The sequence below is a fragment of the Primulina tabacum genome, chromosome 1, assembly GCF_025594145.1.
Source record: "Primulina tabacum isolate GXHZ01 chromosome 1, ASM2559414v2, whole genome shotgun sequence".
NCBI classification, from domain to species: Eukaryota; Viridiplantae; Streptophyta; class Magnoliopsida; order Lamiales; family Gesneriaceae; genus Primulina; species Primulina tabacum.
In genome coordinates, this window is record NC_134550.1 from 46,197,640 (window position 1) to 46,269,728 (window position 72,089).

At 33.8% G+C, this 72,089-nt stretch overlaps 4 protein-coding genes and 1 pseudogene across 16 annotated transcripts; 3 read left to right on the plus strand and 2 right to left on the minus strand.

Annotated features, from left to right (window-relative positions):
* The first annotated feature begins 12,887 nt into the window (after positions 1 to 12,887).
* LOC142519021 (RING-H2 finger protein ATL1-like) lies at positions 12,888 to 14,103 on the plus strand. Its single transcript, XM_075621899.1, has one exon. The coding sequence runs from the start codon at positions 13,049 to 13,051 to the stop codon at positions 14,054 to 14,056; it is 1,008 nt and encodes a 335-aa protein (XP_075478014.1). The 5' UTR covers positions 12,888 to 13,048; the 3' UTR covers positions 14,057 to 14,103.
* Positions 14,104 to 16,502: 2,399 nt separating this feature from the next.
* LOC142510392 (uncharacterized) lies at positions 16,503 to 23,778 on the plus strand (annotated as a pseudogene).
* Positions 23,779 to 24,274: 496 nt separating this feature from the next.
* LOC142544786 (autophagy-related protein 9-like) lies at positions 24,275 to 30,690 on the minus strand. Of its 8 annotated transcripts, none has more exons than XR_012820104.1 (6): positions 30,605 to 30,690; positions 29,224 to 29,517; positions 25,776 to 25,997; positions 25,140 to 25,318; positions 24,731 to 25,054; positions 24,275 to 24,604 (listed from the first exon to the last, which is right to left on the minus strand). XR_012820104.1 is itself a non-coding variant. In XM_075651833.1 (5 exons), the coding sequence occupies exons 3-5, from the start codon at positions 25,794 to 25,796 to the stop codon at positions 24,973 to 24,975; spliced, it is 282 nt and encodes a 93-aa protein (XP_075507948.1). In that variant the 5' UTR covers positions 25,797 to 25,866; positions 29,224 to 29,517; positions 30,605 to 30,690; the 3' UTR covers positions 24,705 to 24,972. The 8 variants fall into 8 exon arrangements, 2 of the variants coding, with proteins under 2 accessions (XP_075507948.1, XP_075507941.1); XR_012820103.1 differs by lacking the exon at positions 24,275 to 24,604 and adding an exon at positions 26,497 to 26,775 and having other exon boundaries at positions 24,705 to 25,054; XR_012820107.1 differs by lacking the exon at positions 24,275 to 24,604 and having other exon boundaries at positions 24,705 to 25,054; positions 29,224 to 29,503.
* Positions 30,691 to 30,867: 177 nt separating this feature from the next.
* Positions 30,868 to 34,174, plus strand: LOC142544822 (CDT1-like protein a, chloroplastic). The gene is made up of 7 exons (XM_075651860.1): positions 30,868 to 31,332; positions 31,482 to 31,601; positions 31,704 to 31,941; positions 32,517 to 33,230; positions 33,349 to 33,550; positions 33,637 to 33,727; positions 33,886 to 34,174. Exons 1-7 carry the CDS (start codon positions 30,977 to 30,979, stop codon positions 33,941 to 33,943), a joined length of 1,779 nt encoding a protein of 592 aa, XP_075507975.1. The 5' UTR covers positions 30,868 to 30,976; the 3' UTR covers positions 33,944 to 34,174.
* A 135-nt stretch (positions 34,175 to 34,309) lies between these two features.
* Positions 34,310 to 38,775, minus strand: LOC142544832 (1-aminocyclopropane-1-carboxylate oxidase homolog 12-like). 6 transcript variants are annotated; one of them, XR_012820119.1, is made up of 4 exons: positions 36,539 to 38,775; positions 35,901 to 36,222; positions 35,431 to 35,810; positions 34,310 to 34,824 (listed from the first exon to the last, which is right to left on the minus strand). XR_012820119.1 is itself a non-coding variant. In XM_075651888.1 (4 exons), exons 2-4 carry the CDS (start codon positions 37,060 to 37,062, stop codon positions 35,556 to 35,558), a joined length of 1,101 nt encoding a protein of 366 aa, XP_075508003.1. In that variant the 5' UTR covers positions 37,063 to 37,128; positions 38,582 to 38,775; the 3' UTR covers positions 35,267 to 35,555. The 6 variants fall into 6 exon arrangements, 4 of the variants coding, with proteins under 4 accessions (XP_075508003.1, XP_075508009.1, XP_075507998.1 ...); XR_012820117.1 differs by lacking the exon at positions 34,310 to 34,824 and adding an exon at positions 35,267 to 35,347; XM_075651888.1 differs by lacking the exon at positions 34,310 to 34,824 and having other exon boundaries at positions 35,267 to 35,810; positions 36,539 to 37,128; positions 38,582 to 38,775.
* Between the last annotated feature and the right edge of the window lie 33,314 nt (positions 38,776 to 72,089).

The window sequence follows — 72,089 nt, forward strand, 5'->3', positions numbered from 1 at the left end:
GGTGGAAAAAGAGTTGAATCTGGCTAGAAGGTCAAAATTCTCGTGGTCCTACCTAAACCCTAATTAGGGGATTATAGGGGTTAATGATATTTAGATGCCCACTAAGTAATAGAAAAATAATTGATTAAAAGGCGTATCGTTTGAGATTATTGTAAGATACAGTATCCAAACACAAAAATGTCCTCATTCGAAGTGGTTTAATTTATTTCAAAACCAACAATTAAAAATTATTAATTTTATTTAATTATTTGTTTAAAAAAACAAGTATACTCTATTATTGAGATAAAATTAGAGAATTTTAAAGAAAATGGAAACTCAAATGAAAATGGAATTAACAAGATTTAATCGTGAGGTGATTTAGATTGGTTTGTGATAAGCAGAAAGCGACCACAATTGTGGAAGTGTAAGAATCTAAAAATAGTAATTGTTTTCGTGTCTTGTGATATTATTAAAGTTTCAAAGCACTTGGGATTAAAAAAAATTTGATGGCATTTCCGTACGATCGATCAGTTTTGCCATGATGTCACCTGGTGACGCATGTATTGCCTCAGCATGGGACGTCGTTTCAACTTTGGGATGAAATTAGGAATTCAGAAATGTCCTGATGCTAATAAATAAATGGAAGGGGACAGATTCTAATTGCTAAGTGCATGTTAATTGATCTAAAGGGTAACATTACGAACATGATTTAGCAATTTATGACGTCTTTTTTGTTTTCAAATCTTAATGTCTTTTGTTTATTTAAATTATAATTTCTTATTTAACTTATTTCTTACATACTATTTATGAGAAACATTTGTTTGGTTTCCCGATACTATTTATGCTACCGACACTAATTCTTTATTCTCATATTTCAATTTGTCTTAACTCGCTGGCCCCTAAAATTTTTATTTGAGCTCTTTATTTTTTTCATAAATCTTTTCAAATTTATCACTTTTTGGAAGTCGCAACATATGGTTCCTGATGTAGATTCGTTTAACAGCACTTAGCATAACTCTGTTTTGTTTCCTACCTCAGAGTGTATAGTAAATATTTCTTTGTGAAAAAAGTTACATGAGAGGGATAGTAAACCTAGATTTATTTATTTAAACATATAATATATTATTACATAGTAACCTCTTGTAGAGGATGTGAAGCTACTTATCGTAGTAGGAATCACAATACACATAAATTGAAAATATTACTGATTTTATTCTGAAAAAAATTGAAGAGGTTAAATGAAGCATTAATCTTTCTTCTGCCTTGATATATATAGAAGTATTGGTGGATTTATAATCTGAACTTCAAATTTGTGAATTTCCTTGACAGTTGTGGCCGACAACATCTTTTATTTGGTGTACCATTAGTTAGTGATTTGTCATGTTGTGGTAGTTAAGTGCTCTATCTTTCACTAATGAAGTGGTTGGATCACATGCCTTCTTTACCTTCATCGGGTAATCTTTTGTTTTTGTATGGTCCCTAGGGAAAATGTAACTTGTGTGAACTTTCACCACTTCGACTTATCTTTGCATTATGTATTCCGTCAGATTTGGCCCGAAGATCTTTTCTAAATTCTCTCTCTTTTTGGTTTGGGCATTCTGGACAGATTATTTCTGATCATCTTCCCACATGAATCATATTGCAAAATTTCTGATGAGTTTTTTTACTTCCGGACTGCTTGCTGTTCCACAGAAGGTTTCTTTTTTTTCAAATATTTATTCTGCAAAACTTTTATTTTTTCATGTCATAATATTTAGCAGAAAATATCCATTTACAGAATTTTGATAAAACTTAAAGAGAAACTTAACTTTGTTCATATCTGTGAGATATACCCATAATCCTCATGCTCATCTAGGGGAGATGTCATCTTTAGTGAGTGATTAAACAAGAGGTGTTTCATTCCCTGGAAGATTCTTGATGAACTTTTGAATGTTCATGTCGGTCTTCTCAACTTGATGAAGTGAAAGGCTTCATGTCAGCCTTTCCCAGCTGGTTCTAGTGTTGTATTAAAAAAATAAAGATCCAAAATATCTCCTCTTGACAAATAATCATTGTTTGCATATGTTTGTTGAAAAGCTTCCTGGATCCATTTTGGTAGTAGTAAGATTTCTGGGAAGCTGGGTGATGTAGCATAAACTGATGCAAGATCCCCAAATTCATAACATGCTTTTACCTCATTGGATAGGAATTTGGTTTCATCCATGTTCTAGGATATTTTCCTGCTATATCAACTCGCATTGTGGTTGAGTTGATGCTTATTTTTGTTTTCAATTTCTCCTAATTCTGTTGATATACCTGAAATGGAGAAACTATAAGCTCATTAATACCAACATTAGATTTTTCTTTGTCAGTTTGAGGTCTAAGGTTGATCTATCTCTCTTCAATCTTCGAGGTAAAGGGTTGACTTGAAGGTTCGAGATAAGGATTCAAAGCTTCAATTTTTGCTTTGGCTTACTCATCAAACAATGATCCGACTTAGCACTTGTGCTATGGGTACTTGAATCTCCTGCTTCTGGCATAGAGTCATGTGCTTGAAAACTCTCTATTTGGAAACCAGTGGCTTCTCCGTACCTTGGAAGATTGGCTTTTGTAATACAGATCATAGCAGAGTCTAAGCCTATAAACAACCTATTCGATCAGAGACAATACTCTTACCAACTTTTTTAACATATCTGCAACTTTTGCATTTAGGAAAAATTCATTGAACTCGATTTGAAGCATTTCAACATGTTCCCTCAAAATATCTCTGTATTTTCATGATGACATCGACATTAACGATGTTCATCTGTTGTTAAGAAATCTGGAAGAATATTTTCACGATATTTAATAATAACAATATCAAAAAAATAATTTTCACACGTAGTTTGTCATCTTAATAATATAAACTTCTTGGGTTTAGATTATATTCTAATTTTCAAGAAAACTTTTACCTATGTATTATTAAATTTTAAGGTTATTTTCTTTGCAAATAAAAATAATGATCATTTTTCAAGAACTTTTTTATTGTATAAAATTATTTTTCATTGATATGTCATCGTATAGCTTCTGCATATGAGAATATTCCACTGCAATAACTACATGGGTGTTCTTCACCAGCAGTAAGCTTTGTAAGAATCGCTGCCCATCAATGATCAATGGCGTCTATATATAATACTAGATCATCTTCATCTTGAAGAACAACCATTTTTAGAATATTTTTGCAAATTTTTTATTTGATGAAGTCCCTTTTGTGTTCTTTTATCTATATAAATCTTGCATATTTTTTCAATAATGGACTTAACATTTTCTTTTGTTTTGTTAAGTTTTAATAAACTTTTCAGCAAAGTTAACAACTCCTAAGAAACTTTGAAGTTGTTTATTTTCTTTTAGTTCATCCGTAAAATTCTACACATTTTTCACTATGTGTTCTTGTAGAATTATTCCTAACTCATTTATTTCTATTCCAAGGAATTCGATCTTCTTTGTAGCAATGATTGTCTTCTTTTCAAATAGGATTAAGTAGTCCTTATTTTTACAATCCTTAGAGAAAATATCAAAATGTTTAACATATTTTTCCATATTTTATAATGTTATTAAAACATCATCAATATAAAAAAACATAAAATTAAAATAATATTTAATAGATTATTTTTTCTAAAAAAAATATCTTGGATGGTGCATTAGTAAAACCCATTAGAATACTTGTCAAATATAATGACCTTGCGGTCTCAAGAAAGTTGTGAATTTTTTGTTTTCTTCTTTCATTCAAATCTAATAAAATCTTGACTTACAATCGAATTTAAAAATATTTTGGCGTTGCGAATACAACTGATTAAATGTTCTCTACTGGGTATAAAATATCAAATTCCATAATTTTATTAATTTTTTGATAATTATTTACTAATTTGGTTTTTTATTTTTTATTTCACAATAATTTCTTACCAGCAATTATGGACTGTTGTATGGTGATATCCTGCTTTGATTAAACCACGGTGTAAATGTTTCTTGATAATAATATGCATATATTTTTGATCACTTATTTTTATTGGAAAATAGCTAGCCTTACATCAGACAAACTCATATTCCTCGTCTTCCTAAATTTTAAGACTGGCTTGGAATTTTTGTCTCACCATGCCAAGGAATCTTCATTATAGTTTTTTGTAATCATTTTTTTCACATCTTCTAGGGAAACTTTTGTTTTTGAAATCTACATCCTTCTGGTGTAAAGCATTTTTGAGGAATTCTATTTATTATGGTTGAAGAATTTGTTATGCCCTTAGTCGAAGCATTGTTTCTCCGGGTTCAGAAGTTTTCCTTTATCAACACGCTTGATGTGAAACTGAATTGTAATTTTTTTTGTAAAATACATATCTTAGTCTCTGGATTATGACTTTGTGACCACGTGGTATTGTGAACACTAATCTTCTATTCACATTTTGTTGTGTATAGGATTTTAAAATTTGCTAGAAATTATTTCCTAGCAGAATGTAGGCTCATGTATCATGAAAATAAATCAATTGTGTTTTTGTCTTGTACCAAAGTGTTTGTCCAGTACCTCTGATTAATATTTCTGTCATCTTAATCCCTTTACGTAAGATTATGATTTTCTTTGAGAAATCTCATCTAACAATCTGAGGTAATTATTATTTCAATACTTTTGGAAACACTCCTCTTTTTGTTGTGCAGATTCTCGCTCTGAAATCAATATTAGCAGCAAAATATTCTGCTTTATATTGTTCATATAACATTTCTACCGGGATGTATATCGAGAATAGGCTCGTGGTCGTCAATTTTTCGAACTTCTTGCATAGTGGAACCATGCAGTACCAGACACGAGATAGATCTTCCAACTCGCGAAGGGAACTCAAACTTAAACAAATTGGAAGGAAGATGAACTTCCACGAGATGGAACTAAGATATGCTCGTAAGCGTACGATTAAGAGATAGGCTGGCTATTCACATTCTATCACATGCCATGATTTTCATTCAATTCTCTAGAATTTTTCAAAGTTTTTATTACTCGAGAAACTCTAGTCCAAGAACCAATTGATCTTGTTAAGAAATTATTTTTATCCTAAATTTTTGGTGAATGACAAAATCATAACAGCATCAAATTGTTTAATGCCTTAGTTATTTTCTTTATTTTCAATAGTATAATTACTTTTGCGTTTTTATTTTATTAAATTATGCATGTGAATATTAGACATAGATATGTGTTTTAATATGTAGGTAAGGGTTGAATAAGGCATGGAAAAGAGCTCAAATTTTGTAACTCCGGAAGAACAGGCGCCTAGGCTCCATGGACTCCACGCCAATTTTTGCACAAAACAAGCGCCTAGACGCTAACAATCAAGCGCCACAGTGCCCAACTACCCGAGGATCAAGCGCCACGGCTCTCGGCATGCCGAATAATTAGCGCTGCGGCACTAGATCGTATTATAAAAAAAATGAGCTTTGACTTCATTCTACCTTAAACAAGAGCAGCGCCGCGACATTCCCTCCTCCTCCACTGATGAAAATCGTCCATCCCCACAAAGTTTACTCTCAAAACTTCACAATACATAACACAAATCACTCTCAAGCAAAATTTATCTTCACATCTCACTCCCTAGGTCTCCATTGGCGTAAAATTTTATCGAGAAGTCTCCAAAACGAGTCGACACCGGACAAATTGCAAGAAAATTTTGTTCCTATCACAAGATAAACGTTTTAGTGTCGTGAATCTCAACTTTCATTTTCAAATTTGAAGGAATTGAGTTCTTGAGTTTGTGCACATTAAGTGTTCGATACATTGCCTAAGTGAGTTTGTTCTTGAGAGTTGGATTTGAGCATTGCATGTTATAGGTGAACTACTAAGCGATTGATTGTTTTGATATTGTGGTGGATATATGTGGCGCCCCTGAACCTCGCCACGTAATCATACAACATGTGACGTCATATGCATAAATTTTTTTTCTTTTCGACGACGTAATAATATAATACATATACGACAAAATAGTGCAATCACCACACTATCTACGTCAGTGCAGCAGAAACAGTATAATAAATAATACACACATAACTCAAATAAGACAATAAACTATACTGTCTCTATCTACTATCAACTACAGGATTGTTTGACTAGACACATTTAGTCCTTCACCTCTATCATGTCTCACAGCATAGTCCTGTAACATGTCCAACAGAAACATCCCCAAAGGGTGAGCATACACAACAATCATCATCGCAATACATAACAGTTATATTAACAACAACATAAGATATAACTGAAATGATAACAGAAATACCCCCTTTGCCGTTTCTGGACAATCAGCCATCAACAACCTCAACAACATCACACTGTAACAATAACATCGACGATACGTCGCACCCCAACTCCGGCGACAGCAATATCGTCGAACGAACAAAAACATCGACGATACGTCGCACCCCAACACCGGCGACAGCAATATCGTCGAACGAATAACATCAACGATACGTCGCACCCCAACTCCGGCGACAGCAATATCGTTGAACGAACAACATCAACGAGACGTCTCCCAACAACGATAGTCAACAATAATAAACAACAACAAATATAATATCAAATCACCCAATTCCGGTGATTTATCATCGTTCAACGCAATAGTATCCATCAATACTAAACAATAACAACATATGCTCGTACGTCAACACGTACCTGATAATCGAGTATATATAAAATCTGGCTATTTCTTTGATCCCGAGGCGTGTGATGTATCTAAATAATTCAACAACAATTATCAGATCATTGTCAACGTATCAACACAGTCATAAAAGCCTCAATATATAACATCAAATAGCCCAACAACAATTAATTCAACAAAATATAAAACTCGATTATAAATTCTTATCGTTCAACAATTTAATATTCTGATGTATTTAATTCACAAGACTACCATAAAATACACCCTAATTAATTAACTTCACGTAATAGGATAATTTATAACATCCGTCAAATTACGAAAACTTTACATCAACGTGTAGCCTATACTTCGTAGACTCCGAATATATAATCAGAATTAATTACAATTGACAAACAACTCTCCAATCTCAATCTGACGATAAAAATCCCTAATTATAATAAATTAGAATAATTCAAAATAACACCACTATAATCTTCTCTACTTCGTTAAAATCATACACTATTCAACAATTTCCAATTTCAGTATGATTTAACAATTTATCAGATTTATTCCAGAAATCGACGAATTTCAAACATCACCAAAACTATAAAATTTATACCTCAAATCGAAGACCTCGTGTCAACGATCCCAGAACTGAAGTCGGTTCGTCGATTGGATAAACTGATAAGTCACACGATCGAAAAGAAAAAAGCAAAACCCTTATTTCTTTTCCTTCTCTCCTCTCGGCTCTCTGTTGAAGATGATTGAATTCATTCTGTACATAAGTTTCTAATTTATCTTCTTTGTTTTTTTTTAATATTATATTATATTATATTAATAATATTAATAAATATAATATAATATATAATATTTAACATTTTAATACCAGTATATCCATTTGCACCAGTCAAACCGATCAAATTTTCCAAAACTCAAAACATGGAACTTCTATATCTTTCAGTGTTCTACGTTATATCCAAATTTCAAATAATATGGACTTCATATGACCAAGATATCTCTTATTTTATTCTTTAAAAATCATTAATTATTTAGTAATTTCATATTACTAATTCAACAACTTGTGATATTTACTTCAGGCATTACAATATATTGTTGGAAATCGTTTTTGCGAGGCGTTGTTGTGGGGACGATTTTTTCAAGTGAATTGTTATTTGAGTTGAAGCATGCCGCCGAAAAAGAAGAGTAAGTATGTTCAATCTGGGGAGGGTGAGTGGTCTGCTGCTGGTTTTGATAGACGAGGTTCTATGATGTTGTCGCCGCAGAGAATTATACAAAACTTCAAGAGAAAAATATGCAGCGAGAAAGGGGTATGGATCAGAGCTACCCAAATTGTGCTACATTGGTTCGTGCTCTATGGATACATTGGGATGAATTTGTGAATCCCCCTGTAGATGTTGTGATGTCCCTTGTTAGGGAATTCTATGCTAATTTTAAGGTTAAGCATGAGGACTATCACGTGAAGATAAGGGAGGGAATGGTTTCCTTGTACAGTAAGACGATCAACTCGTTGTACTCGATGCCGAATTATGACACCGACGAGTACACGATGTTTATGAGAGAGATATACCCCTATGAGGCGATCATCACCACACTTTATGAGACGGGCGTGGTTTGGAAGCTAAATAATCAACGAGCCCCGATCACATTTCTAGCGACATCCATGAAGAGGGAGGCATATAATTGGTATCATTTTGTAGCCTCACAGTTGATGCCATCTGGGCATGTGTCGGATGCTACGAAGACGGAGACAGCTTTGGTTTACTACTAGTATCTAACCCGTGCGATGCACGGGATGATATTATTAAAAATTAGTGAAAAATGAATAGATATTTAAATGAAAAAAAATAATATAATTATAAAAAATAAAAATAAAAACTATTTTTTCGGTAATTTTAAAAAACTTTCTTAAATACAACGCATGTTGATTAATTTTTTGGCTAATAATCACTATCATATATCAAAATTTTAGATTGTATTAGTCTAAGGCAATGACATGATGTTTATCGTGTTTAGTGTATTGATGTCGACCTCTAACCTTAATACATATTTAATTCTTTAATTTTCGAGAAGTTATATATTATAATTTTATAACATGTGATAGAAAAATATTTTTAAATCACATTAAATAAAATTAATGAGAAATACTTTTTTAAAAATTCAGTAATTTCGTCTAAATCCACATTCACAACAATTTTGTGACATGGCACGTGTTTGACACATTTAAATGATAACAATAATTGTTTTATCAACATCTTTATCCAAATATGTTATGATTTTATCTATAAAATCTCTTCATAATATACACAACAGCCTATTATTCCGAAAGAAAAATGAAACATGTTATCATAAATAAATTATGTATAAATCTGAAAAGTTATTTTATTAACATTTACTATGTGTATTCCAAAACAATGTCAATAAATTTTATAAGGTGTCTTATAATAAGATGCGTACTTTCTTTAGAATCGGTTTAATTATTTCCTATTACGAAACATTTTATAATATCATGTATTCGAGAACTTTGTAATATAGAAGAAAATTATCACATTAGTAATACGTAATAATTAAAATTTTGTATAAATAGAAGAATAACATTTTTTACTTCTCGATCATGAAAGACATATTTCAAACTTAATGTCTTATTGTTCTCGTTGTTTCCATATGTAGGTAGTTCATAATAACGAACAAATCTAAATTTAAACGAACATTACATCTTGAAAATATTCAACTCATATATGGTGCTGAAAAGATGAGTCATTTCAAAATTCAATTCTGGAGTAGATAAATTTAATAAGATAAATAGAATAAAATTAGTTTCTAATATAATATGCAATATTTCATTATTTATAATTTAAAATTCAAATAAGACATCCTAAGAGACAAAAAGGCGTCTCACAAGAGGCGTCAATTCTTCGACCATCACGGATTTAGGGTAAAAACGACCAACTGTGCGTTAATCATAACCGACTGATTCTTGCAGGCACTATCAGTTATACCTAAGGAATCATGGGGCGATGCTACTAGACGATCTTACCATGATTCGATGGATTTAATCAGAAATATGATTTCTGACATTCTCGTGATCAATTGTTGATACATAGAATGAGGCAAATTAGGATAAGCCCAAATAAAGGATTATGTCATGAATCACAAAGAGTTGTGAATCCACGGCTAGCTGTATCCATGAACTATTGAGGGTCGCACAAGTACTGGATTATTTTGTCCCCGTTGAGATAATAAATTCAAGAGTTAATTTTATATAAAATATTGAGAGAATGAATTCGAGTTGAATTTATATAAAATTATGATAAAGTAAATTCAAGGAGTTGAATTTATGATATTTAAAATTTAGAGAGAATAAGTTCTAATAATTGAATTTATAAAATTTGATAATTTAATTTATTAAACTCAAAAGTTGTGTTTATTAAATATTAATTAAACATAGTGAAAGATATGTAATGGGCTTGTAGGAGTACAAGTCCAATATATTAAATAATTAAAATTCTTAATGGACTTTGAATTAATTAATTAAAACTAGTTAGACTAGTCCAATTAACTAATCAAGTCCATTAAAGTTAATTAAGATAATTAGGTTAATGCTTTTGTTTTTAAGGAATGAGAGCCATAACCCTAGCCTCCAGTAGCCTCCATTCTCTTCAAGGGAATTTTCGAAAATTGCTCTCCTTTTCTCTCAAAAATTTCAGCCTCCATCAAAGAAAATTTTGGTTTGAGCCGCCTCTCGATTTTTAATCTCCAACGAAAAATATCTTCTATACTTTCAAGTGCAAGTTAGAAGAGGAACATGTAATCTAGTCATGGACCGGATTAGGAGATTGAAGAAAGAAGATCTGAAAAAAATTTGTAGGGATATACAACAAGAACTATGTTCGCTTATATCGGAGTAGTTGGAGCTAAGTGAAAATTGTTCACTAAAGGTATATATATACTAAACATCCTATGAATGTTTATTTAATTTAAATCATACGAGTTTCCAAAGAATATTTAAATGTCAAATAAAATTTTAAAAATTCTGCGGCGTTTGGGCACGAAAAAACCCGATTCACAACCGTCAAGAGAAGTCCAGAGAGAGCATCCAATCTCTTCAGTGAATCCCTGCGTATCTTCCCTCTTAGTGCTAAGAGTCCCATAAATGATCAAACCGTCATTGGTGATCCAAGTTGCATAAGCTGTATTGGGAAATATTTTGCTCTAATTCTGCAGCAGGTTTCCACCCATCTTTCTCTAGATGGTGGAGAACACCCAAACTACGAGCAAGAATCTGAGATCTCTACATAAGGTAATATGTGGTGCTTAGCTTTTTTTTTTTTGGCTAGCACCTTGATGAAAAGATTGGATGATGAGTTTGGTTCCTCCATTGATTAAGAGAAGAAATTTTTAAATATAATTATGGTTTGCAAGATTATGGCTCTAATACCATGAAAAACTTTGTTGATAATGTATTTGAATCTTGCTGTTTATTATTTTACAAATACAACATATATACACATGATATCGAGTTTGTCTATGTTATACTGAGAGTGTTTTTCTTTCTATTCCAATATCATTAGATCATATGAGTGTCTAGTATTTTTATGAAAACTAACATATATGTCTAACATTTATACGAGTGTCTAGTATTTTTATGAAAACTAACATATATGTCTAACATTTGATCGAGGAGATGTGTAGAAGGTTAATTATTTTGTCAAAATTTTTGCTTCTGACAGATTTGTTGTCATAGTCTTTGTATCAATCTTGCTTGACTTACCTGTTCTTCATTAATTTCCTTATCACGGCTCACTTCCAAAATCAGGATTCGTAAGCATGTTGGTATCGCTCCCTAAATTGAATCTGGTCTGTTGGATGCACATTATGAGTTTTTGCACATATTTTATGTAGAACCACTTTATTTATTATTAATTCATGAGAATTTAGTGCTGATATCGTAATGGGGAGTAAGGAATGTTTATAAAACGCGTAAATAAAATTATTTAACTGATGAGTTCATAATAGTTTATATATGTCGGAGGTTTATAGTTCATGTAACACTAATATCTCAAGTTTGAAATAAAATATCATATTCGAGACTTAAATACAACAAACATCCTCCCCGACACGATATCAATAGGTTACAATTCAACACTGGTTTTATATTGTAAAATTCCATCCCTATGTTAACATAAAACTTACATAGTTTGGTAATCGGCAATGTCAATCTCCATCTGCATATCTTTGCAAGCATTCCTATTACAAAACGTACACGTAACAACTGCATAATTCTTGACTTTTTTTATATGATTTCTTTCATTTTATATATATAAACTGAAGCTATTTATTTAATCAAGGACCTATATTTGAGTAAATAAATAACATGATTAATTAAATAAGTCAACGATATTATTATATATTGTCACAAAGTACGATGTTCTCTTCATTTTTTATATTTATTTATTTTGTATAATATATATATATATATATATATATATATATATATATATATATATAAACGATGCATTGAACGTGCAAAGTTGAAATACAGAGGTGATCATTTTGATCACCCACGCTGGTGCTGTATGGGTCATTTGGCCAGCACCAAATACGACATCGCATCATTTTGATATGACAATTTACTCAAACAGTTATTATTAGGCTTAAATATAAATTACCGACTAAAGAAAATCTATCAAAAACTTCTTTTCTTAATTACTTTTTTTTATACATGTAATTTCGGGTTCAAAATAAATTTGAAACCTATATGTATTGCTGGAAAAAAAAAAACAAATAAATGAAGTGGCGTGATTTTTTTAAATGACGATGAAACCCACGATCGCTATCATTTGAGATATATTAAGTAAACTCTCAAGTTGCACACTAATCTGCAAACCACGTTAGCTAGGTGGACCATACTAAACAAAATATGTGTGACAAAATATGTGTGACAAGCTTGTCCGAAAAAGTTTTGATCGGATAGAATTTAACTCAATGTCATATCAAACGCTGAGTTACTACATCCATTTTGACACCTATCATGCAGCACCATTATTTATTATTTGACATAATTTTTAAAAGTTTGGAGAAACGTTAGGTGTACAGAGTGTGTATGTGTGTGTGTATATATATATAGAAAGTATGAAAAGAAAATAATATAATGTGTTTGTTAGAGTTTCCTCTTGGAAATTTCATTATTCGAGGAAAAGGCTATTCGTTTCCATTGAATTCTAAAATGACATAAAATTCTCCCAAGTAAGAAATTGTGCATTAAAATTGTCCTTCAGACATGTCCACGTCCAACTCTTAACGGACAGATGCTACAAACTTTTCACCGGTTTGACTTCCAGTTTCCAAATAAAACCAAACTCTTTCTTCAAATTTCATCAGCAAAACATCGTCATTCAAACTCAGAATTCACTGTTCTATTCTATTAAATGGAGGCTGCACCAAATCTCAGTTTCACATCTGAATCTCTAGCTCCTTGTCCACCGGCGTCTGCCAATAATAGTTTCACAGTTCTTGCCATTGCAGTATTATGCATTGCAGCCGCAGTTTTTTTGCTCCTCAGCTACTACGTTTTTGTTATCAAAGGCTACTTCAGATGGCAGCAAATCGACCCGTTGAGGCATTTTTCCTTCCGGCCGCGGGAACGGTCGGATGTTGAAGATTCCGTGTCATTCCGATCACCGCCGTGGCAAAGCCGAGGGCTCGATGAGTTTCTGATTCGAGAAATTCCAACCTTCCAGTATAGAGAGTGTGAATCAGCAGAAATCTGTAACAGTAGCAGCAGATTTTTGAAATGTGTGGTCTGTTTGAATGAGTTCCAAGAAAATGACTTGTTGAGAGCTCTTCCCAAGTGTGCTCATGCCTTCCATTCAGATTGTATTGATGTGTGGCTGCAAAAGAACTCCAACTGCCCTTTGTGCAGATCAACTATTTCGGACAGGAACGGGTATCAGATCGAGAAAATAATCGCACCAAATTCATCACCTCAAGATTCGGAACCAGTTGGTGGCAGAAATATTGGGGGGTATGAAGACTTTGTAGCGAGGGAAGATGGAACAGGGAGTTTATCCAGTAGACAGCAAGAAACAATATTTAGAGGTGATTTGAACAGATTCTTGGTGCAATCTTTAAGTCATTCCTCAAGAAAGTTTCAGAAATCGAAACCCGGAAAGTTTGAAAAAGTTTCGAGCATGGGAGACGAAGGGATTGATGTAAGACACGAAGATCATCAGTTTTCGGTTCAGCCCATCCGAAGATCCTTTTCAATGGATTCTGCTGTGGATCGCCATGTATATATATCAGTTCAAGAGATTTTAGTGCATAATAGGAATCTTAGACATGCTAGAAACAGTGAAGAAAGCAGAAGCCAAAGATCCATTTTTTCTTTTGGACATGGAAGCATATCAAGAAATGCTGTCCTTCCTGTTGAATTATAGTCATGAAATTTTTTTTTTAGAATACATTACCTTGTTCATGAATTTCAATTTTCTGCTTTTTCTTGTTACAAATTTTCCATCTCATTTGTAGGATTGAAGTAAATAAATTGTAACCAAACCGAACATAACGGAAGTTCATAGGTGAAGCAAGTAGAAGAGTGGTCTTTCTTGAATGACAAATTTTAAATTAGTTCATTAAAATTTAAGTTTCAATATTAAAAATATGACGAATTTTCTATCATTCATCATTTGATGGTAAAGAAAACAATGAAAAATTTCACAGAATCACAGAGGAGAATTCAATTTTTCGCTTAAGCTTTTTCCAATTTTTAAAAAATCTAATTTCCATCTATTTGTTTGATTATTCTCAACATAGGGAATTTCAAATTTTTGTACCTACATTGTTCTACAATAAATTTGGCAGCACGAGAAGCGGTTTCATCTGGGATAAATATCATAAAAAATAATATCTTTGCAATTTTTTCTCTGTGAAAATATCTTTACAAATTTGAAGGACTGGGTGATGACAAGCATCTTACTCACCTTCCAAATCAACCATACGAATCTTAATATTTGCACATATAATATATTCTCTTTCAATGGTTAGAACTTAAAACCAAGAAAATAATCAGGTAAGATCTGCAGTATCAACGGGATTCTCTAAATTCCTATATATATCATCAAATGGAAGATTAAATTTGGAGGCTGGAGAAAATTAATCTGCTGGCTAGGTACTACTGGTCGTCAGTTCCATACTTTACTAAAATATGGTTTAGATTTATTTAACTCTGAAATCAAAATAATTAATTATTGAGTAAAACAAACAGGTTTATAAAGTTCATGTTGTAATACTTTGCTTGTTTTGCCGAGAGAAGGCTTTTATTGGTGATTTTTATGAACTTATATTTTCTAAGATGTCTGGCACTGCAACGACAATTTCACTCATTTGAGTTTCACATAATCAACAATTATAACAAATGGTACAAGCACTAGGGATATAATAAGACCAAAAAAAGTGTCTAGCACTCTTAGGGGTGTATTCAATCTTGGAAATTTAATTACTTTTATGGATTTTTGTAGAGTTTAAAAGTTTAGTGGTATTGAATATAGACTTTTACAAACTCTGTAAAAATTTAGTGGTATTTAATGTAGATTTTTCTAGAGTCTTAAAAAGTCACTTGTTATTCAAACTTGACTTTTTAAAAATCTACAAAAATCTATAAGTATCTAATATTTCCATAGATTTCCAATGATTTTAATATAATTTTTTAAGTACAAACCATAAAACTATAGGTACAATTGTAGAAACTCAAAAATTGTCTTCTACTTACCCTAGAGATTTTTGTAGACTTTTAATTGAACAAATATCATTATCACTCATATATCTCTCTTTCTCACTCAAAAGACAGCGTTTTTCTCCTCTTTGAAGACAAATCGAGGGTTTCTCAAATTTCAAAGGTATATGAATCTTTTCTTGAATCGTTATTGATTTGATAAAAAAATAACGTGTTGGGACACCAAAGTTTGATAGATTGCCATGTGTTCAACAAGGTTTCTCGTCTGTATATGTACACTGTTGGGATGCTATCAATAGATTGCCATGTGTTCAACAAAGGGTATTTTTTAAAGTCATGCGTGTGATTCCGTACATCTGAAACTTTGGTGTCTCAGTGAGTCCTCATGGCATGTATTTTGTCAACCGTGAGGTCTCGTTTATTTATTTTTTCCAATTCTGCAGCTATTTCTGCAGCAAATGCTGCTACCTTGTGGGAAATAGCAAAATTTTAGATATCTTGTGTGGAGTTTATCTATTACATAGATGTTTTTAGGTTGTTTTACCACTTCGCCTTTCTTTCCTCGAAAAGTTGGATGTTTTCTGATATATTTATTATTTTTTTGGTGAACATTTTTCAGCTTCTTACCTTCAGTGATTATTTAGAATGCCTTGTTAAACTCTACAAAAATCCATAAAAGTAAATAAACTTGTTAGTCCTTGTTTCATTGTTTGTATCAGCACTTTATCATTGTCTCTAGATCTTTTTATTTCTTTTGGTCAATATCTAGTAAAATGTATGTTTGCTTCTTATCATCGTATATTTTATATTTTATGCATACTCAAGTAATACTTACAATGGGAGATTCACAAGCAAAATATAATGTGTGGACGACTGAAAAGAGTAATGAATTGCTAAAACTCATGGTTGATGCCGCAATGCGAGGATGGCGTGATAAGAATGGAATATTTAACAAAAAAACTGTGGAGAAAAAAATACTTCCTGCTCTAAACGAAAAACTTGGATGTGAAAAGACTATTACACAATATCAAAGTCGTTTAAAGTGGTTCAAACAGCGATACAACAATTATTGTAAGCTTATACGTCATAACTCTTGTTTTGGATGGGATTTCATGACAAAGAAATTCACTGCTAAAGATTAAGTATGGGATGATTATTTCAAGGTAAAAGTCTTTGAGTTTAAATAATAAATTTATATTTATAATTAGAATTATAACTAGTTTTAACAATTTTTTTTTTTTTTTGTTCTTTACCAGTCTCATCCTAAACATGAACACTATCGGACAGACACTTTTGAGGATTATGAAGTTTTGAGAATTGCGGTCGGGACTTGAAACTACTACTGGAAAATACTCAATTGGACTAGGAGATGACACTGATTCAAGAACATTTGAGATAGAAGAAAATAGGGAAACTAATTTATTAGATGATTATGTCTTTGTTTATGATAGTGATGAATTCGTGCAAAGTGACAAACAAGAATCTTCACACCAGCCTCCATTTTTTGAGGACTCTGCTTTACCATTATCCCCTCAGCCCAGAAGTTCAGAGGTTCCACCAACAACAAAAAAACGAGATAGGGCTGAGTTTGAAGCAAAATCAAGCACATTCAAGAATACAGACCCAAATTATATATGTGAAATATCTCACACTCTTGAGAAGGTAGTTTCTAAGATAGAATTAATCGGGAATGCAGGTGATACTTGTTGGCATGCTATCAAAGAAGTCCCAAATTTGGATAATCGTACTCGATACAAAGTGCTTGATTTACTTAACACCATATCAAAGAAGATGGATTTCTTGAAAATGACAATTGAAGAGCGTTCGGGATGGATAGACTGTAAATTAAATGAATGAGTATTTTTAGGGACATGATCAATAATGAGTTTTATGTGATTTAATTTCTGGACATATTCTTTTTATTTGTTTTCTGATTGTGGATTTTTGGATTATTTATATAAGTTTTGAGTTTTACATGGAATGATGTTCAATAAATTCATAGATTTTTTTATTCTAATTCCTTGTCTGATATCAGGTGGTTCATTAAAATGTTATATATCAAAGTACATGATGTAGAAGATCAAATGAAAGAAGAGGAATTCGAAGAAAAATTACACGAAACTTTTAGGTATTTGTTGAGGGAAATTCTTGGGATCCTCTATGTGCTAACTAAGCATATAACTAGCATGAATGACGAACGTGTCCATCGTCCCTTAAATAGACGACCAATAACATCAAGTGGATACGATTATATCCATAAAATATTAAAAGAGGATCCAACAAACTTTCGAGAAATTTATAGAATGTACCCTGACGTATTTTTAAAATTGTGCAACATCCTTAGAGAAAAAACACCATTGCAGGATACAAGATATATTTGTATTGAAGAAATACTTGCCATGTTTTTACTTGTTGTTGGTCAAAATACTCGATATTGCTTGATTCGTAAAATATTCGATCGATCACAATACAATACTAGCCAAAACTTCAACAAAGTGTTGAGAGCATTGAATAGAATTGCAGCAGATATGATGGTCAAACCTGGATTTGGAGTTCCAGAAAAAATAAGAGAGAGTACAAGATTTTATCCTTATTTTAAAGTAAGTGATTAAATTTTTTTTATTTGTTATTATTATAAGTACCACAATCTTTATTATGTTTTTCTTATTGTAGGATTGCATTGGGGCTATTGATGACACTCATATTCCAGCAACAGTGTTTGGGCATGATACTAACAGTTATCGTAATCGTCACGGGACAATTTCTCAAAATGTTTTAGCAGCTTGTAACTTTGATTTAAAATTTATTTATGTGCTCAGTGGGTGGGAGGGATCTGCCCATGATTCAAACATATTTGCATATGCTTTATCAAAAATAACGAGCTTAAAGTGCCACAAGGTATGTTTTTTTTTCTATATGCTATACATCTAAAAATTTTGTAATTTTTCAAGATTATATATGTTATTCATTGGTTACTTGATTCTACAAATAATGTTCGATAGGTAAATTTTTTTAGTAGATTGTGGATATGCAAATCGACGTCAATTCTTGGCTCCTTTTAGAGGTGTTCGTTATCATCTCCAAGAATTCACTGGCCAAGGTCGTCACCCCTGAAGATGCAAAAGAGTTGTTCAATCTTCTTCATGCCTCTTTGAGAAACGTCATTGAAAGGATATTCGGTATATTTAAATCGTGGTTCAAAATATTCAAAATTGCTCCTCCATTTCCATATACAACACAGGCAGAGATTGTATTGGCTTGTGCCGGATTGCACAATTTTCTTCGAAAGGAGTGTCGGTGTGATGAATTTCCAGTTGAACCAGAGAATGAAGTTCCACAACCTTCATCAGAACAAGTTTACGAGGATAACAACTTTGATCAAATATTTGACACTGAAGAACAACAACGAGCAAATGCAAATGCATGGAGAGATACTATAGCAAACAGAATGTGGAGTGACGTTGATCATATTCACAATAACGAACCTTAGATTTTTTTCCATAAAAAACTGCTTAAAATTTATCAAATTTCATAATGTTTTGATTAGCTATTTATCTATATTGATTAAATTTATTTATATATGCTTATAAATTAAAATTTTATTGATTAATTATTTATGCATGTTGAATAGACATGGTGATTGAAATTTTAATTTTGTTAAATTGAATCGTGATTTTTTTCATATATTAAACATATTTACTTTTTAAATAAGTAAATTTATTTCAAAGTGAAGATGTTATTTATGTTAAATAATTACTAGTTCGAAGAAATAATATATATTGAAATTTTGATTTTGTTAAATTGAATTGTAATTTTTTTTTGCAAAAAGTCTACAAAAGTCTAAAAATATCTATCAAAATCTTGCAAAAAGTCTACAAAGTCCATGAAATTATGTTTACAAATCTATGAGATTCTACAAAATTCAATAAAAATCTACCAAATCCATGAAAATCTATCTTTTAAAAAAAGTTATTGAAACTCATTAAATCTCTACATTGAATACACCATGGGATTATTATTTCAAGGTAAAAGTCTTTGAGTTAAAATAATAAATTTATATTTATAATTAGAATTATAACTAGTTTTAACAATTGTTTTTTTTTTCTTTACCAGCCTCATCCTAAACATGAACATTATCGGACAGACACTTTAGAGGATTATGAAGATTTGAGAATTGCGGTCAGGACTGGAACTGCTACTGGAAAATACTCAATTGGACTAGGAGATAACACTGATTCAAGAACATTTGAGATAGAAGAAAATAGGGAAACTAATTTATTATATGATTATGTCTTTGATTATGATAGTGGTGAATTCGTGCAAAGTGACAAACAAGAATCTTCACACCAACCTCCATTTTTTGAGGACTCTGCTTTACCATTATCCCCTCAGCCCAGAAGTTCAGAGGTTCCACCAACAATAAAAAAACGAGATAGGGCTGAGTTTGAAGCAAAATCAATCACATTCAAGAATACAGACCCAAATTATATATGTGAAATATCTCACACTCTTGAGAAGGTAGTTTCTAAGATAGAATTAATCGGGAATGCAGGTGATACTTGTTGGCATGCTATCAAAGAAGTCCCAAATTTGGGTAATCGTACTCGATACAAAGTGCTTGATTTACTTAACAACAGATCAAAGAAGATGGATTTCTTGAAAATGACAATTGAAGAGCGTTCAGGATGGATAGACTGTAAATTAAATGAATGAGTATTTTTAGGGACATGATCAATAATGAGTTTTATGTGATTTAATTTCTGGACATATTCTTTTTATTTGTTTTCTGATTGTGGATTTTTGAATTATTTATATAAGTTTTGAGTTTTACATGGAATGATGTTCAATAAATTCATAGATTTTTTTTATTCTAATTCTTTGTCTGATATCAGGTGGTTCATTAAAATGTCATATATCAACGTACATGATGTAGAAGATCAAATGGAAGAAGAGGAATTCGAAGAAAAATTACATGAAAATTTTAGGTATTTGTTGAGGGAAATTCTTGGGATCCTCTATGTGCTAACTAAGCATATAACTAGCATGAATGACGAACGTGTCCATCGTCCCTTAAATAGACGACCAATAACTTCAAGTGGATACGATTATATCCATAAAATATTAAAAAAGGATCAAACAAACTTTCGAGAAATTTATAGAATGTACCTTGACGTATTTTTAAAATTATGCAACATCCTTAGAGAAAAAACATCATTGCAAGATACAAGATATATTTGTATTGAAGAAATGCTTGCCATGCTTTTACTTGTTGTTGGTCAAAATACTCGATATTGCTTGATTCGTAAAATATTCGGTCGATCACAATACAATACTATCCAAAACTTCAACAAAGTGTTGAGAGCATTGAATAGAATTGCAGCAGATATGATGGTCAAACCTGGATCTGGAGTTCCAGAAAAAATAAGAGAGAGTACAAGATTTTATCCTTATTTTAAAGTAAGTGATTAAATTCTTTTTAGTTGTTATTATTATAAGTACCACAATTTTTATTATGTTTTTCTTATTGTAGGATTGCATTGGGGCTATTGATGGCACTCATATTCCAGCAACAGTGTTTGGGCATGATACTAACAGTTATCGTAATCGTCACGGGACAATTTCTCAAAATGTTTTAGCAGCTTGTAACTTTGATTTAGAATTTATTTATGTGCTCAGTGGGTGGGAGGGATCTGCCCATGATTCAAACATATTGGCAGATGCTTTATCAAGAAATAACGGGCTTAAAGTGCCACAAGGTATGTCTTTTGTTCTATATGCTATACATCTAAAAAATTTGTAATTTTTCAAGATTATATATGTTATTAATTGGTTACTTGATTCTACAAATAATGTTCGATAGGTAAATTTTTTTTAGTGGATTGTGGAATGCAAATCGACGTCAATTCTTGGCTCCTTTTAGAGGTGTTCGTTATCATCTCCAAGAATTCACTGGCCAAGGTCGTCACCTTGAAGATGCAAAAGAGTTGTTCAATCTTCGTCATGCCTCTTTGAGAATCGTCATTGAAAGGATATTCGGTATATTTAAATCGCAGTTCAAAATATTCAAAACTGCTGCTCTATTTCCATATACAACACAGGCGGAGCCTGTATTGGTTTGTGCCGGATTGCACAATTTTCTTCGAAAGGAGTGTCGGTCTGATGATGTGGGGACCCGGACGCTAATTCATGTCTTAATCATTATTAATGTCAAATATAACAATTAAGAAAAGTGGGACTAATTTTTTTCTAAATATAAATGCAGAAACGAAATAATAATCTATCTGATATACATGTCAAAGTTAAAGTACAATCATGTACTACATGTCTCTATCTCAACTAGGTTCAACGACTATATATCCAGTGCTGAATCCTATTCTGCTTCTGGGCCCGGATCTCCACGCTAACTAAAATCTCTCATCCTCTTCCTTATCCTGATCATGTCCCACCTGTTGTCATGCACACATACAAAAAAGACAACAGCCGGATAACTCCGGTGAAAATTACATTCCCAGTATAAATCATGTATACATACATTTAATATACACAAATATAACAGCATGAAACAGATATTCATAACATGTATCAAAATCAGAAACATGAATCAATATAAACTCTGAATCACACTCCGTGATTCTCAGACTCTGACTCGACTCATCCTAATCTAGGGATCCCGATCTGAATAAGAACGCAACGTTCTCCCATCTACTTTACCCCAGCTAGATGGTGGTACGTTCTTAGTCCCAGACTTTGGCTGTCTATATTGAAGATCTGCAATAGGAGTCGGTCTTCTCCTCAGTCTATCGATATAAATCCAAAAGTCCAGTGACTTGGCGGTTCTGCCATGAAGGTTCAGCCAAAGACTCGACGGATCTGTCCGACTCTAACTCATGCTTTGCTATAGACCAATAGACTAAGCATAATCAATATTAAGCATTGCAAATATCAAATGCAATAATCATTCAGTGTGTGATTTTGGGAAACTTAAGTCAAATCTAACTCGAGTTGTGCAATCCCGCATCAACATTAACTTATACCTTTCGTTTCGTTCTATCGCTCTGACTCTGTCGAAGTCTCGAACTCACTGCCTGTCAAATCAATCTGGCAATAACAATATCGAATACACTGTATCAATGTATAACTCAATTCAAGACCTGTTCCGATCAATACTCAAATCAACATAATCTGATCCATATCAATGATATCATGATACAATCTTAATCAATACTGAATCTGATCAATATCAATCTACTGATGTTTCTACGGCATAACAATACAATCTCAATAACCCCGTCAATCTCAACATCACAGATATAAGAACACGGATCATAATCAATATCAGTACAACTCATAATCTCAACAATAAATAACAGATCATAATCTCAAATCTGTACAAGCTCGTAATACCGGCAATACAATATCAGTATATACAATTCAGCAACTCATCTGATCCAAATCTGAATAATATCACTATACCCAGCGATACAGTATAAATCAGATATCAATTCCAACACTTCATAATCAATAACAACATAATTCTGATATCACATCGGTCTAATCACAATCAAATTAACTCTGAAAATTCATAACAATTTCATACGGTATCTGTTCTTCGATCCGGTTTCGATTATACGATGTCTAACATATCAGAAACATCATATATGAATCATATCTGATTTCTTCAACATCATATTTTCAAATCCTATCAGAACATAAGAAAACTTACGTCCAGTTGAAGCCTACATCGATAGGAACTCAGTACTGAAGTCGGACTCAAAATCAGACGGGCGGATCGAAATCTAAAGGCGTAAGGATTTTCACAAGCCTTCCTCGTTCCTTTTCTTTGTTTTCCCGTATTTCTGAATGCAAGAACTCATATATATATCCTACTTTGCATGTCAAAGCAACGTGTCTACTTTTCCATATTTTGCAAGCGGCGCTCGGGCGGTTGCAAATTACCGCTCGGGCGCGGTATGTTCTGCCCGAGATACTCAGCTGATCATCTCCTGGCGCTCGAGCGGTAATATTCTACCGTTCGGGCGCCAAACATTCTATCCAAGAAGTAAACTCATGGTACATTGGCGCTCGGGCGGTTCTTTTCTACCGCTCGGGCGTCAGATGTTCGGTCCAACATCTTGGCTTATAATGTAACGATGCCCTGCTTCTTCATTTGAGTTCCTATAACCTCAATTCTGTCAATTAATCAACATCTGATTACAGTAATTAAATCTCGAACATTACAGATGAATTTCCAGTTGAACCAGAGAACGAAGTTCCACAACCTTCATCAGAACAAGTTTACGAGGATAAGAACTTTGATCAAATATTTGGACTGAAGAACAACAACGAGCAAATGCAAATGCATGGAGAGATACTATAGCAAACAGAATGTGGAGTGACGTTGATCATATTCACAATAACGAACCTTAGATTTTTTTCCATAAAAAACTGCTTAAAATTTATCAAATTTCATAATGTTTTGATTAGCTATTTATTTATATTGATTAAATTTATTTATATATGCTTATAAATTAAAATTTTATTGATTAATTATTTATGCATGTGGAATAGACATGGTGATTGAAATTTTAATTTTGTTAAATTGAATCGTGATTTTTTTCATATATTAAACATATTTACTTTTTAAATAAGTAAATTTATTTCAAAGTGAAGATATTATTTATGTTAAATAATTACTAGTTCGAAGAAATAATATATATTGAAATTTTGATTTTGTTAAATTGAATTGTAATTTTTTTTGCAAAAAGTCTACAAAAGTTTACAAATATCTATCAAAATCTTGCAAAAAGTCTACAAAGTCCATGGAATTCTGTTTACAAATATGTGAGATTCTACAAAAGTCAATAAAAATCTACCAAATCCATGGAAATCTATCATTTAAAAAAAGTCATTGAAAGTCATTAAATCTGATTAGACAGTTATGATGAAGTTCTCCGGATCATAGTGACTCACCCATCAAAATCATAAATTCTCTCATCATTACAAATGAGAAATATAAAACAATACTCAAGACTTTACATCAGCCATGGACATGTTAATCTCCCAAAGATATGACAACCAAAGCCTGGGACGGCATCAGCAGAACATAGTAAATTGCTAATTCATTTAAACAAACTATGCAAGAAACAAGGAAACAATAAATCATCAATATCCTAAAATCATAACCATTAGTCACTATCAAATTCAAACTCAGGCGGAATGTAATTGGACCCAAGTTTAGGTCCAAAGAAGTTTCCTCATGAACCTGTGAGGTAGGTCGTTAAAGCAATAAGTTAGTCCTTTTATAAGTAACTTGATGTCTAAAGCAATTAGCTACACAAAATCCAAATGAAATCTATACGGAAAATTTTAAAAAATAAACCAAGCATCTGTGACATACTTTCAAAATTTTGTGCCATGGCAATATCTTGGATGGGCATTATCCACGTCTAGCAAAATCTTCTTCATTTATTATGAGTCGCCATAACAAACCTGAACTAAAGTTTAAAACACAGGCCTCACAGTTACAGAATTCTCCTGCCCACGCAGTCTTTTGGGCATATAACGTGTGAGATGAATAACCAATAATGATGCCCCCTGGGGATCTAGGACAAGAAGCTCATCTTAAATTGCAGCCCGGATTACAGTTGTTACAGTTCCAAACACCGTAGTCCGCAGCATACCAGAATAAGTTGCAACCAAATATCTGCAAGGTTAAATTAAGTCTGGAGGGAAGGGAATTTTAAATATCATACATTTTCAACAGTATGCATTTTAAGCATCCAACTTACATGGCCTTCCAGCAAAGATTCTTTAGGAATGCAATGATTCTAAGCACAGCAGTAAAGCCACCAGAAACGATTGGGATAAACGTTGCAATAATAGTCGAGATAGGAGAAGGAACCTGCTTTAGATAATTAGAAGCTTGTACTATGCTGCCATTCGTCCGGTGCTTGAACAAACGGTCAGCCTGCAAAATCATATGAAAATGCTAAATATTTAAATAGCAAAAATAAAAGTGAGCTGGCAATTGCCCAAGTAGCCCTATATTGAATTACACCAAGATAATATCTCGTTTTTACCCTCCCCATGCTCCTGTTCCCATATCTTGCAATAAAACTGGGGGCATCCAGGAGGGGATAAAAAGCCCCCTTCTGGCGCGAATATTCTAAAAAAAATTAAAAAAATTTAAGGACTGCAGGTTTCATAACCCAAAGCCCCGAAAAAAAAGAAGGAAAAAAGAAAAAAGAAAAAAATCATCCACTGACCTCATCTAGCACCATTTCCTAATTCTTGATCTACCGCTGCCTAAACCCCAAACCAAACTCTTAACCCTTGGCACATGTAGCTGACTAAACAAAATCTTGTCTAAATAACTTAAAAGATGAAAATAAAATTCGCATATTGCTCAAAGTCAATGAAGATACCTCATTGAATTCTCTAAACATCCATTTAGAAAATTTTGATCATCTCGGAGAAGATGTTGCACTTGGATCATTGTACAACTGCTCAGCATGCCTCAAGAAAAGGTATATCAACATGAAAATGTCAAGGAATGGTGACAGAAGAAGCAGTGCAAAGCCAACTATCATGAGCCTCTTCTTAAGGATCTAGAATCAGAGACAAGATACCTTTGTACACGGAAGTTTCTGAAGAAATAGAAAACCCATGGAACAAATATGTAACATTTAAGAAGTATAGTGATATCAAACATAAGCATAAATAATCTCTTGGAGGTATTCGCCAATTTGAAATCAATGAGCAAATAATAATCTGCCAGTAAAACACATCCGGAGGCATACTGGATGACCACTCCTATTTAACTAGAGGAAACAACAAATGCTGCCAGCGGAAAATACCGAACTTAGCACTAGACCTGGCCACGGACCGGGGCTGGGGCCGGGGCCGTGTCCGGGTCGGGAAAACCCCGACCCTTAACCGGCTCGGTAGTGGCTGGTTACGGTCCAAGTCCGGTTCAATCCTAAATTTTTTTAAAAAAAAATATTATTTGTTCATAAACATTTAAAGAATAAAAAATATAAATTAATAAAAGAGGGATTAGCTAATAAAAACTCTTATCAAATATATTTCATAAAATAAAAAAACATATATCTCAATAAAAAATCACAGGACATGGTCGGGCCTTACTCCAAAACTTCTTCTATTTTGTTCATTCTTTCAACTTTCAAGGAATCAAAGCTCAATCACTCGCATTCCCTCTCATCGTTGTTCCAGATGTGCTCTCAATGTCATCTTGGTCTTCTTCATCGCTTTTAATATGTTGTGTTCGACATGCGGCTTTTCACCAATCAATTGAGCAAACATTGGGTTTTCCAAATTTTGCGGCCATAAGCTAAAATGCCTCCCATCCATGTATTTCTCTCGATACTAAAAGCTTGCTCCACCGCAACCGTTGAAACGGGCAAGCTAGAATTTCTTTTGCCATTTTAAACAAAATTGGATATACTTGTATTTTTTGCGACCACAGTCGTAATATGTCGAAAATATCCTCATCTGCATCACTAAAATCAAAAGCAGTAAGAAAATAATCCTCAAGTTCCTAACTGGAACTTGAGGATCCTCGTGGATGTTTCATCTGTTCCCTTAATAAACGTTGTGCTTTAGTAAGTTTAGAAATGATATTACTGGTGGTAGTGGAATGTAGTTCATGTGAATCAATTTGTTCACCATATTTGGTGTTATATTCATTAAATAAGTTTTAATATTAAACAAAATCATTGAGATAGATGCAACAATTTCAGTAAAAGGATCTAAAGAATCATAATATAATATTAAAATTGCTTGTAAACCGTCTAATTTAAGTCTAGGATCTAAAAGAAAAGCACATAAAATATTTCAGGAATTTGTAAAAAATATTTTTCTCATTTTGCTTTCATGATATAAATACATTGAACTAAAATATTATCACAAGATTTAATATATTCATTAAAAATACATGCAATATTGCAACAATGTGTTAATACTAAATTAGAAGTAGGATAATAACACCGGATAATTGGTCACTAGCATCATTAAAAACTTTTAAAATTTCACAAATATTAGTGCATAGGTTCCATTGATCAAATAAATATCATGAGCTTGAACATTGTTGATGAAAAAATATACATAATAAATATTAATATTTAAAAGACGATAATAACAATTTATATGTTGAATTTCAACGAGTTGAAACGTCTCGTGCAAACAGTTTAGGCGGTTAGGCCTCGTACCATTTATTTTGCAAAATTTGCCTCATGTTTCATAACTTGGGGATGTGCCCATATATAATGAATTACGGTCCTAATTGGTTGAATATGTGATTTTAAATTTGTTATTTCATCTGGAACACGCAAATTTAAAATATAACATGTGCACCTAATGTGAAAATTTTTACCACCTAGTGATAGTTTACATAGTTCAATAAATTAACTAATACTAGAAGTATTTGTACTGGCTCAAAAGAAATTGAAAAAACCTTCTAAAATAACAAATATAGTTTGAGAAATATTTTGTGTCGTGTGTGATTCATTAAAACATCTATATGCGAGCAATATTTTTTTAATGTTCCAAGAACTATCAATCTAATGACACGTATTACCGATATATGAACAACTTTACCAATGATTACTCCAAATATCCGAACACAAAGAAACTTTATTATTTAAACTAGCAAATTCTTTAATTAATTCTTTTTTGTTCAAGGGCTGATTTTTTAAGTGTGCGTTTGAGTGTATTTTGTGGGATACGTCAAATAAAATGATTTGCACTTATAGAAACCTAATTTTCAAAAGATAATTTAGCACTAAAACTAAAAGAACGTTGTTCAATTGTAAAAAATTTAGTTGTTTCTTTTCTAACTTTATCTACAAAAAATTTAAAAAGTTGAGAATCATTACTCGATTAAGTGAATGTTGGAATTTGCGTTTGAAAACAACCAATATCAATTTCCACCGGATGATTTTTCTCGACGTGCCGCGTTAAAGTTCCAAAACCACCTCCTTGTTGAAATTTGTGACTTTTTGCACAATATTTGCATTTGGCTTGCATATCATCGAAGGGAAGTGTCACCTTTCGAAATGTTTGGTAAAGATATGGGAAGTCGAGCAAGGCACCGCTCGAGTTTTACTTCTAGACGCCACCGGATTGTTCATATTTTCTTAACTTTATGATGATGTGTTTGTGAGCCTCTTGTTCTCGTTCTTGATATTCCTCGTCGGAAAATTCAAGATCATAGCCGTTGATATTGAATGAAGGAAAATCGCGATGCTCGAACTCGGGCAGCATGATGCCCTTTCCATTTCCTTTGCCACCACTATGACTTGATCAGGCTCCGGCAATTTGTATAAATAAGAAATTGAAATAATTATGAAAATAAATCAACAATTGAAAATAAACCAATAATCGAGTCTTGATATTTTGAGAATTAGAGAATTTTGATAAATTTGTTTGAAAAAATCAAAAGGGTGGAGGTATTTATAGGGGAAAATCGAAAAAAATTGCAACAGAAGACCGCCGGTCCAGTTCGAGCCAACTGGTTGACCATTGCACAATGGCCACGTCATTGATGATCAATAACCACAAAATCGTGGACGTTGATTTCAAATACAATAATAATAAAAAAAAGGCAGATCGACGGGTTATCTACCCGTAAACCGTTACCGGACCGCCTTAGGGCGGTTCCCGTCATGGTTGCCCTTGGTCAGGGGCAATGGGGAAATATCGAAAATAATAGAAATTTTATATGCAATCTATCTAAGAATTCCAGATCAGCCCCCTCCTCCCCAAATTCCATTGAACCATTCAGTCTCTTAATCCCACCTCCCCTACCTGGAACTCCTAGTCAGTCCTTAAAATGTGAGAGAGTATACAGGTTACCTGTTAAACATGCTTTCCAGAATGCACCAATTCAAGATCCGTTCTGGGGTCTTTGGCAGTACAAGATGACGCCGAACAGCACCTGGAATCCATGTGGATACTGGGAATGCAAGAACTTCTGTATTAAGCATTCTAATCAAATAATTCTCCTTGCGACATTGCCCATCAGTATACTGTGAATGGGAAGATCCTTGACAACACATAACTGCCGCACATTTTGAACTTGAGCAACCCTTTCCAGTATCAATGCCCATTACTAAGTCTGCAATTCATTATCTGCCTTCCGCATGGAGACTGCATAAAGATATCAATTTGGTATAATCAACAGAAACCCACATGTATAAACAAATTTAAGCATTGAGAAATAGAAGGAAGAATCATCGATTCATAAAAGAACTTTATGTGATTTTAAACCATCTTATCTTGTCTATTCACACCTGGTGTAAATAAAAGGTATATTTCCTCAGAGCAAAATTGTTTCAAATGCTTGAGCAACTATTTATCCATCATTTCTTTTTCAATTCAAAGTGAGAAAAGGCACCATTTTTCCTCCCAAGACTCATAAAACCAATACATCAAAGTCAACCACACGAAACCAGAAAGAAAAATAAATACAGAAATAATCAAAGAAATGGAAACATTAAACTAGAGATGTTAATGGGACGGGTATAAGGTGGGTATAGCTAAACTCAAGACCCGCCTCATGAAGAAAACTTTGACCCATTATCCGCCCAACCCGGTTAAATATTCTTCGGACCTGCCCCACCTCGAATACGAAACGGGGCCGGGTAGATCCGTGAGATCCGAATTTTTTTAAAATAAAAAAAAAATTATTTCTTCCCACATGACTGAATTATGAAACAGACAAACCTCTAGATACAATATAATAGAAAATTAATTCATATTTTCGACCACACTTAATAATAACAAACAAATTATTTTCACGAAATAAAGAATTACATAAAAAAAAAGTTATTAGCTCTCCAAAAAAATTCTTGACATCCCCAAAAATAAGTCATAACATAACTTAGACAGATCAATATAAAATCAGCGAGTAGACAATATTTCAGACACATTTTTCGGGATCATCTTCCTCTTCATCAAGAATGATGAGACAAGTTGGTAAACTACTTGAAGAATTAACTACAAAATTAAAGATAGAATTTATATCCACATATATGGGACGGTTATGAGGCGGGTATTGTAGGACACATGACCCGTCCCATATCCGGACGGATCTGAAAAATTGGAGCCGAGACCCGCCCCATGAACCATTTAATGTGCCCAAACCCACTCCATACGCGCGGGTCATAACTTTACCCAAACCCATTGACATCCCTACATTAAACCCAACCAACATACAACTCGAAGAGAAACTTACCCCAAATCCACTAAAAATTATCGGCAGACCATCGACCAAGGCACCAAGCAAGTGAATTTCCAAGAAATAATATTAATTCTTTACGAGGGAAAAAATAATTCTTCATCTCAACATGTCCAACTCTTCAATGGGCCCAAGTGAATTTCCTTTTCAATGGGCCTAAGGCAGTCCAACTCCTTAGCCCATCTATGTGGATATGCTTTATCGTCCCTTTCGGCCCAAATTTAACAAACCTAAAGAAAAAGGTCAAATTACACAATCACCCTTCCTCATCTTCCCGCGGGAACCTTTGGCGCCAAGAAGAGACCCGCGCACCTTCGCATATATCAGTATAGCACTCCCTCCATCTCACCTTCACTGTGTGTCTGAACTATGGAGTCTGCTAAATCTTCGTTGCTGAATGTGTGTAAGTCGAAGAAGCCGCTCCATTCATCGTCGGGTCCACGGAACCGGAAGATATCGGGCTCCGACTCGAATCCATGGACTGTCAAAACTCCCGGGAAGACAGCTGATCCGCCTCGCCGTATGCGCCACCGTAGTGCGGCGATGTCGATTAAAGAAATCAGGGAGGCGGCGCTAAAGCTGCGGGAATCGGGTTCCGGCCAGAGGACAAATCCTGGCCCAGTCGTTGGATCAACAAACGAGCATTTTGATACCTGGTCTGAATCTGCGGCCACTGTTAAGCAGAAAAAGAAATCCGCTGATGGAGATATTAAGCTTCCGGAAGAGTAAGTGAATGCCGTAGCTATTGTATGTTAAATCAAAGGCGTGTTGTATTTTTGTATATGTTGTGATTTTGATTGTCTGAAAATGATCTAGAATGCTGTGACTGGTTTTGTATAATGTAATTAAATGCTTTATTATACATGTGTTTCAGGTATGAACTATTGGATAATTTTTTCAATAGCTTGGATAGCTCGCTCCGGCTTCTACAGTTGAAGAGATCAGCAACGTTATTTACTAATGTTAGACCCCAAGTAGAAACTTTAACCGATAGGTGTGCAAGATCGGATTATAGAGTTCTCTTTTTTTCATTTATTATCTTTTTTGTGCTGGCAAATTGATTTTTTTTTTTTTTTTGGAATGGACAAAATTTCAGAAGGTTTACACATAGCCATTTAGCTCAACTGAAGTTTATCATGCCGGATGTCATTGAGATTGAGAAGGTTCTTAGGCGTGATGAGCGCACTTGCTGTATTAAGCCTGATCTTCGTATCAGTTTGAATGTTAAAGCCATTGGGGATGGAAGTAATGCTAAATCTGATAGTCGAAATGTGCAGCAGCTAAGGAAAGTCTTCCGTGCTCGGCTTGTGGAATTCTACAAGTCCCACCCGGTGGTACAACATTTACTTGCCAAATAGCCTATGAATTGCATGTGATGTTAGCTCCTTTTATGGGTATATATATGAAAATTTTAATGTGATTTTACGTATGAAGCAAACTTATAGCTGGCACCACATGCCAAGATGGTGGTGTTCATTAATGTGATCCTTGGCACTCTGCATAGTTTGGTATTCTATGTGGAGAATTGCTTGGTTCGTTTTTATTTCATCAATTTGTGCACGGTTTTCATATCACTATGATCCCTTGTATCATGTCAAACTGAATTCATGGTGGAAAAGTATTCCACCCTCGTGACTTGATGCATCATGATCTGATTTCATGTGACTTATGTTACGAATAAGCTATGCAGGCAGGCTAGAAAATCCAACCTTTCGGTCAGGTTGGCTGACAGCGCTTGAATAATGTGTACTGGGAATTCTTTCCTTCATTTGGTTGCCAAAACTTTGAAAAATAAAAATCTTATTGTAAGCTTGTCAAGATCGCTGTTTATCCTGTTGTCGGTTGCCAGTTACTGCTTCTGCTATTTTACATGAATTTATGTGACTAATAGACTGTGCATCTGCTTCAGGGGGATGATGTTCCTGAGGATGAGCTGCCTGAACCATTCAATAGATTGAAGGAAGATTATTCTAGGAACTTGGTTTGCGCCTCAGCTTCATCTCCGATAATCGAGACACCTGACGTAGGATTATTGCTTGGAGACTCATCCAAAGCATCACATCTGTCTCTATCATTTAAGAGAAGCTTCTCACGGGGCTCAATGCACACTGCAGAAAATCTGAAACAAGAAAAGTCAGTTATTGATGTCCATGTTTTGGTTGATTCAGAACCCAAGTCTGTTAAAAGTCTTTCCGAGAATGCAAGTAGCCCATTTTCTGTCGATTGTCCTTCCGAATTCTCATCTAATGAGGCAGCTTCAGCTCGTGTACCACCATCGATCCTTCTTGACACCCACACCCCAGTAAAAAGTGTAAATTTGGCCAAGAATGAAGATGGCTCCTCTACTCTCGGAACTCCGGTGGAACTTTGCTCTACTCCAGCACAGCTGATATGTTCTACGCCCATGCTTCAACCGCCTAAGAGATGTTGCAGGAGCCCAAATGATGAGTCATCTGGATCAATGAGCAAACTAGTCAGGCGCCCACCCCCGAACAGGCCTCTGAAATTCGACACACCTGTTAAGATTGCAAATGCTAACAATGAGCTTAGCAGAAGTACATGTGGAAATTTATCAGCCAGTGGCGAAATCTTTGACATTCTTCCAGAGGCTCTTTTACAATCAGTAAGCTCATATTGCTTGGGTGACACGCCACAAATCAAAATATTTGACATACATATCAACTATTTATTTTACTAAAGATATCAGCTAATGTATGTATAACTTTTGTCTACATCTACAGATACAAGAAAAGGAGAAGAAGGCATTAATGGAGCGTGATCCAGCCATCTCACAAGCGAAGTGGAGGCTGCAAATGATCGCGGGCTTGCCCAAGCTCTTTAACATGATTTATTTCCTGTTTCAATCTATTAGACGTTCTGTCCTCACAAAAGAGGAGCTCGTTCAGAAGATAATAGCTGGCAATATGGATGTGGTTGATAGAAGTAAGCTCGATTTCTAACAAGGAAATTCTTAATCTTTTCATATTGCAAAAATAGAGTATCAGCTGAATCATGTAATACCATCACAGGGGAGGTAGAAGAACAACTTAGATTGCTGCAAGAACTTGCTCCTGAATGGATTCATGAAAAATCGGCATCTAGTGGAGATCTTCTTGTATGGTAAGTTTTACAAATACTCCATCATTAAGCAGTTATTCCTCAAATCATAAAGTTCTTTTCTAAAAGTTTAAGTTTCCTGTCTCAGCCCAAGCTCAACTGGTTTGATGAGTGAGGTTCAGCATTATATGACGGTTTACAAATATCTTCTTCTTTTGCAGTATCAACAAGATATCAAGTCCTGAATCCATTCGGGCTAGACTCGCCGAGGCCAAGTGAGAACTGGCAAGGAAACAAATCAAGTTCTATGTCAACTTTTTCTAGATGCTGTTCTTGCCCCCCACAGTGATTTAAATAACATGGTGTTTCTATTGTATATATTTATTTTGTGTCATCGTGGTAATCCATCAGTTATCTCTCATCAAACCTTTTCTCCTCAATTTAACTGTTTCAAAGTGCAAAATTATCGTTAGCTAATTAAGGCGAAGTTGATTTAAGTGATTACCGATGGTGAAATAAGATTTTCCAGAATGACCCAATGTTAATTTACTTTGGATCGGATAGCTTGGGTCGTGAATTTTCACTTTTAATCATAAAAGTTATACAGATGGATAACTTTGGACAAAAAAATTACAAATATACCTCGTAAAATACTATGGAAACTGTCAATTCACAGTATCAAACTCCAACTAAGCACTTGGTTTTATTTCTATGGTTTTTTTTAAAAAAAATTATTTGTGTGTTTTTTTAATCAGCATAAAGATAAATCCAATTGTTCCAATTCTTGAAGTAATCGCCTTTGCTTTGTCTTTCTTGACAGTTACATCACACAATGCAACATAAAATTGCACCAAAAGATCCTCTAAGATAGAACAAGTGAAGCATGAGGCAAAGGGAATTGCTGGAATTTAGAACTCCTCAGCACCCTTCATTCGGCAGCAACAATTGGGGTGGCGCATCTCCTTTACTAGCAAGAAACATCCCCAAGACATCACTGGATCAGAGGTATTTACGCCTCAACACCATTAGAGATCGCGACCAAGTCTTCCCTTCGACCACCATTGAAGAAGCCATCTTCAGCTCTCCACCAGCTGCCACCATTGGAGACGAAATTTTCAGCTTCTCAAAGGCTGATGAACCAGCCCAGTATGAATATCCAGCTGCACCACGTCGAAAAGGGATAATAGGAAGATTGATTTGGAGACCTCGAAAACGGAGTGTGATGTTGGGTTCATACTCAAACTCGAGATCTAAATGGTTACCCAAAATGGATTCCAAGAGGAGATGGCCTAATGGCTGGTGCTGATTTTGGTTTTAACTTATCACACCTTGATAAATTTCTTCATCTGAATTCCTTTCATGAAGATTCTTCTTAGGATCATTTCTAGCTTCTTTTGTACCTCTTGATAAATAATCAGACTTGTATTTGCAAGAGAGTATTTTAAATATTCTAATATGATTAAACCAATATCAAAATTGCATTTAAAGGAAAAGGCAGTGAAAAGAAAATTAGTCTGTAGATAAATGTAAGAATGACAAAAATAGTTTCCAAACATCCTATCTGTACATATTTATTTCTCCTGTAAAGCCATTAGACTGAGATCTTAGCATTGTAGTTTGCTATTTCAATTGCACTTCAATACACAACGATGATGGGACGAATCAACTACAAATTTGCATCTCCTAAAAAAATTTCCACATTAAATCAGAAAAAATCACTTCTATAATCACAAAAAAAATGTAAAAAGAAACTGAAAGTGTCCAACCTTGGAGTAAATCAAAGAGTGAACTTTTCCCGATTAAGAATGAATCGAATAACTTATAAAGATCACCAAAAACACCAGAATCCCACCATGTTTTCGCAAAGTCTGATGTTGCTTGCAACCGCGTTTTATAACTTGAAACTGGAAAGGGCTAGGCTACCATCTCTTACATTTTTCTGATACTGAGTAGTAACAAAATCAAGATAACATACTTCTCGGTATAGTGGAGGATTTTCTATGGATAGAAGCTCTTTTATGGGTCCATAAGCCTTGAGCATTTGCTCAGAACTTGGAAAAAAGAAGCAAGCAGCGGATACACGAGTCCCGACTAATCTAGCCAATACTCTATGCTCCACGCTCTTGAATTTGTCATTGGTGATAAGCTGGATGTAACAGAGATTTTTCAAAAGCGAGGTTATTAAAACATGGATAAAGAATCTTGAATTGAAATATGTTGTCTGTATAATTATTACCTGTAAAAGATCTCCAACGTTGGCTATTAAAGCCCCTTCAATTGGAGGAACATCAACCCAGTTATTTTCATGATGAATTTGGAGTCCTCCACTTAAATCCTGTACTACTATGGTGAGAACCGTGGGATCCGAATGCTTAACCGTGCCAAACGTCCTGTCAGGTTCGGGGCAAGCTGGATAGTATAGGCATGTTAAATATTCACTTTTCATGCATTGTATCTGGTTCAAGAAATCTTTGCTTAGACCTAGTGCCTCTGAGAATAATTCAGACAAAAGATCTCTCAGATTGATCATGTATTTCAGGTACTCGATGACTTCGCTCCTGCAAACCAGGGTTTAAAGGATTTAAGGACGATGATTCAACCAACTGACCAAGGTTCCAAAGATACAGTCTCGTGTCGAAGGTACAGGACTGTTAATTTGTAGGATTCTGGTAAATTTTTCCAAGAAAACTGAATTCTATCCGTTTAACATTGTCCCAAGAATGGATTTTTTTAACTTGCGAGATTACAGAATCCAATGTCCTCGCCAGGAGATAAAATATGAAACTTCTGTCATAAAAGCAACTCTACATCCTACAATCTAAATTCATTAATACGAATCATCAAGTACATGTTAGAAAACACCGAAAGGGATACCTGCAAACTAATGGAATAGCCTCAGGTTCCACGATATCATCTTCACAAGTGCAAGAAAATGCATCCCTCCAGCCTGCCACGTCTGATTCTCTGAAATGTCCATTTATGTTATAGAACCTAACTTTTCTCCTAGAATCTGAAGAATAAAGGTCCATCTTTGCTTCCACTGGTTGCTCGTGGAATCTCCTAGTGCTTTCTAGTATAGCTTTCAGCACACATAATGGGACTCCATGGTTGACCATTTGGAAGAATCCCCAAGATTCTGAAGCTTTACGAATCTCATCAACAATCATTTTCCGTTGAGCCCCCCCTTTCTCAATTCCTTCAAAATCTATCACCGGAATCTGAAGTTGAAGTTCACCACTATTATCAGTTCTACTAAGCAAACTCTCTGGTGGGCTAATGAAGAATCTTGGGATCTTTTGGATGCCAGAATCTACTAGTCCTTTAACACCTGCTTTCGTTTTCTCGAAGTCCTCCACTTCTTTCTCCCAATCATAATCACTAACATGATCAGTTCCCATATTTCTTTCTTTGCTGTGTTTCTTTTTGTTTTCTATAGGCTCTATGTAAAGTATGAATCTGTTGGACTGTGTAATGGTTGGGTAAAAGAATGATATTTTGATACATAATCAGGGAAAATTACAAGATAAGCAAACATGTGGGGAACAGAGATTATTGAACTTCGGAATAATGCAGTTCTTAATTAGCGACAGCTTGTTGCTTCTCTAATTTGATACTTTTGTTTCATTACAGAAATCAAGAAATTAATTTATACACTCTTCTGTTATGTATCTTTAAAAGTAAGCTAACTCCATTTTAGCAGCTTAGTAAACCAAATGTTCCTGACATCGATTATCCTTTTATCTTCTACCAATCTAGCCAATGAAATATTTATACTTAAGCAGCCGATTTTCTTGCAAACACTACCATTAAGTTCTATAGTAAAAAGTTTCAGAAATTTAGTTAAGGAGACGATTTTCTTGTTTTTGTAGAAATAGTTAAAAATATCTTATATTTTCCTCATTTCAACCGCAACTGCATGCTTGCTTCAGCTCAGTCAGTCAGATAATTTCATATGCAAAACTTAAGTTCTTTTTGAATAGCATAGTGATGTGGCAACTGCTGAAAGAAACCGTCCACAGGACATCACAAAGGTATAACGAGTGTTTGTACAAAATTTTGTAGATCCCAGGCGTATCAGATGTTGCAGCAAAACAACATTAATAATATTACTAAAATCTAACTTCTACAAATCAAACCGAAGATAAATTTTCAACATATTGTTGGTTCTAATCTCATTAAAAAATACTGACGCTAGAAACAAAATATAATAATATGAAAATTGAAAAAATAAACTCACAGCATAATTTGTTTGCGTACCTACGAAGGAATTTAGAAAGCGTAACAATATATTAAGATTAATGAAAATGTTAGAAACGGGAATAAAAGGGAAGGAAATATCTGAAATGAAAAAGTGAAATTTGCCTGAAACTAATGATTCTATGAAATTTTTGCAAGAGTATTTGCAAGTTTTTGGGTTGTGAGTGGCCCTTGAGTTTTGTTCTTTTAAGTTTTTTCCACTTCCACTCTCTCTGCTTCCATTTTCACGATCTTGAGCCACGGTCACTTAGTTGAACCGCTTGCCCACTTCTGAATTGATTCTCAAATTATTTAGAATAATTGGTTGGCTTTTGTTAATCAATCTATCCTATCGGACTTTGGTTAATTTTAATCGAGCCTAAATAATTTTAGTCCAAACCCAAACAAACAAAAAAAGTCACAATCGTAATGCACAAACAGATATCCATTTTCTTGAAAACAATAAAGTAAATCAAAGCCAATTAACTTGAATGAACCCAAATGCAAAGACTTTACCCACCACATAACAATATCAAAAGCCAACAAAATCTCAAAACACATCATGTGGGAAATGCAGACAAGAAACAGGAACAGATGATGAAAACACACAAATCTTGAAACTCCCAAAAACTCACCAATATCAAATAAACAAAACTTGTTTTTTAGCTAACATGGCATCACCTTCACTCAAGAACGGAGTTTTCACCAATGGGGTTTTTGCAGAGATAAAACCAAATAGAGCCAATGGGCCGCTGGTTCTTTATGTTGGGAGAAGTGAACTATGGATGGTTGATGTGAAGTGACAGAAGAAAAATGGACCCCAAGAATCATTCTTTATCATTTTCAATATAAAAATATTTGATAAAAATAAAAATAAGAATGAATGCTTAATGAGGACAAAACATGGAAGGAAGAAGTAGTTGCGGTTTGGACCATTATGAAAACGGGAAGAAATTTATGTCGATATCTGCCAATCCATCGGCCATTTTACCATCTTATGAAGATGGGGTGGTTTCCTTTAATGGTATGATTATGATGATTATGAAAATGGATTATTACAAGTTAAGATTTTATAATTAGGATTTAAGCTCTTCCAACGGTAAGATACTGCTTTATTTAGCTATATCAGCCTGATAAATTTTTTTCAAGATCCCGACTTGGACCAATTTTTAAAATATTAATATTCTTGCTATATTAATAAAATAATAATTTTAGCTTCTTTTTCAACAAGATTTTCTACGACGCTAGCCACAATTTTTATTCTAAAATTATGGATTAAAAAATGTTTCTTTCTAAATTAATACAATTTTATGGGGACGTAGAGATAGATATCCATATATATAAATTGAACCTTTTTTTTTGTTTCCCAACTTGATTTGAAACTAAATTTGCCTTTTCTTGGTTTGTCATGTAGTGTCTTGGAAAAAGCAGCAGAAATATTTAAAAACATACAAAACTCAAACTTGTTAAAAACATTTGCGATAAAAAAAAAATTGTAAACTCACAAAATATATTAAACTATGCATTTTTATAAAAAAAAAAAATTCACTCAATTGTGTTTTTTTTCAAAAATTGAGAGACCTATTAATAGAATTTCTTTGAAATAATCCAAAAATAAATACATCATTACATATATTATCACACAATAATTTTCAAATTTACAACTCTTATTTTCAACACTTAATCTCTTATTTTCAACACTCCCTTTTTGATGATAATTATGATACAATGATTGTTTTCATTATGTGTTTTTATACTGCCTCATTAAAAATCTTACTAAGAAAAACTCATTGGGATAAAAACCATAGTAAGTGAAAAAAAGTGCAGTCACGTAAACTCCCCCTCATGTTAACACGAACAATTCTTCACAAATTTCGTAGATTGTGCATCTCAATATTATATATATAGTACTTTCTGAATATTATCGTAGGAAGTGTCTTTGTGAAGAGATCTGATTAGTTTTCAATTGACTGAATGTGATGAATATCAATATATTTATTCTTCTCAAGCTCTTGGGTGAATGCGAAGAACTCAAGGGGAATATATTTAGATCTGTTGCTTTTTATGTATCATTCTTTCATTTGAGTAACACATGCAGCATTATCTTCATATAGTATCACAGACTTCTTGTCAAATGATAATCCGCATGAGATTTGGATATTTTTTGTCATTGATTTTAGCCACACACATTCATGGCTTGCTTCATGTAGTGCAATAATCTCGGCGTGATTTGATGAAGTTGTTACGAGTGTTTGTTTTTGTAAACGCCAAGAAATTCCAGTGCATCCACGAGTAAATACATATACGATTTGGGAACGTGCCTTGTGTAGATAAGTTAAATACCCAGCATAACCAATTATGCTTTGATTGATATCTTTTGAATACAAAAGTCTCAAGTATGTCGTTCCTCGTTATCCGGTATATATGTTTAATTCCGTTCCAGTGTCTCTTTTTTAGATATGAGCTAAATCTTGCCAATAAATTTACAGCAAAAGATATATCAGGTTTTGTACAATTTGCAAGATACATAAGGGCATCAATAACACTTAGATATGATACTTCTAGACCAAGAATAACTTCATCATCTTCACATGGACGGAATTGATTTTTTTCTATGTTTAATGATCTAACAATCATTGAAGTACTTAAAGTATTTGATTTATTCATATTAAAGCGTTTAAAGACCTTTTCTGTATAATTTGACTGGTGAACAAATATTCCACATTTTTTTTGTTCAATTTGCAAACCCAGACAATGCTTTGTTTTTTCAAGTTCTTTCATTTCAAATTCTTCTTTCAAGTACAACATAACTTCTTAAATTTCCTTATTCGTTCCAATGATGTTTAAATCATCAAAATATACAGCAATAATTATGCATCCGAATATTGTTTTCTTAATGAAAATGCGAGGACATATTGAATTGTTTACATATCCTTTTTTCATTAAGTGTTCACTTAACCGATTATACCACATTCGACCGGATTGCTTTAACCCATATAATGATCTTTGCAATTTTACATAATAACATTTCTCTGGGTTTTGAACTTTATGCTTTTGGCATCTTAAATCCTTCAGGGATTTTCATATATGTATATATACTACTATCGAGTGATCCTTATAAGTAAGCTGTGACAACATCAACAAGACGCATTTCTAAATTTTCAGATACCACCGAACTAATCAAATATCGAAACGTAATTGCATTCATAATAGGAGAATACGTTTCTTCATAATCAATTCCAAGCCTTTAAGAAAAACCTTGTGCAACACGTCGAGCTTTATATCTTACTATTTCATTTTTCTCATTTCACTTTCGAATTAAAACCCATTTGTACCCAACAGGTTTTACACCTTCAGGTATAGGACTATAGGTCCAAAAATGTTATGTTTATTTAGCGAATCAAATTCAATATGGATGGCGTCTTTCCATTTGATCCAGTCTTGTCGATTTTTACATTCACCAAAAGATTTTGGTTCATGATCTTCATTGTCATTTATGATGTCAAATGCCACAATGTAAGAAAATATCTCATCAATTTCTTTTATATCTTTTCACTTCCATATTTTTCCAGTATTAATATAATTGATAGAGATTTCACGATTCTCATTAATTTGTGGTTCTAATAGAACATTTTCATCATCGTGTATTTTTACCGGAATATCATTCTCTATTTTGTGATGTGTTTCTCTATGCTTTTTCTTTTTCAAGGCTTTCCACGCTTCAAGCGTTTAATGACATCATGAGTATCTTCAATTTGTTTCTTTGGAATTACAATTCGATCTGAGGCATTTACAGCATGTTTATATGATTTTAGTTACCCTTTTTGTGTCTGCAAATGCATCTAGTATTTGATTTGTTATTTTTTACAAGTGTACAATTTGTTGTACATCTTTTTCACATTGTTTAGTTCTTGGATCCAGATGTAACAATGATGATGTATACTATGTAATTTATTTTTCGATATGTTTCTTTTCTCCTCCTAACATTGGGAAGATTTCCTCATTAAAATGACAATCAGCAAAATGTGCTGTAATCACGTCGTCTGTCTGAGATTCAAGATATCGAATTATTGATGTGCTATCACAACCAACATAAAATCCGATCTTTCTTTGAGGTTCCATTTTTTTGTTGAGGCGGTGCAATAGGCATGTATACCATCCATCCAAAAATTCTCAGATGAGAAATGTCTGGTTCTTTACCAAAGGCAAGCTGCAATGAGAGTACTTATGATATACACTTGGTCTGATGCGAATTAATGCAGCAGCATAAAAAATTGCATGTCTCCATATAGAAACAGGGAGTTTTGTTTTCATAATAATTGGTATGACAATCAATTGTAGACATTTAATCAATGTTTCAGCTAATCCATTTTGTGTATGTACACGAGCAACAGGATGCTGAACAGAGATTTCCATTGACATACAGTAATCATTGAAATTCTGGGAAGTAAATTCACCAACATTATCAAGTCTAATTTTCTTCATTGTATGATCGAGAAATTTATTCCGCAATTTTATTATTTGAGCAAGTAATCTTGCAAATGCCACATTCCGAGTTGATATTAAACATACATGTGACCATCTGCTGAAGGCATCGATCAATACCATAAAATATCTAAATGGTCCACTTGGTGGATGAATTGGCCCACAAATATCACCCTAAATATGTTCAAGAAACATGGGTGATTCAGTTTAGATTTTAGCTGCTGATGATCTTATAATACGTTTTCCAAGAGAACATGCTTTGCATTGAAATTTATTATTTTGAAAGATCTTTTGGTCTTTCAGCGGATGACTATGTGTATTTTCTATAATTCTTTGCATTATTGTTGAAGTAGGATGTCCTAATCGATCATGCCAATTAATCAGTATTGAAGAATTATCAACTACCATGTTTGATTCAATTGGACTTATATGTGTATAATGCAATCCAGTATGGGCCATTGGTAGTTTTTCAACTACATATTTCTTGCCTGATTTATATGTGGTAAGACATATATTTCTCATTTCCTTCATTTATTGTGTTGGAACATCAAAAAAGGTGAGATTTTTATTCAAGTTTGTGATCATAAAAAAGGGGGAGATTGTTGGAACATTTCATGTTCGCAATCTTGCTTGATTTTGATGTTAACAAAACTTGTAATTTTGTTAATAATGAACTTACCTAAGTGTGCAATTAGCTGAACGTAATTAAATGAAGCTATCGAAGAATGCAAACTGATTGTCCAGCTGATATGTGGTTCAGCAGAAGACTTTCAGAAGCCTGGGCAGCTGATGAAGAGTTCAACTAATGAAGATCTCAGCTGACCAGTTCAATTGAAAGAGTGAAATTAGTTCAAGTGACGAGTCAACTGATTTCACCAGCACAACTCAAGATCAGTTCAGATGACCAGTTCAGAGCATCAGTTAGAACCAATCAGTTGCAGAACACGACAAGCTTATTCAATGGAATTCAGCTGTGCACAAAGGTACAAAAGCAATTGTCCAGTCAAAGGACAATATAGACATTGTATCAGTGTTTAAAGCCAAAACGTTCCAGAATGGGTATCGGAAAGTACAGACATGTTTCGAGGAACAGATTCAAAATGCAACGGATATAATTATTGAGTCTCACTGTACGATCAAGCTTCGCTCCTATAAATAGAAGATGAAGATCAGTGAAGACAACATATAGAACAATAAGAGTGCGTGAAGAAGAAGGGCATGCTAAAAGCCTTATCAGCTTACAAGAAGTAATCAGCTCAGTTGTGAGGGAACACTTCAACGTGTTATCAGCTTAGTTTAGAAGTCATTTTCCCTCAGTGTGTGACAACACCTTCTCGGTGTATTCATTATTCAGTTCTCATACACTCACACACTATCACTCACATATATCAGATATTAGAACTCAAAAGATCAGTTGAGTGAGTCTTGCACAAAGACATAAAACTTGTGTATATAGTCTTTGTACACACAAACGTTAAACAAGTGTTGGCTGGAAGGTGTTTCTTTCAGTCTAGACTAAGAGTTCATGTAAGCAATAGATTAAGTCCTAAACTGAGTGGGTTTCTACAAGGTGTTGTATAAATCAAAGTCTTCTAGTGTATCCTACCCAAGGAGGTAGAAGGGGTAACGTAGGAGCAGTTGAAGTCTCCGAACATCCATAAACATATCTTGTGTTATTTCTGTTTAACTGTTCATTTTTGTTCTTAACTGATTTGATCAGTTTAGCTGATATCAATTGAGTTCTGTCCATAACTGAACTGATATAAGCCAGAACTGATCACATATAATTTTCAGTTATTCTGTTGCACAATATATAAAACCGATTAGTTTTCTTAACGAAGGATTATTTCGAGTATTTTTCGCTTGGTTTAAAACCAAACTCGATCTAATTCATCAGTGTTTACATTCTTATAACACGAGTTATTGCAGCTCATTGAGAATATTGTATTTTAAGCACACTCGCAGGTGCCCGAACCGATCCATCATATTGTCTGAGTATCATACCAATGAGAATATATATCATTAAAACTCAACAAATTTGTTTTCGATTGTGGTGAATGCAAAGCATCATTTATCATAAATTTTGTATCATTATGTAATAAAAAATGTGCTTTACCACATCTTTAATCAAGTCTACAAGACCTGATATTGTATTAACAATTGTTTTGTCGGTTTTAGTTCCAAGATTTATTTTATCTCAGAGAATAGTGTGCACTGTATCACTATAAGGTATGCAAACTTTCATGGGATTAATTCCCTGTTTAGCTTTGTTCATAGCATCTTTCATATTTCAATTTCAAAAAAAATATGCAATGAAAAAAATACTGACAATATATATGTAATTTATTGAAAAATATAACGCATATCATAATTGTATAATAAAACATTAGCATATAACCACATAAAAAATAAAATATTTTACATTTCTATTCCACCAATATATTGATCATTTTCAGAGAAATCATTCAGAAAAGATGCAGCATCAAAATGAGTGTAATCACTCAAACGGTCTGTAACGTAACGTACTTTTTACTACTAAAATTTGCGGAAGAATTAAAAATTTTCTGGAATGCGAAAATAAAAGCAATACGGTCGTCACTACATCGTCCGTTCACCAATAAAAATTTGCTGACAAAATGCTTGTTTCAAACATCGTAACCCACATCAAATCAGAGTATTCTAAACTGCATAAAAAATCGTAAAAATAACGTGGGCGGTCCTCGGGTAGCCTCCCGCTCAGTCCAAGCCTGCTCCTTGGTCCCCACCTCCTGTCTCCTCATAAACATCTTCACCTGCATCGATCAAGTCTAGTGAGTCTAAAGACTCAACACGTATAAACTGGAAATAACGAGTATTACGTAATAAAACCACATGCAACTTTAAAATATGGCATACATACTTGAAACTTGAACTTGCACTAAACTGAACATACGTACATTACATAGACGTGTCATAACGTGAAAATTTTTCAAAAACATGCTTGCATACTGGTACATACTTGAACATACATGAACTTCATAATTTTGCGTAGAGAATGTTTCAAAGCAAGTGACCCATATCATAATCGCCTGATCAGACTAAACCACAGTACTGGGATGACAGGGACGTATCCACTACCACATACATGAGATCCCCGTTCATAATTTAACGGGTTGATTGGTCCACGTTCATGATTTAACGCTTTCCAATCACGATCTAAACCCGTTCATGATTTAACGGGGTGAAGAGGTCCTCGGCCACGTTCACCGACTTCCAAACCCATTCATAAATTGGTCACAAGACATTTAGCATATCTCAAAAATTTAAAAATATTTTCTTGCACGTCGAACATACTTACTTGGCGTTGAGGGATTCGGTGGACTTCGATCGGGGCCGTTGCTGCACATACTAATCATGAATTTACATGCTTAACTTGCATTGCTTAGACGTAGGTACACATGCTCACCACCAAACTCCATCAACAATTAAGGCGTTCTAAGACACTCGGGAATTGACCTCATTTAAATCAATGTACTAAACCATCACAAGAAATCCCAAAACAAACGATTAAGTTTTCCCCAATATATGAGGTACACGGACCCCGGGACTGGGTCCGTGTATGGGTCCGTGTATGTGCGCAAAGAAGGTACCAACAAAAGGAAAGGACGCGGACCCTGTGCCCTGGTCTGGATCCGGGTCCGTGTAGACTCGGTAAAAATACACTACGAAGGATATAAAGTCACGGACCCCGTGCCTTGGTCCGTGTGGGGGTCCGTGTACTCTCGCAAAAAGGATAGTCAAGAAGAAACAAAGACACGGACCCCGTGCCAGGGTCCGTGTTCAGGTCCGTGTACTCTCGTTGGACGCGAACTCACGAAAATCCTGTACATGTCCTGCTTACATTCTAGACTTGTTCGTACGGACCATGAACCGACACCTCGAGACACATCCTAACATGCCATAACATCAAACCAACTTCATACAAGCACCCAAAGCAATGACGTCCACCTTACGACACATACAATTCAAAAACGTGGCAATTGACACCAAATCGGTTCCTACGTCTTCTAGTATATTCGAGTGCCTATCAACACCGAACGACATGACAAATAACAACCCAACATCATACTGATCATACCTAGATGCAGCAACGATCACCCGTCGATTCCCAACGAAGCCTGCAACAATAAAATCTCAAAAAACGCATCAATACATAATTTTCAGAAAAACGCAGTTTGAGCAGTCCCACGAAAAACGTCATAACTCACTCAATTTTTATCCAAATATTTCAAATTTACTGTCAAATCGAAGGTATCAAAAAGTTCTACAATTTTCTTGTTGAAAGTTTTCTCAGAATCACGACCGAAAAGTTGCAGTATTTAAAAATACAGTAAAAACGAGTTTTCAGATCTAGAAACTATTTCAAAACTGATCCAAACCGATTTCCGCTCAAACAACGGACGTCACACATAAAATTTTACGCATAAAAATAACACGACACATAATATGACGAGATCAATGCAGAAATAACAGAATATACGTGCCTTTTGATGATAAACTTTACCGAAACGGCGATACCGAAGCGGAGAAAGAAGCGAGGTTGATCCGGGACGAGCGTGGCACTAAATTCTTTGAAGAAAACTCAACTAAATCTCGCAGGATTTCCAGAAGAAGGGGCGGCTGCTATTCTTCTCTTAGAACCCTAGTTTTGTTCTCTCAAACATAATAAAACTGATTTGCAAATATGTGTGTGTGTGTTTGAGGCGTGTGAAAACGTTTTTGTGTGTGTGTGTGTGTGTGTAGCGTGAGTTTTGAAATAGTTAGGGACTAAAATTTGCTCATTTAGAAATTATCAATTTAATTAAAAACGCTAATACACCTCTAACTATAACCAATTCCTTAATTAAAATTAAACACACACTCATTTATAAAATTCTCTAATATGCAAGATAAAATAAGCAATGCTAACTTAAAAGTTTTAAAACTCTAAATCCCTAAATTAATAATTTAGGCTTTAAAATACTAAAACTTAATAAATTATCTAAAACGCCCCATTCTTGACTAAAAATTAAAATACCCCAATTTTAAAGTACCCAAAAATCGTCACCGGTGTTTTCCTCGATCACGCCTCGAGTAATCGCCTGAAACATGAAACTCGAAAACATTTTAACGTGCATCTCATAAACATAATTAATTTAAAATAATGCATTTAAATAAATCATGCATGGCTAAAACTCAATTTAAACTTAAATAAATGCTTTAATAATTAAATAAATGCATGTGTTATACGTGTATTGAATTTGGGCATTACAGTTCCTCCCCCACTTATAAAAATTTCGTCCTCGAAATTAAATCTTACCGAACAACTCCGGGTAGCGAATTCTCATGTCAGCTTCGGCTTCCCAAGTGGCCTCCTCCACTGATTGATTTAGCCACTGGACATTGACCAACTTGGTCACTTTGTTTCGAAGTATCCGCTCCTGTCTGTCTAGGATTTGGACGGGTCTTTCCTCATAAGACAGGTCTGGAGCCAACTGCAACGGTTCATAGCTCAATACGTGCGAAGGATTAGCTAGGTATTTCCTCAGCATCGAGACGTGGAACACATTGTGTACCCCGGCCAGACTCGGCGGAAGGGCAACACGATAAGATAGTGTCCCAACTCTGTCAAGGATCTCGAACGGCCCAATAAACCTTGGACTGAGCTTGCCTCTTTTCCCAAATCTCATAACACCCTTCATGGGCGCTATCTTTACAAAGACGTGATCACCCACGGCAAACTCTAGATCTCTTCTCCTCTTATCAGCATAACTTTTCTGACGGCTCTGGGCAGTCTTCATCCTGTTTCGGATCTTGACCACCACATCTGCAGTCTGCTGAACTATCTCCGGACCAAGTTCTGCTCTTTCACCAATCTCATCCCAATGAACTGGTGATCTGCACTTCCTTCCATACAACGCCTCATAGGGAGCCATACCTATAGATGATTGGAAATTGTTGTTGTATGTAAACTCCACTAGAGGTAGCTTCGATTCCCAAGTCTCCTGGAAATCGATCATACACGCTCGCAGTAGATCCTCTAAAATCTGAATCACTCGCTCAGACTGGCCATCTGTCTGCGGGTGAAAGGCGGTACTGAAAAGTAACTTCATCCCCATGGCTGCATGTAAGCTCTTCCAAAAGGACGATGTAAACCTCGGGTCCCTTTCGGATATAATAGAAACTGGGATCCCATGCAATCGAACTATCTCCTTGATATAAAGCTCCGCGTACTGCGTCATGGAGAAAGTCGTCTTCACTGGCAAGAAGTGCGCTGACTTAGTTAGTCGATCCACTATAACCCAAATAGAATTCGATCCTCTGACTGACCTCGGCAAACCAACCACAAAGTATATTGTAATATTCTCCCATTTCCACTCTGGGATGGGGAGTGGCTTAATCAATCATGCTGGCCTCTGATGCTCTGCCTTCACCTGCTGAAAAATAAGGCATTCAGACACAAATCTGCGGATGTCTCGTTTCATCCCTGGCCACCAATACAGAATCTGCAGATCCTTGTACATTTTGGTACCTCCTAGGTGAATGGAATACAGAGATGTGTGTGCCTCTGACAGAATGTCCTCTCTGATCGAATCAATGCTAGGCACCCACATTCTGTCTTTGTATCTCACAATACCCTCTGACACTGTGTAGAGTACACTGCCCTTGGCTTCATCCTTCAGCCTCCATTTCTGTAACTGCTCGTCTGAAGGCTGACCTGCCCGAATATGGTCTAGCATAGAAGATTGGACTGTCAGATTAGACAGCCTCGGAGCTCTACCCTTGCGATAAAATTCTAAACCAAACCTCTGAATCTCAAACTGAAGAGGTCTCTGCACTGACAACTGAGCTATGACTGCAATTTTCCGGCTCAAGGCATCTGCCACTACATTAGCTTTCCACGGATGGTAGCTAATCTCACAGTCGTAGTCTTTCACCAACTCTAACCACCGTCTCTGCCTCATATTCAGTTCTTTCTGTGTGAAGAAATACTTGAGACTCTTGTGATCCGTGAATATCTGGCACTTCTCGCCGTACAAGTAGTGTCTCCAAATCTTCAATGCAAAGACGACGGCGGCTAATTCTAAATCATGCGTCGGGTAATTCTTCTCATGCACCTTTAACTGTCTGGAAGCATAAGCTATCACCCGACCCTGCTGCATCAAGACTGCACCTAAACCGAGCTTAGATGCATCGGTGTATAGCACAAAATCACCTTGCCCCGTTGGCATGGCTAACACTGGTGCTGAAACAAGAGCTTGCTTCAAAGTATCGAAGCTCTTCTGACACTCGTCACTCCACGCAAATTTAGCATTCTTCTTGGTCAGTGAAGTGAGTGACACTGCTATCGAAGAAAACCCCTGAATGAACTTACGGTAGTAACCGGCTAAACCCAGAAAACTGCGGATCTCAGAAGCATTCTTCGGTTCAACCCATTCCTTAACGGCTGCTACCTTTGCTGGATCCACCTCAATTCCACTGCTAGACACTATGTGACCCAAAAACGCTACATTTTCCAACCAGAATTCACACTTACTGAACTTCGCAAATAACTTGCGACTCTGCAAGGTCTGCAAAACTGTCTTCAAATGCTGACTATGCTCCTCATGGCTCTTCGAGTAGATAAGAATGTCGTCAATGAACACTATGATGAATTGATCAAGGTAAGGCTGAAATACTCGGTTCATCAAGTCCATGAAAATTGCTGGAGCATTCTTCAGTCCAAACGGCATTACTAAGAACTCGTAATGCCCATATCTGGTCCTGAAGGCTGTCTTGTGCACATCTGCCTCTTTCACCTTCAGCTAGTGATACCCTGATCGAAGATCTATCTTCGAGAACACCGTGGCTCCCTGCAACTGATCAAACAAGTCTTCGATCCTAGGAAGTGGGTACTTGTTCTTTATCGTTACCTTGTTCAACTCCCGGTAATCGATGCACAGTCTCATGCTCCCATCCTTCTTTTTCACAAAGAGCACGGGTGCGCCCCACGGCGAGAAACTGGGGCGGATTAATTCCTTGTCGAGAAGCTCCTGAATCTGCTGTTTGAGTTCTAACATCTCAGCTGGAGCTAATCGGTATGGTGCCTTAGAGATTGGCACTGTACCTGGCATGAGGTCAATAGCAAACTCCACCTCTCTCTCTGGTGGAAGACCTGTGACGTCGTCAGGAAAGACGTCTGGGAAGTCTCTGACTATTGGTACATCTGATATTGACGGAGTGGGTATGTCAGGTGTTGAAATGATGCCGGCCAAGAAAGCCTGACACCCCTTGGAAATAAGTTTCCGCGCCTGCATGCAGGAGATCATGCAAGGGAAACTTCTCCACCTGTCTGGCTCAAATAGAAACTGCTCCATTCCCATCGGTCTGACCAACACTGATCTCTTCTGAAAGTCAATCAGAACTCTGTTCTTTGTCAACAAGTCCATACCCAATATAATGTCAAACTCTGGCATCGGCAATATTTTCAGGTCTGCATACACCAGGTGGCCTTGCAGTTCTAGATCAATGTCTCTGACCACGCTGGTAGCTACCAGTTCTTCCCCTGATGGGACTGTCACTGAATAATTCACATCAAGGCCGATGGACTTGATGTCCAAATGATTAGCAAAGGTCTCCGAGATGAATGAATGAGTGGCCCCTGAATCTATCAGGGCCTTCGTAGATAACCTCTTGATGAAAATGTTTCCGGTTAACAGTGTAGTATCTGGGTTCGCCTCTTGTGCATGCATGGCGAACACTCTACCCTGGGTTGGCTGCTTCCAGTGTGGGCACTCCTTTAGCATGTGGTCAGTTGCTCCACATTTAAAACATTTCCCGGATCCCCATAGGCATTGTCTGGGATGCTGGCGATTGCATTTTTGACACACTGGAAAGTTCCCTGGCTTCTGAAGCGCCCTCTGCTGCTGGATTGGACCCTTACTCTTTGGCGGTCCTTGATATGGCTTCTTCCCTGGCGGCCCCCGATACGGTTTCTTAAACTGGGGCCTCTGATGCTGTTGCTGCTGGTGTTGCGGTGGTGCCTGATAGGGCCTCTTGCCCTGCCTGTCCAACTCGATATCCCTAGGATCCTGCTCTGCCGCCAATGCTCTAGATACGACGACTGCATAAGTAGTAGGACCAGCAACTCGGACATCACGGCGCAAAATCGGTCGCAATCCATCCATGAAATGCCTCAGCTTACTCTGGGCATCGTTAGCTATCAGGGGTACAAAGTGACACCCCCTCTCAAACTTCCTCACGAACTCCGCCACGCTGCTATCCCCTTGACGCAATGTCATGAACTCTCTAGTTAGGCGAGAGAGTACTTCCTCAGTGTAGTACTTTGAGTAGAAGACCTCTTTGAACCCATTCCAAGGCAGCACCTGCAAGTTGACTGCCACTGACGCACTCTCCCACCATAGTCTAGCGTCCCCTGTCAGAAGGAACGTGGCACACCTGACCCTATCTGCATCGGTCAGCTCCATGAAATCAAAGATTACTTCGATGGACTTGATCCATCCCTCAACTATCATCGGGTCAGTGGTACCCGAAAACTCTTTTGGGCTCATACGTCTGAACCTCTCGTAAACTGCTTCCGGTTTGGGCCTCTCCCCCGCTTCTAATGCAGTCTGGTTCCTCGCAAACTTTGCGAAGAACTGCGTCATACCTGCAAGCATCTGTGCCTGCATGTCCGACGGTGGGGGTGGAGGAGCGTCTCTTCTCTCCTCTCGAGGCTCTCTGTCCTCATCCCTTGCTTCACGGTCGATCACACGTCTAGGAGGCATACTGTCCCAATAATTTACCCAACACGTAAGCCCCACATGCATGAACATGATATAAACAACAAAAGATGCACGTACATTGAACTTAAAACAGGGGCATGTTGAAATCATGACTTATTGCTTAATACATAACCTAATTAAAAATTTTAAAACTTACAGACATGAGGTGTGACTTCGTGAGCTTCTTACGACTGGCAGTGGGCATAACCTTTTACAAGAACACCGCTCTGATACCAACTGTAACGTACCATAATTTTTACTACTAAAATTTGCGGAAGAATTAAAAATTTTCTGGAATGCGAAAATAAAAGCAACGGTTGTCACTATATCGTCCGTTCACCAATAAAAATTTGCTGACAAAATGCTTGTTTCAAACATCGTAACCCACATCAAATCAGAGTATTTTAAACTGCATAAAAAATCGTAAAAATAACGTGGGCGGTCCTCGGGTTTAGCCTCCCACTCAGTCCAAGCCTGCTCCTTGGTCCCCACCTCCTGTCTCCTCATAAAAATCCTCACCTGCATCGATCAAGTCTAGTGAGTCTAAAGACTCAACACGTATAAACTGGAAATAACGAGTATTACGTAATAAAACCACATGCAACTTTAAAATATGGCATACATACTTGAAACTTGAACTTGCACTAAACTGAACATACGTACATTACATAGACGTGTCATAACGTGAAAATTTTTCAAAAACATGCTTGCATACTGGTACATACTTGAACATACATGAACTTCATAATTTTGCGTAGAGAATGTTTCAAAGCAAGTGACCCATATCATAATCGCCTGATCAGACTAAACCACAGTACTGGGATGACAGGGACGTATCCACTACCACATACATGAGATCCCCGTTCATAATTTAACGGGTTGATTGGTCCACGTTCATGATTTAACGCTTTCCAATCACGATCTAAACCCGTTCATGATTTAACGGGGTGGAGAGGTCCTCGGACACGTTCACCAACTTCCAAACCCATTCATAAATTGGTCACAAGACATTTAGCATATCTCAAAAATTTAAAAATATTTTCTTGCACGTCGAACATACTTACTTGGCGTTGAGTGATTCGGTGGACTTCGATCGGGGACGTTGCTGCACATACTAATCATGAATTTACATGCTTAACTTGCATTGCTTAGACGTAGGTACACATGCTCACCACCAAACTCCATCAACACTTAAGGCGTTCTAAGACACTCGGGAATTGAACTCATTTAAATCAATGTACTAAACCATCACAAGAAATCCCAAAACAAACGATTAAGTTTTCCCCAATATATGAGGTACACGGACCCCGGGACTGGGTCCGTGTATGGGTCCGTGTATGTGCGCAAAGAAGGTACCAACAAAAGGAAAGGACACGGACCCCGTGCCCTGGTCCGGCTCCGGGTCCGTGTAGACTCGATAAAAATACACTACGAAGGATATAAAGGCATGGACCCCGTGCCCTGGTCCGTGTGGGGGTCCGTGTACTCTCGCAAAAAGGATAGTCAAGAAGAAACAAAGACACGGACCCCGTGCCAGGGTCCGTGTTCGGGTCCGTGTACTCTCGTTGGACGCGAACTCACGAAAATCCTGTACAAGTCCTGCTTACATTCTAGACTTGTTCGTACGGACCATGAACCGACACCTCGAGACACATCCTAACATGCCATAACATCAAACCAACTTCATACAAGCACCCAAAGCAATGACGTCCACCTTACGACACATACAATTCAAAAACGTGGCAATTGACACCAAATCGGTTCCTACGTCTTCTAGTGTATTCGAGTGCTTATCAACACCGAACGACATGACAAATAACAACCCAACATCATACTGATCATACCTAGATGCAGCAACGATCACCCGTCGATTCCCAACGAAGCCTGCAACAATAAAATCTCAAAAAACGCATCAATACATAATTTTCTGAAAAACGCAGTTTGAGCAGTCCCACGAAAAACGTCATAAGTCACTCAATTTTTATCCAAATATTTTGAATTTACTGTAAAATCGAAGGTATCAAAAACTTCTACAATTTTCTTGTTGAAAGTTTTCTCAGAATCACGACCGAAAAGTTGCAGTATTTAAAAATACAGTAAAAACGAGTTTTCAGATCTAGAAACTATTTCAAAACTGATCCAAACCGATTTCCGCTCAAACAACGGACGTCACACATAAAATTTTACGCATAAAAATAACACGACACATAATATGACGAGATCAATGCAGAAATAACAGAATATACGTGCCTTTTGATGATAAACTTTACCGAAACGGCGATACCGAAGCGGAGAAAGAAGCGAGGTTGATCCGGGACGAGCGTGGCACTAAATTCTTTGAAGAAAACTCGACTAAATCTCGCAGGATTTCCAGAAGAAGGGGCGGCTGCTATTCTTCTCTTAGAACCCTAGTTTTGTTCTCTCAAACATAATAAAACTGATTTGCAAATATGTGTGTGTGTGTTTGAGGCGTGTGAAAACGTTTTTGTGTGTGTGTGTGTGTAGCGTGAGTTTTGAAATAGTTAGGGACTAAAATTTGCTCATTTAGAAATTATCAATTTAATTAAAAACGCTAATACACCTCTAACTATAACCAATTCCTTAATTAAAATTAAACACACACTCATTTATAAAATTCTCTAATATGCAAGATAAAATAAGCAATGCTAACTTAAAAGTTTTAAAACTCTAAATCCCTAAATTAATAATTTAGGCTTTAAAATACTAAAAGTTAATAAATTATCTAAAACGCCTCATTCTTGACTAAAAATTAAAATACCCCAATTTTTAAGTACCCAAAAATCATCACCGGTCTTTTCCTCGATCCCGCCTCGAGTAATCGCCTGAAACATGAAACTCGAAAACATTTTAACGTGCATCTCATAAACATAATTAATTTAAAATAATGCATTTAAATAAATCATGCATGACTAAAACTCAATTTAACTTAAATAAATGCTTTAATAATTAAATAAATGCATGTGTTATACGTGTATTGAATTTGAGCACTACACGGTCACTGCGTTCAGTGAAATTTGTCTCTTTTTCTTTTTCCTTTATTGATTCTTTATAGAGTTTACAAAGGTGCTCAGGGGCTCGACAAATACGAGACCAGTGTCCTGGAGTGCCACATCTAAAATAAGAAGTTTCAAATCGTTTTGAATGATTTTCATTAACACTCATGTTCTCATGATTCCTTTTCAGTGGGTGGTTCGTGACGCTCTTTTGAGATGAGTTATAGAAGTAACTATCTCGATTGTTTTCAAAACCATGGCCACGACCACTTCCACGTCCACGTCCATGACCAAGACCTTGATTTCGACATCGACCAAAACCTTGTATTTTACTTTGTTTTTGGTTTTCAGGTTTTAATTCATTTTTACTTACAACATTTACTTCTGAAAATGATGTTGATCCGGTGGGTCGGGACTGATGATTTCTCATTAGCAGTTTGTTGTTCTTTTCTGCCACAAGAAGACATGCGATAAGTTCAGAATATCTCGCAAATCTAAGTATTCTATATTATTGTTGTAGAGTTATATTTGATGCGTGAAAAGTGAAAAATGTTTTTTCAAAGCATTTCCGATTCCGTAACCTCATGTCCACAAAATTTTAATTATGAGATTATTCGTTACATCCCAGAATTGTTATCACTAACTTTCTTAAAATCTTGGAATCTTAACGTATTCTATTCATCACGGACGGTTGGAAGTATAACTTCCCTTATATGTTCAAATCTTTCTTCTATTAGTTTCCATAAAGCAATGATATCTTTTCAATGAGATATTCAAATTTAATCCTTCGTCAAGATGTCGACGCAAAAATATTATAGCTTTTGCTTTTTCTTGTGATGATGAAATAACATTTTCTTTAATAGTCTCACTTAAACCTAATGAATCAAGATGCATTTCTACATGGAGAGTCCATGAGATATAATTTTTTCTCGTAATGTCGAGCGCAACAAATTCGAATTTTGTCAAATTTGATACTAGAAAAATAACAATGCATTTTATTAGTTAAGTTCTAAATCTATTAATATGACAATAAAAAGAAACCGATAAATTATAAATACAAGCATTCTTAAAAATAAAAAAAAACGCGAGGCCGGTATTCTCCGATAAATACAAGACTAGTGAGTATAATAATTAAAATAATTATATAAAATTACCTTTAAAGAACTATCTTTTTCTTCTTTGAAAATTTTGATGAAAATTTTTTTTATGGAGGAATAATAAGTTTGGAGTGATTGAATGTGTTTGTAAAATCATATTTATAGGGTAAAAACTAGCCGTTTATTACCGTTACAGAATCTTAAAAAATAAATGTGTGTATATGTAAATTTTATGGTAATAATATAATGTTAATCATGTTTAGATAATTATGTATATCACATCACAATATTATAATGAAGTGTCAAAGACTCTTTTTATATAATATTGTGACATTATACAAATATATATAATTATTATATAACATAATAAAAATATATAAACAGTGAAATAATCACATCACATTATTATAATAAGGTGTTATACACTCATTTTATATAATAACATGATATTATTCAAATATATATATTTATACAATAAAATTATATAAGCAGTGTAATAATATAATCACATCACGTTATTATAATGAGGTGTCATAAACTCCTTTTATATAATAACATGATATTATTCAAATATTTATATACAATAAATAAACAGTAACACAAAAAAATTATATAAGCAGCGTAATAATATAATCACATCACGTTATTATAATGAGATGTCATATGCTCCTTTTATATAATAACATGATATTATATATTAAATATATATACAATAAAAATAAATAAACAGTAAAATAAATATTCTTACTTTTGAATATTGTTACTTTTTTCTTGTGCTTTGGAGCTTGGAAAAATATTAAGATCCTTCAAGTATCGTGCTTCGAGTATCGTGCTTCGAGTATCGTGCTGATAACGTGTTAAAAGTGAAAATTTACGGTAAAAAATAAAGATCTCAAACTTGCAAAATATATTAAACTACAAACTTTTATAAAATTCTCTCCACTCAATTGTGTTTTTCTTCACAAATTGATAGACATATTTATAGAATTTTTTTAAATATAATCTAAAAATAAATGCATCATTATGTATATAATCAGGTACGAATTTTCAATATTTTAAAACTCTTAAAACGACAAAACTATTGGATTTTGTCATTTTCTTCTTTCTGTTACTGCTCGTAGACCCCATTTCAACACCCATTCAATTTAACGATTCCGAATATGTGCATGCCGCTATATCTACCTCAACTATAACATTATTTCTTTATTTTTTGTCTATACAAATAAATTTTCTTTTAAATATAAATACGGAAAATTTATTTTTTTGGATCTTTTTGTTTATATTTTTGTGATTTTGTTATTTTATATTATCAAATTTCAGTTTTAGTTCGTTATTTTTGTTTTTCTTTATAATTTTATGGCATCAGTTCAATGTTCATGCGGCGCTGATGTGTGTAGCGTCACCTCAGCAATCTCGATGAAAAATGACTAAATTACCAAAAAATCAGAAAATATAGAACTAAAACTGAAATTTTACAACCTAGAGGATCAAAATCGCAAAGAAAAACATACACGATAAAAAAAATCATATAAATATTTTACATCAATTATTCATGAACAATAATCTATTTTTTATTTGCGTTAACGTAAAAAAAATAGAATTAATACCTTGTTATTGAATTCCATGTATATATAATCGTTCCATGTATATATAATCGTCGTACACAATTATGTGAGTATCGATGAGGTGTACTCACATATAAGACATGATGAAACATAGAAAAAATTTACATCCAATATTGATGTCACATCAGTTATTCTCATATAAATATATGAAATGAGGTATAACATATAAAAACTATATATTATATTATTATAATATATATATAAAGTTAGATATCCAATAGGAGGCAAACAAATATGTTAGATATTATGGAGAGGCATTGAATTATGGATTACGGATGAGCGTTGTCAGCTATACGCCCATTTCAATGTATAGGCCCATTATCTTAAACATGGGCCACATTATTGCGGACTATTGGCCCACATCTACAAAAAGCAGAGAATTTCGACAATATTTCACCTATATATTTAAGTCTCGTATTTATATATTATTATTCTTCATATTATTGTCATTATTAGTTCATATTCAATAGTCTATTATGATCTAATTAACAAACATGTTCATATATATATAAATCAAATATGAATCCGAGAAATTAAATTTTTGTTCTTGTAACATACACGTATTTCATTTTGGTCATATTATTGGTCATCAATTCACAGCTTTAGTTCATATACTTACACTTTTATTACACTTTCAGTCTTTCTCACTAGAACGTGGATACATCATCATTTTTCAATGTCACGACATGACTTTTCGATGTCATGTCAGCAATCAAATGAGAAATGATTAAAATAAAAACCAGTACAAACTAGCATATTAAGACTGCAAATTGATCCACAACATTATATTTGAAATTGTATGTGTTGCAAGATTTTACCCGTTGAAATGAAGTGAGGGTAGTGCCCACATAGGTAGGATCTCATTAACCCCTTTTGGAGGATAATAATTGATGTAATAATTAATATGAGATAAGCCACTAATGCCCACATTAATTAAATATAATGCAATTATTGGATATATTTAATTAGGGTTTGCAGGATCCAAGAAAAAGTAACATTTTGGGCACATTTCCCTTTCCAGAATGCAGTTTTTTTGGCATTCATGTCTAACCTTTATTCTATAATAATATTATATATGCTCAGCCCCATTTAATTCAGTAAAAATATATATTTAATCCATATTTAGTATGATATTATCATATAATATTTCTAATTAAAAATCTTGTTTTCTATCTGTAAATCTCTATCCAAATTTAATCATGCCAGAACCGGGTTTGATCACCGGCCCCATTAAATAATATTCGAATATAAATTAGTGGAAAATTATAATATTGTCGTGTTCAATCAGTGAAAATGATATTAATATAGTTTATTTATATTTGAAATACATGTTTGTAAATTTTATAATTTATATTATATTTACTCTGTGTTACGTGGATGTTCAAAAGTAAAATAAAGTTGTTGATGTCGGGTTAGTAATTTCATCTCGTGTTTTTGTAGTTGTACAAGATGAAGTTATAGAGATATTGTTGAAATATGAATTTTTATTTCAATAATTTCGTATTTGAAAATAAAATAAAATTGTCCATAATTAAAAAAATAAAAAGTGCGCATAATTAAAATTTTAAAACTTACAAGTTGTTTTAAATAAATTAATGATTGAATCTTTTACGAAGAATTGGTTCTTGTATCTTTCATAAAATACTGACTTGCATACCACTCAGTTTTGGATCGTAAACATTTTTCTCCATGATCCGATCTACCTGCTCTCTTGCCCTTATTTCATTCTTATTTGCCAGAGAGTGCTCATTTTTTGCATAATGCATTTTTATTAGTGCCATACTCGCATCCTCCATTGCATAGTATTTTTCCTATCATTCCATTTGTGTTTCTTGCATATTTTAACAAATCCATCGCGATTGGATCTTTTGATAGTTCTCTTTTCATGATCCTCTTGAAGGTCTTCATTCTCATTGATCTAATAGTTTTGCACTTCCTGCATGTCATCTCTTTCATCAGTGGTGGGTGTATTGGAGGGTTTAGTGTCATGTCCCGAAACTGGAGTTAGTCGACACCGACGTTGTTTAGTAATTACATAATCGAAAACAACAAATCTCGTAGTATAGTATAAACTAAAACCAATTTATATCATAAATATTAAATAAATACCATTGTTTATACAGCAGAATAACTCAAAACGATAGAAATAACATGAAAATGTTTTACAACTTAAATAAAACATAAACTTAAACTAATGTTCTCATGTATCCATCACCGGCCAAAAAAGTTGTATGAATCCTCTTCTTCGATCTATTCTTCAGGCTTATCTAGGGAGAGTAAAGTAAGGGGTGAGTGATATGGTCATCACTCAGTAAGTGGGGGAAGTTCGAGCACATATATAACAACATACATAAATTTCATAAATTTCGAAAACAACATGCCAAACACAATTCATATCATCAGCATATTTTTTACCCAGGCACTGAGATTCATCTACTTTTCATGGTTTACTAATATCAATCCCTAATCTTTACTGTTCTAAAGGGATGAGGCCGTATAACGGTTACAATCTCACCTTGTAAGGATCATAACATATTTCATATTGGGATTTCCACTCATATCCAGTCGAATCATCAAAGTGCAACACATAAAACAAATGATAATTGTATCAATAAGATAGTAGAATGAGAATTGCACTCAACCAAATTTTTGAAAAAAAACGAAAATGCATGAACGAAAATTATACTTTTAAAACGAGCTCACTTACCTCAGGTCTTGATGAAAATAACATGGAGAGGTTCATGTACTAAGATTTTCGAATTCTCCTTGGACCTGAGCTTCGCTACTAGATGAATTTGGATAGCACAATTTCGAAAAATTGGAGTGATTGAATGATGTGAAATTTTGAATAGTGTATTTTGGTATTTATAGGGGTGATGTCAAAATCTTACCATAATTCAGTTGATATTCCTTCCAAAATTTCGAGATACTTCTTCCATAATTTGAGATATTATTCCATAATTAGATATGCTTCTTCCATACATAATATCGTAACATAAAAACGTGTATAACATGTATTGAATTTCGAAATTTTTCTCCTGGACTGTATGGCTGAATGTAGACTGCTTTCTTATATAGATTTATAACGTATCTGGACTATAGTGCAAATTTTCTAGCTTGCTTGTTGAGAAAACTGTCTTGTATGCAATATCTCATGCAAATTAGGTTGATATTCAGCCCTAAATTTCGAATATAATATGTATTCGTACTAGAATTCGAATTTCATGTATTTATTGGCTTGTAAAAATTTCTGCATACCACGTATTATTTAATATTTTCAAATTTATTATTATTTGACATAATTCGAAAATAATCATATACATGTCTATTATCAATTAATAATTACAACTCCCAAAAATATTTGGGTTTTCACATGTAGAGAGTGGAGATGGAGAAGATTCGCTATCAATATCTTTCCACTTCTTGATAGAATCCCAGAACTCCTTTGAATACTCACTATCAACATCTTTCAGCTTTCTCGAAACTTCTTTGAATATTCACTATTAATACTTCAGCTTTTTCATCTGATCATGGACTGTACTAAAGAAAAACCAATTTGGAATTTGTCAAATTTAAAGTAAAATAAAATATTGAGAATACTTTCATCTCAAACGATGATTCAAAAGTGCTTCTATTTCACTTATTTTGTTTTGGAAAGAGAACAATTGTTTCGTAAAATATGTGAAATGTGGACGCATTTTGTCTCATGTACATATTTTGCATCTCTTTGGCAAGTCATGTTTATATCCCTTCCAAACCAATCTCCAAAACCTAGCATTTCATTGATCAGTGCCAAACGCCGGATTACCAGAACCGTTGCACCATGCCTTTGAGATACGTTCAACATGATCTTCGTCCAATGTTTTTTTGTGATGCTTTCATCCAATCGTCAGCTTTAGCAACGACCTTCCTTCTTTTCCTTTCTTTCTTATGTTTAGAATACGTGATTTCAAAAGTCGGATATCGGAATTCGATGAGATATTGGGAGAATTGAGTTTGGTTAAACATAAATTTCAACATATGCTTGTCTGTGAATTGAGGTTGGGAAAGACCGTACCAATCGAGGATTGAAAAGAGTTTGGTGAATGAGTATTGATCATCATTGCTTTAAGGATCGGCCATTTTCGTATTTATATTGAAAATGAAATGAAAAAATATGAAATCTTCATCATTTAATTTGGAATGAAAGTGAAATAAATTTTGATTTTTTTAAAGGGGTAATGAGGATAATTTATAGAATTATGATGGATTTTAAAAATATGATTGTTGGTGATTTTTAGAATTTTTTTCAAAAAAATCAGATTTTTCTATTTATATATATATTATTTTTCTATTTAATGATTGTCAGATTAATTTGGCCATCTATTTTTTTAAAAAAAATAATTTAAAAAACAAAACAAAAAAGGGGCATTTCACCTTAATCACACGCAAAAACATCGGGCAAAAATTTGTTTGAGACGGTCTCACGGGTCGTATTTTTGTGAGACACAAATCTTATTTGGTTATCAATGAAAAAATATTACTTTTTATTGTGAATATCGGTAGGATTGACCTGTCTCACAGATAAAAATTCATGAGACCGTCTCACAAGAGACCTACGTGGTCCAACATCCTTGGCCATTAGAGGCCCATGAGGAAGGGGATGGCTTCATTCTCTTGGGATAACGAATTATCTTATCCTTTTGGTAAACAAAATTTAATTACTTATTTTAATCATGTTAGTTGGTTATAAAGAAAGTTGCAAATCTTTATACAAACCTTAAATAACAAATGATTCGTTAAACTGAACGAAAGAAACCTAAGAGATGGAATATTTCGAGTTTTAAATTCAATCTTGATATAATATCAGATATTTCAAATCAGAGATTTGTTCAAAACTTGTGTCCTTACGAATAAATTGGAATGATAGAGTAGAAGGTTGGGTTATTTCATTGTCTTGTTCTTTTCATTTGATTATTGAGCCTTAATTTTGTAGAAAATAAATGCCAAAAAATCAACAAAATATTGAAGAAAATTAGAACGTTGATTGAAAATAACAAAATATATTTTCAATAACAAGAAGAAAAAAAGAAAAAGAAATAAAAAGATTCAATAAATTTATATACGTTGGGCTATTAAAAAGGTGAAATAAACATTGGACAATTTGAAGCCCATGAAATCAAAGCACCAATGCCTCGTTGTTCTCGCGGGGAAAATTTGCAAAATAACTTCGGTCAACTATTTATTTAAAAAAATAACATCCTCGTGTGTATTTGAAATACACATGAAGATATCATTTTCTTAATTAAATAGTTGACCGAGGTTAAAAAACAAAATACCCCTGTTCTCACGTATGCCCAATATCCCCAATCAAGGCATTCACCCTTCGTCGAGTCTATAGTTTATGTAAATTACACATATTGATATAAGTTTTCTTACAACTTGCATCATATTTTTCTCGGGCACGGTCTATGCTACATCGAGAGTAATTACGGTCACGGGATATGCATTGAACCAATGTCGTAACATCCTAAACATCCCGGCGTTGTGCAATTTTTCACCCACAAATTGAAACTCAAATCTCGAGGAACGTAATATATAATACAATTAACCATTTGTGCTTAGTGACTTCTCTTTTTCTTTCTTTTGGGGCAGCATGATGATGGTGATAATCTAACAACCAATAAAAATTAGTTGTCACGCACACACACAGTTATGAGTAGGTCTCTTGTGAGACGGTCTCACGAATTTTTACGTGTGAGACGGTCTCACGAATTTTTACGTGTGAGACTGGTCAACCCTATCGATATTCACAATACTACTCTTAGCATAAAAAGTAGTACTTTTACATGAATGACCCAAATAAGAAATCTGTGTCACAAAATTAACCCGTGAGACCGTCTCACATGAGTTTTTGTACACATTTATATATACACACACATACCTATTTTGGAGACAACGAAAAAAAAAGAATAAAAAAAGATACTTTTATCCTCGTGTGTTTATTTTTCTTTAAAATTAGAAATAAAGAAAATATGTTTCTTTTGTGAACAAAAATATATAATATAAGGAAACAAACAGTAAGACCTCGAAATAAACCTGCAGGTTCCATAATTTTGGCTCCACTAAACCTAATAGTATAGGAGAAAATGAAAAATCAAGAAAGCATTAGCAACTTTCTGTAAAGGAGTTGATAAGACCTTGAGTAGACGTCTGTATTTAGGCACTGTGGGACTTTAAATCTTGAAAAACAAATTCCCTCGTTTAGTGTTATTTAGGTCTTCTAATTTTCCAAATTACAATTTTAGTTCGATATTATTACGATATTTGTATATTAATTATATTTTTTTTATTCATATTGTGTTTATGTGACAAATGTTGTTCATATATATAATTGAAAAATAAAATCATTGTAAAAAAATGTTATTCATATTTAATAGTTTATTTTTCCTGATCAAATGACTGAGAAACTTCTACCAAATTTTTGAAATAAAAAATTAATTGTAGGACCGAGCGCTTGCCGCTTTACCAAAAGTTATAGCTGGTGGTAATGGTGCAACTCAAATCTTTTAAACTGCACAGCAGCTCAAGCACCACGGTTCGATCACTCAACTAAAAAGGGACAATTATTGCACCAAACAATCTCCTTCCCAATAATTGCACTCCTTGCAATCAATGGGAATCGAACCCGTAACCTTGGCTTTGATATCAATTCTAGGAGCGAGCGCTTACCGCTTTACCAAAAGCTATAGGTAGTAGTAATGGTGCAACTCAAATCTTTTAAACCGCAAAGCAGCTCAAGCACCACGGTTTTATCGCTCAACCAAAGCAGGGATAATTATTGTACCCAACATTAATAATTTTTTATTTATATTCGATGAAAAAAAATCAAGAATAAAGAATAATAAAACGAAAATACAATGTTGTTCCCAAATAGATCTATTTATATATAGACTTTTTCCCCTATCCCTACGTACAAAAGAAAAAATGTGAAGAAAACCAAGCTAGTATTACTAACTTTCTACAAAAAGAAGTGGATATGACATTTTGACTGGACGTATTTAATCCTGATAGGACTTAAAATTGCCTAATTATTGTATTTTCAAGGAGCAAAACTTTCCTCTGTTTGGGTATTAATCTGCGCACAATATGACAATTTTGAATGGAATTATGCATATTAATTAGCTATATTTGTATATCAGCGGCTTCATGTCTCCTTGTAGTCAATTGCCGAGTGAAGAAGTTAACCTCTCTTGGATCCATTCTACGATTCAAGTTTTGGATTCTTGCAATTTTTGACCAACCATTCAAAATATTAGAGTCAGGAAACAAAATTTTATTAGATATTTTAATGTATTTTTAGGGAAAAATGTAGTATTTATATATTTTGATTGATAAAATTATAATTTATGATCAAATTTCAATATTAATCATATATATTATGATTTTGTCAATAAAAAATTTTAGTTTTTTTCGGTAATATTGACTTTACATTACATATGTACGCCAGTATTATATTGTGTCATGTCGCATAAGTGACATATGAGCATCACATCGAAAACAAACACAGTAGATTGAAATTAAAATTTGATAACATATACGACGTTCATGAAATACCCATTGTTAAGTCCAGTCCATCTTCTTCAAAAAAAACAAAAAACAAAAACAAAAATGTCCCTCTCAAGAATCCTTCATTAAATCTCTTGAAATGACATCGCCTCCAATGTTTTATAATAAATATTATTTTTCGTCCATATATAATGTTTGGACCTTGAGAATTTGCCTCCTATTCGAACTACATTTTAAATTTAATTAAGGACTATCAATGTGTTTGGGGGAGTTGTTAACTATATTTTACTTGTAATTTGTATCTTAATCCCAAAAAAAAAAAAAAAAAATGAAGCTCCTCATATAATTTGTTCCTCTATCATCAAGCAACGATATAAATTTCTTTCTTGTTCTTTGTCGTCGAGATCGTAAAATAAATCTGATTCAGATTTAGAGTATTATGTCATCTATACATTATTTAATGTGAATCAAACATTAGTTTTAGTTACAAATAATATAAATCGAATGATGGGTTTACGTAAGATCAAACATTTGTCGTTATACTAAATATTAACTATAGATGATAATAACAGTGAAACTTCAAATATTTTAAACCATAAAATAGTTCAAACGTCACTTAAGGTATAGTTTGGTACACATAATAGGATAAACATGTGATATATAATATAAGGATAAGTTAATGATAAATAAGATATATGATATTATATTTAATGTTTGATATGATTTTAATAAGAGTGATTAAATTTATATAGTAGATTGTAATGACAAATTAACCTTATCCTAATAAATTTTATAATTTCAAAGTTGTTGCTTGAGTTCATATTTTTTATTTGTTCATGCGCCGATAGTGCTTGCATTATTTTTTTTACCTAATTTTATATATTATATAATATGATAATTGAGTCCTTAATTTTGTGAGTCTAGTCAAATATAAATTTTTAAGGTTAATCGAGTGACACTAATAATTTTATTGAGATTTATACAGATCATTTATATAATTATCTCGAGTTCATTTATATAATTATCATATTATATAATATATAAAAATAAATAAAAATATTTATTTGATTTTAATATCTACCTACAAATGAAATGAGAGAACAATATGGTTTATGATTTTTATATATTGAGGGCAATTAAGTCATTTGTGGTATTTTTATCATTAGATTAAAATTATCACATTTCATAAAAGAGATATTTTATCCCTATATAAAATTATTTATCACGGGCCCCATGATTATATCATGGGCTTTCTAAAAAGATACCAAACATGGGATAAGTAGGATTATTTATCAATATCTCTCTTATCACATGTACCAAACTATACCTTATTGTATGAGCAATTATTATATCCCAACGGTATAAACTGTAGTTATAATTATAAATATACAAATACATGAGTACATTAAGTTAGTCCTATGATAAAAAATTAGTTGGATTTGTTGAACTAAATTTGTTTAGAAGTAATGGCTCTTCATAGACCAGCTAAGATTGAGAGAACCAAATTTAATACCCCCTAATCATGATTAAAGAGATCGAACATTAGATAAATAATCAATCATCCGCGCACGTGCGTCGGACCCACGTGCAAACTCTTTGTCTGCTTGACTAGCAATCGGATTGGCCAGATGTCCGAATCACACTCCAACACCACCCTGGATTCTCAAATCATTACTTTCTTTTTTTTTTTTTAATACCAAACACGACCTTATTAATTTATTTCATCAAATAAAATTTAAAACTTTAAATAGTAGGATTAATGTGACCAAGATTCTTTAAATGTATGGTCATTTTAATTATTATTATTATTATTATTATATGGGTTTTGTTTCAGATCGAAGTCACGTCTCTCCCTTATTAGATGCTGGTTAAATGTGACGACTTTTATATATAAATAGGGCAAAAACTTATATGAGACGGTCTCACCGGTCGTATTTTGTGAGACATATCTTTTAGTTGGGTCATGCATAAAAAAATATTACTTTTTATGCTAAGAGTGTTACTTTTTATTGTAAATATCAGTACAATTGATCCGTCTTACAGATAAAAATTCGTGAGATCGTCTCACAAAAGACCTACTTGTCTTGCTCAATGATTACCAACGGTTTGTATTAGTAGCTAGCTAGAAGCCAATATCGACTAAATTATTTGGAGTAAGTACTATTATTATATATAAAACATATATATATATATATATTCTATATAATTTTTGTACAAATAAAAGAATAAATTTTATTATTATTTTCGTAATTTGTTTTGGGTTTTCTTAAAGTTGATGGGAGCTACGTGTGACGTTAATTTGTCCCCCCACTTACATTCCCTACCTCGTTGTCAATATGCACGCGGATGCAATTATGATTTTATGATACCGAAAAATTAACTTTGGTTCGTGAATCTGTTTAATGTTTGAAGTATGAAACGTTTGTCATTTTTTTATCAAAAATTATAGACTATTAAAATATACAGCAGCTCAAGCGCTATGTTTCAATTGGTCTAACAATAAATGACAATTATTACCCCAAAATTCTTTATCTCAATAACTGCACTTCCTTGAAATTAATGAAAATTAAAGCTGTGATCATTGACTCTGATATCAATTATAAGACCATGTTTGCTGTTTTATCAAAAATTATATAACAAAAAAGACAATTATTTTATCCCAACAATATTTATTTTAAGTAACGTACGAATGAAATATATAAAATTCGGCACATTAGTAGTCCTCGCTGCTGTTAAAATATATTAGCCAACTACACCTAGCTACTTCGAACCATGTCTCTCTAATCTTTTTTTTATATATAACATTAACATCCATCATTCTGGTGATTCATTCATTAACTTAATCGTGCCAAATATATATCATTTTTTCAGATCATTATAATCCTAGCTAGTATCGGAGTTGATTCATGGGGCATCTATATTCAGCGGCGGAGCCACATTTATGTATACCCGGGCTGTCCTATTTTTTTAAAAAAATTATATGTAAATTTTGTATAATTTTGGAATAATATGATATTAACCCGAGTAAATCAATTTAAAATATTAAAAGATTTTAGAGTTTAGAATTTAGTCCGGACAGAACCATATTTTCTGGATCCGTCACTGTCTATGTTCATGTACTCCTTCCAACAATTGGGTCGCAAAGTCGTCTCAAATCCTGTTCTTCTCCTCCTGCACTAATGAAATCTTGAAATTTGTTTTGTATTTTTTAACACAGTCTTCCAAATTACGTACCCAAAAGCGTATTTTTTGAATTACAACTGTATATATATTAAGCTTGAATATACTATAATCAAGAAATACTTTCTAATGTCTTAAATTTATCAAGAAATTCAAATAAAGAGATTTGAAAGTTTGGAGAGGGAGCCGGGTGTCTTATCAGTGAGGAGTACACAGTGGCGTAATTAAAAGTGTTCCAAAAACAAACAAAAACCCCAATTAAAAAATTAGGATGTGTATTTGAAAGGCTGAACAGGAATTAAATAGATAAGTCCATATTTTGTACTGCTTTTGAGAAATTAGTTGGGACTCATCCCTTACATAATAATACATTATTTTAAGGATATATCTCAATTACTTAACATGTCCTCTTGTCCAAAAAGGTACACATGACTCATTATTATTAATTAAAACCTTACATATTATTTATTATAACAAATGGATACCATTTATGCATTTTTTTATTTGTTAAAAACGACAATTTATTATTATTATTATTATTTTTATTTTTATTATTTTTGTCTGTATCTGTGATTATGTAATAAGAATGAAAAATATATATGAATTCATCTGATAGACCATGTGTTAATTATTAAGATAAAAAAAATTAATTGTCGCGTATCTCAAGAAAACCTAACTTTAATTTAGTCTTATTATTAGGTAACAAAGCACACACCATACGAGCACATGACTGATTTTATTTCATTTTTTATATATATAATTTTAATCAATTTACGTCCATATGACAAGTTTATGTTTTAAAAAAAATCATTATAAAAAATAAAATTTAGAACAAACTTTTTATTTCGATCGTTATCTTTTGCAATATTTAGTTAATAAAGTAATATTAATTAAAATAATAATAAATTTTTTTTACTACATTTAAAAATTAGAGTATATATTTAGGATAATCGAAAAAAAAATCTATATAATTAAGACGGAGAGAATTTAATTTAAATCATTCACGGGAATATCGATGTTCGATCCATTGTTTTTCATCGATGCTTGTGCCATGCATATTACGTTCATTTTCCTTGTTTTGTGCCAGTTCTTGCACATTTTTGGGGCCCTAAAGACACTAAAAATGTTAATATTAATATTATATATTATTTTCGCAAAACATTCGAGCAATGCTCAATAATCAAATTCATAGCTAGTTAATTAAGTGATATTAGCGATTTTAAAATTTAATTTTTAATTTTTTTAAAAAAATATTATACATCTCTTAAAAAACTTGAATATATTGATGTTATAGGTCTTGAATCATCGTCGATACAGGATGAGATGCTTGTTGTTTTACCAAATATTATAACCGATGATAAATGTACAACTACAATATTTTAAACTGTACTGAAATTCAAGTATCACGTTTCGATCTATTCAAAAAAAAAAAGTATCACGTTTCGATTGTTCTGTCACTGATGACTGTATGTTTGTCTTGTCCTTATCGGCTAAATCTACATTTTGAGTCATTTCGAACCCATCAAATTCTTTGCTTGCTTTACAAGGTTTTTTTCCTTCTAAAAATAAATTTCAATATTTAAGAATTTCAATTTTAATTCATATTTGGTAATGATAATTATTCCTAACAATTTTTTCTTAAGCAATGCAAGCTAGCTAATTATAACGAATCAATCACACTAATAATTTATTTCAATCATACCAACTTCAATTCAAATCCATTTTATATCAGCATATACGAATAAATCTGATGAGGAGCTATATTTCTTCAAAAAAATTTATTCCCATAAATCAAAATATAATTCTAGAAAAATAGGAAAATTATCATATACAACAAAGTTTAGTTAAATTTATGGACAATGATTTAATTAATCAGTGTGTAAGGTCTACATGTTGGCTCCCTTGTGTGACAAAAGAAAGTGATGGAAAAATGATTAATGATAATTTATATATATAATTAATTAAATATGGTATTACTATTGTTGCTCGACAAACTGTGTGACCTCCAATACTTAAAAAAAATAAAACAAAAACAAAAACCTTTTACTTTAAAACCCTCCATGTTATGTGCTTTCCCAAGTTGTATGTGGTTATATTCTCGTGTCACTATCTTTTGTTTTATTCTATTTTCTACTATTTGTGTACCCCCTATTTTTTAAAATGATATTATTATACTTCTAACTATGTAATTAAATGAAATGATACAAATTGGGTATCGCAAACGTTTGGATTCTTTCGAAGAATGATTGTATGTTTTCTTTAAACTAGATAAAGTGATGTCGGAAAAAAACTCTCACAGAATTAAGTTTTCGCAGGCGAATATTTACTCTTGCAATCTCTATTTCAGCACTATTAGGACTTTTTCATGACTTCTCAGAGTATATACATAGATTTCCGATTTATTTCGCCACTGGTAAATCATTAATACCCCATTTAAATAAAATCACATTGTGTATTTCATTTCTATTATTTCTTTATCGGAGCACTTTTTACTCAGAATTCCGGAACAAGAAGGCAGAATTTCTAGAATTGAAGCTAACATTAAATGTCTTTTCTCCAATAGTTAATATTAGTCCGAATATATGTTTAAATACTCGATATATTTTAATAATGGTGGCGATTGAATCTATCGCGACGATAACCTCGTCATAAGTATCATGAAGATGATGTCCTCAGGTTAGTTTGAACAAAACCCCTCAATTCTCATAGAAATTTTCGTTAACGGTATGTGTATATACGGTATGTTTATATATATACAATCGACATCACCATTGACAAGAAAATAAAACTTTCCAGTCTTATCACCTTATCTAATGTTTGGCTCGAATTCTAAAACAATTAGAGTTAAACAAAATATAATTATGAAGTAGGTCTTTTGTGAAACGGTCTCACGAATCTTTATCTGTGAGACGGGTCAACCCTACCGATATTCATAATAAAAAATAATACTCTTAGCATAAAAAATAATACTTTTTCATGGATGATTCAAATAAAAAATTCGTCTCACAATATACGACCCGTGAGACCGTCTCACACAAGTTTTTGCCATAGTTATGTTTACCCATAATTTTAATTTATTTACTATATAATATTATGTGCTTATTATCTCATATATAGCAATTCCAACCCAATAATTGATCTAGCAACTACGGCTGGATCACACTTAATTTAATGAGTACAAAATCTAAAACCAAGCCTCCTATTAGTTTGTCGGTAATAAATTAATAACCCTAAAGTTAAAAGTAGAAATAAAAATTAATCTTATTCTAATCAGATTATCATTGTTTTTATCTGATAATGATGAAACTCTGAAGCGCAAAAGTTCAGAGTAATTTTTAGGGACTTAACTAATTTATTGTAGAATCATTGAGACCATTAATTAATTAATTAATATAGACCACAAATTGGCTAAGTATGTGCCTCACGAAATTCTCCATTAGAGTAAATCTCTTGTGAGA

Excerpts from the sequence above, each read along its gene's own strand:
- LOC142544786 (XM_075651833.1), bottom strand. The coding sequence starts at position 25,796 with ATGTTTAGAGAATTCAATGAG. Across the intron at positions 25,319-25,775 it reads TGTTTAGAGAATTCAATGAG|GCTGACCGTTTGTTCAAGCA; the intron begins GTATCTTCATTG and ends ATGATTTTGCAG. Across the intron at positions 25,055-25,139 it reads AATCTTTGCTGGAAGGCCAT|ATATTTGGTTGCAACTTATT; the intron begins GTAAGTTGGATG and ends TTAACCTTGCAG.
- LOC142544832 (XM_075651888.1), bottom strand. The coding sequence starts at position 37,062 with ATGGGAACTGATCATGTTAGTGATTATGATTGGGAGAAAGAAGTGGAG. Across the intron at positions 36,223-36,538 it reads GCTATTCCATTAGTTTGCAG|GAGCGAAGTCATCGAGTACC; the intron begins GTATCCCTTTCG and ends CCTGGTTTGCAG. Across the intron at positions 35,811-35,900 it reads ACGTTGGAGATCTTTTACAG|CTTATCACCAATGACAAATT; the intron begins GTAATAATTATA and ends TGTTACATCCAG.
- LOC142519021 (XM_075621899.1), top strand. The coding sequence starts at position 13,049 with ATGGAGGCTGCACCAAATCTCAGTTTCACATCTGAATCTCTAGCTCCT.
- LOC142544822 (XM_075651860.1), top strand. The coding sequence starts at position 30,977 with ATGGAGTCTGCTAAATCTTCGTTGCTGAATGTGTGTAAGTCGAAGAAG. Across the intron at positions 31,602-31,703 it reads GTAGAAACTTTAACCGATAG|AAGGTTTACACATAGCCATT; the intron begins GTGTGCAAGATC and ends ACAAAATTTCAG. Across the intron at positions 33,551-33,636 it reads TATGGATGTGGTTGATAGAA|GGGAGGTAGAAGAACAACTT; the intron begins GTAAGCTCGATT and ends ATACCATCACAG.